Genomic DNA, 72,089 nt, shown 5'->3' with positions numbered 1-72,089 from the left:
AGCGTTCTTGCTTTTTCTCTGCCGGTTGCATTATGCAGTTTTTTTACCAATCTGGGATCCATCGGCCCGCACCGCACATAGTGCAAAAGAAAGAGAGATGTTGCCAGTGAACCATCCCACGATGCCTGTCCTGTAGCAGCACGATGAGAAGCCTTTTGTGCGTCCGGTGGTCGTTACAGCCACGCCAGCTCGTTACTTTGAAAGGCCAACAAGATCGGCGCGATCCAACTCCGTTAGCCGCGGCCTCGCGTCGTCTCGTAGTCTTTATAAAGCGATCTCTGGCTCGCACTCCATCTTCAAAGCGCATCACTCCACTGCTCCATCCACCCGTCTCTGTTCGCTCTCCTAGCTTGTTCGGCGTTGCTGAGAATAATTGAATCGTTGCACTTGCAGGAGGGACTACAACAACTTGTCCATGAACTGCACACCGTGGGAGGATCCACTAAGCTTGTCCGCGCACTGTTGTTGCTGCTGTGCTTTGCTGTTGGTGGGCAATGTAAGTGACTCAACTTGACACAACATATTTTCTTCTCGATATTTTCCTTAATTTTAGGCATGCTATATATACAATGTTTTCGTCGGTACATATTACACAAAAAATACTATTAACCATGGAAGGAAATTAAGAAAAATAAGTTGTGTGTATCTTATTTGTAATTAACCATCATATTACAATAGAAGGGTATTATTACCCGCCAAATGCAACAAATATATTGTTCTTCTCGTGCCCTTCCTTCCTTTGGTTCTTCACGTGTGTTTTTTCTCACCTTGCCACTTAGTCTTGAATATTAATGGTATACTCCCTTCGTCCGTGAATAAGTGTACATCTAACTTTTGTCCTAAGTCAAAAATTTAAAATTTTGACCAACTTTATAGAAAAGAGTAGTAGCATATATGACATCAAATTGATATATTATGAAAGTACATTTCAAGACGAATCTAGAGATACTAATTTAGTGTTATAAATGTTGTTACATTTCCCTATAAAGTTGGTCAAAGTTTTAAAACTTTGACTTAGGACAAAACCTAGATGTGCACTTATTCGTGAACGGAGGGAGTATATCAATATTATTACAGGTGATCATCCTGGGTGCTACAGGAGTAGCACTTTCCCACCGTGCAACCCCGACGAAAACAGGTGTTACTGCTGTTTGTATAACTGGACTTGTTACAAGTCGTTTGCGGAATGCGGACCTGCTTGCCATCCTCCCCCCTCTTCCTCCTCTGTAGATCCATAGAACTAGATTCTTGTAGCCAATTGGAAAGATGGATGAATAAGACAATAAATTGTTAAGCAAATTGTGTTCATGTGCTATGTATTGTGTTGTGTCTGTCCTCCCTCTACTAGATTATAGAATCTGAGCATGCGGCTTGTGTGTGCCTCCCAATACCGTGCACCAGCATGCGTGTTTGCTCGTTGTCCAGTGCCCTATGTGCTCAATAGGAGGTCCCGTTCTTCTTGGCCCAAATTTCCATGGTGTTGTGTGTGTCGCTGTTGGGTTTGTGAGCGCGTCGACTCGCCTGCCTCGTTTCTCAATCGTCTCCTGCCATCGTCGCACGTGTGCTCACGTCTCGTCTACCCCGCCAGCCCCGCTCTATCTGCCACCGGCAGGCATAGGGGCCTGCCAAGAGGAGGCATGCGACACGAGGAAAGGACACCTTCGGCTTGGTGGAACCGGACCTGCCCAACATTTGTTTCGACGGGTGCACCTCTCCTCTGCCAGCCTCTAAGGCCGCGACGACGAGCATGTCACTTTTGCAATGAGCAGTACACAACATGAAGAAACAGTGACATCAAAAATATAAAAGTACTGCAAATATGGATTGTGATCATGCAAAGTGTAACAAAACATCTGTATGCGGAATTAGAGTAGAAAACGATAGTCGACTAGTCCGGAGCCACCCAAGAGTGCTATCTTCCTCCTTTAATAGACGTACCATTTCATAACTCTATATGTTGGAAGTGTAGAGCAGCTGAATGATGTTGAGAGGATTCCGAGCAAAAGGATCACACATACTGCGGTATACGACACGTGCACCCGCCTGTCGGGCACCATCTTCATGTCCGCACGAGGGCAATGGCAGCTGGGGCAGGCTAAGCAGTGGCCAATGGAAGCGCCGATGGCAGGAACGAAGACATGAACGCATGAGCACGTGCAAAAACGATTCCATGCATGCATTTGCATGCCACTTGTCGATCGCTCAACGGTGAGACGTCTCTCTCGTCGTCATTACACTCAGTGAGTGGAGTGAGTTACATGCACAGTAGCTAGTGATGGCCTTTAGTCTTCGGTCACAGTAGAGTGTACGTATCGACTGAAACGGCGGGCAAAAGCTAGCTAGCCTCTGGCGTGGTTGCTTTGCTTTCACTAGCTAGCTAGACGTACGATGCGAATCTGAGCAGTGCATGCCAGGGCATCAACGCACAAACATGAAATCACTTTGTATCACTAGCTAGTTTCTCGTTTATTTTCTCCGTAAATTTGTTCACATAAACAACCAAGCGGACACACTGTTTGCAAAAGAGATGTTGCCGGTATGCCCACCCCGGATGCCCGCTGCATGCATGATGAATCTCACATGATCGACACAGCACACTCTCTTCCACGTGCCATCGCTCCTGTCATGCTATGCAAGTAGAGTAGCACTTACCCTTTCCTTTTTCAAGCAGTCACAACTTACATGCTACTTGCATTATCTCTAAATTTTTTTCATGTTCTTATCCTTTGTTCTCTTTCCGAGATCTGCAACTTTTCACATGCAATTTGTGCATTCCTTAGGACTTTGTTGATATACTTTACATGCAAATTGCACTCCACATATTGGCATGTTGGTCCTGCTACTCCAATTAACCCAGTTGGTTAGCATGCATCGCATGTGTGCCACCAAAATTTAATTGAATTGGATGCTACCACTAGTTGACATGATTCCTAAAGATGCGTGTACATGATTTCGAGGGAGTTAGTAGTCTGTAAATTGAGCGTAATGGATTAGATGGTCATGCCAAGAACCGAGTCAAATAATGTTGTAGGGCATCATCACCTTGACCATTGCTAACTTCATCATCTGTAGCAGGACAATTAATTGAGATCCAAAGCACCAGGAGGACACTTCAGGTCCATGCCTGAAAAGCCAACATAAACATCATTTTTCTCCTTTTTTGTTCCCTCCTTTTCTTTCAACTGCGGTTTCCAGTAGATGGCGAAAACAGCAATACTTACAACTGTGCGATAACTTTTTGGTAAACACAAAAACACCCCCAAGGACATCGATCAACTTTGTGTTACTGAGCATCTACATCCTCTCTTTTTCCCCTGTTGTTCATGCTCTTGTACATGTGAAAGAAACATGGCAGCTTTCTTTCAAAGATGAGCCTAATCAGTTTTTGTTACTGGCTTCTCTATCTTCTTTTCTTTCTTTTGTTCATGTACATGTGAAACCGAACGCCTCTGTTTTCCCAGACTAATCATGGAAGAATCTGGACTGAAGTTTCATCCTATTTTCTCATGCATGGAGTACAGTTGTATTTGCCTTTTGGGTAGTCTCCTAAACTGAGGGGGAAACAACTAGAGCTCTTTTTACAGTGGAGTGGAGTCTCAAAAAAGATAGAAAAAGGCCCTTCATTTGTGTTCTATCTACATCGGTAGACAACCAAAACCGTGTGGATTCCTGATACTCCGTAGTGGTTGTGCCGATCTACGCGATATTGTAGCTGTACAAGCAGCATATGCATCAAGTTTTGTGAAGGCGCTAAGCAACACTAGCTAGGTGCCAATATGTCTTATTTTTTTCTTATGTCAGACTGTCTGAGATTGGCTGTGTTCATCTTAGCTATGCAGAGGCCACATGTTACTCTTATGGTTTGTATTAGCTTGATGCTACATTTTGAGTTAATAAAATCATCCTTTATCGAAAAAAGGTTCCATCATTACTTGAAGACTCACTGCACTAATTTTTTCAAGCACAATTGAGCTAGGTAGATAGATTTCTAATTCTTCTTAATCTCCTCCCTCCCCAGATAGATTACTTCTAAGGAGTACAATTGCATTGTTCTATCCATTCGATGGATTCGGCATCTCAATCTTTAGTAATCCATTGATATGCTTAATACTGGCTAGAATGCTCTCACAGCTTCAACAACACAGATTGCTTCGTATGTAGTCACTTGTTGAAATGCCTAGAAAGACAAGTATTTAGGAACGGAGGGAGTAGAATGGAACACATGCTTTCTCGTGGTTTCTAGAATGAAAAAATTTAGTAGGCCTTGTCCGCACCTGCATTGCGTTAAAGCCTCAACACCCGAAAAGGAGGAGCAGCCCCAAGTGGAGGGAAAAGCCGGGGTTCCTCTGACCGTCCACAGTGAAAGATAATAGAGTCCAACGATTTAGCCGTGCCTCGATCCTTTATAAAGTGCTCTTGCTCGGGCTGCACAGGGCATCACACCACCACATCACTCTGTTCCCTAGCTTCTCTCGTGCTTGTGATGGTGTGAACCATAGGTGGCCTTCCCAAGCTGCTCCTCTCTCATCTCTACAGCCAGCAAGCCCGAAGCAGCAGCCAGCAGGAGTCCCTCGTCGGTCGACCGTGAGTTGCTCTCTCCCTCGCTCTATCTCATCTCATATACTTGTTTCAATTTCCAATCCCCTTACTCACGAGTCACGACTTAACATCTATCTTCTCCTCTCCTTTTGTGTTCCCCGTCTCGAATTGGATCGGCAGCAGTGATCTCCGCCATCATCGCAAGCTCTCGTTACCTGCCTCATAGCATACAGTCGCTGAATCAAGGTGACCTCTCATAGTCTCGTGTTTCTTTTTGAGGATGAATTGATGGTTCTTTGCATTGGCCCGTTCTTCTTTACTCTTTCTCTTTTATTGTTTAGCTATGTGCAAAGATGCTTTTCCGGATTATGTAGCAGCCTGGAAGCCTTCCATTTCCAGACATTAGTGTTTGCTACACTAGCTTACAGAACCCAGCCCTTAACTACCGAACCCAGTGTGGACCATGAAGCACGATCATGGCGTACTCTGTAGTTGGGCTGACCACTTAATCCATATGTTTAGATCAAGTCTGCCCGTGCAAGTTCTTAATTAGGTCCACGGATGTTAGTTTGGTACATTAGCACAGAACTCTAGAATAGTAACGGGCTTTCTTTTAGCTTAAATGGAAGAGGCTTTCTGATGATGCGTGGAAAATAATAGATCGACTTACTTCTTAGTAAGCCTCGTATGGTCGTCTTAAGGCTCGACAAAATGACTCATGTAACTTTTAAATAAGTTTTTACCAAAATGGTTACCAATAAGATGACAGGTAGAAATATTCTTGAAGGGGTGGTCGTCTTGCATGAAACGCTCCATGAGATCCACTCAAAAAAACTAGATGGTGTGGTTTTTAAAGTGGATTTTGAAAAAGCATACGATAAAGTTAAATGGCCTTTCCTTCAACAGGCATTGCGTATGAAAGGATTTGACAAGGCCTGGCGAGACCAGATTGAGTCCTTTACGCAAAAAGGGAGTGTAGGGATTAAAGTGAATGATGATATAGGTCACTATTTCCAGACACACAAAGGACTAAGGCAAGGAGATCCCATGTCACCGATTCTATTCAACATAGTGGTTGATATGTTATCTATTTTAATAGGTCGAGCTAAGGATGCGGGGCAGGTTTCTGGCTTGGTTCCGCACCTAGTTGATGGTGGTATATCCATTTTGCAGTATGCTGATGACACTATCATCTTTATGGAGCATGACTTGGCGAAAGTAAGAAACATGAAGCTTGTGTTGTGCTTATTTGAACAATTGTCTGGACTCAAGATTAACTTCCATAAGAGCGAACTGTTTTGCTTTGGAAGAGCTACTGAGGACCAGGAGGGCGTATAAGCAATTGTTCGGATGTGAGTTGGGTTCGCTACCGTTTACATACTTAGGTATACCCATTCATCATCGTAAGCTGACGAACAAGGAGTGGAAGTGCATCGAGGATCGTTTTGAAAAGAAACTGGGCTGTTGGAAAGGGAAGCTCATGTCATATGGAGGTCGATTAATCCTGATTAATTCGGTCCTCACCAGTATGCCCATGTTTCTTTTATCCTTTTTCGAGGTCCCGGTGGGGGTCAGGAAGAGGTTAGACTTTTATCGATCTCGATTCTTTTGGCAGAATGATGAGTTGATACGAAAGTATAGGCTTGCAAAATGGGATATCATCTGTAGGCCGAAGGACCAAGGTGGTCTAGGCATTGAAAATCTAGAGATCAAGAATAGATGTCTCCTTAGCAAGTGGCTTTTTAAACTTTCGTCCGAGACAGAGGCTACTTGGGCTCAGATTCTGCGAAATAAGTATCTTCAGTCTAAAACTTTGGCTCAGGTGACTGTGCGCCCGACTGATTCGCCGTTTTGGAAAGGGTTGATGAGAGTCAAGCCACTCTTCTTTAACAGGGCAAAAATCTTAGTCGGTGATGGGGCTAACACGAGGTTCTGGGAGGATACGTGGCTTGGGGAAACGCCTCTGGCACTTCAATATCCTACTCTGTATAACATTGTTCAACGTCGAGAAGCCTACGTTGCAACTATCTTACAGTCCACGCCTCTCAATATTAGCTTTCGGAGGACGCTGGTAGGCGATCGTTGGGAGGCCTGGCTTCACCTTGTACGAAGGCTGATGGATGTCCAGCTGTCTCAGCAGCTAGATAGATTGTTTTGGAAACTGACTAAGGACGGCAGGTTCTCGGTCAAATCTATGTATCTGGATGTCATAAATACTAGTGTCATTCCTCGCTCGAAGCACGTCTGGAAAGTTAAGGTACCTTTGCGAATCAAAGTGTTTATGTGGTTTGTGCATAAACAAGTCATTTTGACAAAGGATAACCTGGCAAAACGCAATTGGATGGGTTCTGCTAGGTGTAGTTTTTGTGATGGTAACGAAACTATCAGGCACCTATTTCTAGATTGTCCGCTGGCTAAGATTCTTTGGCGTTCGATTCATATTGCTTTTAATATTACTCCACCTACCTCTATCAATATGTTATTTGGAACATGGCTTGATGGGGTTAACTTGGATTTAGCAAGACACATTCGTGTTGGAGTGTGTGCCTTGTTATGGGCAGTATGGAACTGCAGAAATGATTTGGTTTTTAACAGAGCAACGAACTTTCACTTTTTGCAGGTTATCTTTAGGGCCACAGCATTGATCCGTATGTGGTCGCTACTCACACCGACGGAGGCCAGGGGGCGTTTGGCTACTGCGTCTACCCGATGGGAGATGGTAGCTCGGGTTATTTTCAACCGGTTTGGATGGCGGTCATGTAATAGGATAGGCATATAGTGCTCCTATTTTATTTGCCAGCCGGTTGTGGCTCTATGTTTAGGCTCGCTTGAGCAACCTTTTTTCTTTTCTAACTTTCAGATTTTGGAGACCTTGTGACTGGTTTTGATTCGTTAATAATATGAGCCGTATGCATCTTTCTGATGCAGAGGCTGGGGTCATACCCCTTTTCTAAAAAAAAAACTTGCTAAGATTTTAGTACACCAACATAATAATAGGCATGCAGTCACATGCTAATATGCTAGAATGTCTATGTCCCCTTTGCAACATGGACAATTATTTACTAGTATATAATTAATTTGAGATTATGAAGAGGGCGATCCAATTTGTAATTAGTACATATTTTTTTTTGATACTCAACTTAATTTGGGGTTATTAATTTGTCGAAAATAGTATATCTTGTATGTATATCTTTTTTCATCAATAAGTTTGTACAATACTAGAAGGATGTCATGCATACCATAGAGAAAAATATAAGGGTGTCACACATTAATTACCGAAGATATATGGTAATAAAAAGAGAAAGATTTGTTTCTATATATATATGAACCATGGATCAGAAGGCTGCAGGTCAACCGAAGACACATCCTATCATTCTTGGATCAGATTAAAATTGCGATCGTGATCGATTGGCTGCATCATGGGAGACTGCACTAAGCGCGTTAACGCACTGTTGCTACTTCTTCTAGTATGCTTCGCTATTCATGGGCAGTGTAAGTGGCACTCATATTTCCCTATCGATCGATTATTTAACTCTACTTTCGTTTAGTTTCTTTTATTAGTTTTGAATATTGATGGTTTATTTGTCGTAAACTTTTATAGTTGAAGTCATCGGTGTCAATGGCGAGCGTATTCCTCCGTGGTGCACAAAGAGTGCAACTATACCAATCTGCAACCCGGATAAATATAGATGCTATTGTTGTGTAGGCAATTGGCAATGCTACAAAACAATGGACGAGTGTAGAGCCAAGTGTGCATATTTACCTCCCTCCTCTTCCTCTGTACTTCCATGAAACCGGATTCTTATCATGAGCTGGAAGAAAAATGAATAAGATCCAGACAATAAACAATTTGCTATGAACTTATTTGGCAATTATTCTTTGCAGTTTTTGGTTTGGGAATTCCATGTTGTACTCCATGCAACATAAATATTGTTCTGTTAGAAAATATGCTAGATCGAAATTAATTAACTGAGTATATTAGAACATAATTGCTATTTCACATCTAGATGTAATATACTTATCTCACATCTAAGTGCAGTACCGTTCGATGTGTTTCTGCTTGATTTTTCGTGCGAGCTTCTGATCCCCGTCCAGCTCTCGCACCCCGCGCTGGTGTGGCTCGCATCGGCCCGTTTGTCGTCGTTGTTTCACGTTTTTTTGTTGTGGCCCATTGTTATACTTCGGCCTTGGGCCCGTTTCTGTTTGTTTGTCCGGAGTTGTTTCCCCAAAGGAGATGCAGGGCGTTCTTCAGCCCGTTCCTCTTCTCACTCCATTCCTCTCTCTCATCCATCTGCGAGCGACGGGAGCATGAAGGAGAAGGTGGCCAGGTCGCTCTGGGAGAAGAGATGGAAGGGCAGTGGGATGAGGTGAGTACAGCAGAGGAGACGAGGCGAGTAAGGAGAGCAAGAAGGAGAAGTTGGATTTATAGCTGAAAAGTTGAATATTTACATACAGTACTTGTGCTGCTATGTCTCTTATACTTTCAGAAACAGATGAATTTATCTGTCCTGTTCTGTTAAACCTGAAGATAAAACTCATATGTATATGTTGGTTAACTCTCCCATATCTTTAGAAACATACTGCATCATCAAACTGCATGTGTCTGTGTTCTTTTTGTGGTCCTGAGGATAAAGATCATCTTTACTTCGCAGATCGGTAAGCTGCAGACTACTTTCCATTGGTGGGGGCAAGTTTCTTCAAACACTGGAGAATATGTTCAACTAACAAAAGAGCTTCTCACCAGCTGTGAAAGCATTGAGTGGCAGGTATAACAACTCAGCAAAACAGCACCAATAATCACTTTGATCTTCATTCGATACTAATCTATATGGCAGGATATGCATCTGATTTATCGAGTCTAAACTTTTTATTGCCATATATTTATTCTGGCCTGACTAGTTTTTGTTTATGTTTGAGGTGGATGAGTTGGAAAAGACAATTTCAGTTGCATCAAGGGATCCAGCGTATTATGTACTCGATGAAGTTGAACTCTCCAGACGACAGAACTGGACCGGCTCTGCTCGTAATCAGGTATTTCTTTATGTGTTCCATCATTTATTTACATACTTCGTCTGCCTTTATTATAATAACTGGACTGGCTTGAGGATTGTTCCTGAACAAGTTATACTACAGATTTCTTTCATTGTTTTTCTTCTAGCTATGTCATAGGATTACCAATGAGGCACATCCGCACATGTGTTATCTCCCTTTTTAGAACAAAAATGTGGTACACTTGAGCATGCATGGACGGCACTATTACAGCTGAATATGACGATATCCTTTAGCCTGTAAAAGAGGAGACAGATGGGAATGACATTTATGTTAGTGTGCTTTTATCTTTACGATTGGCAAAGTGAAGACTATTTATTTTCGATTCATATCTTTGGACAACCACCAGATTGGTACTGTAAAAAGAGCTGTTGAAAAGGGGAAGAGTAATCCTGCAATGGCAAGACATCAGGACAATGGCACAAGCAGAACTAACTACTATTCTTCCCAAGACAATGATGACTATATTGCTTCAGAATCAGATAGAGAGCTTCTACTAATGAGGTGAGATTGCTCACTCTTACTTTTACTACTCATATACTGTACAAATATGTTGGTTAGAAACATGTGCTCCAAAAAAAGAAACTTATTATCTGTTCAATATGAGTAGGATTACTCAAGATTCCCCTTGTATGTAAGTAGGTGGTGTTTAATTTAAAGTTATGGTGTTCTATGCATGCTAACCATTTTTACTAAGGTTTTTTCAATGAAACACCCTAATTAGTAGAAATATCATGTTTACATTCTATTTAGTGTCTTTGTTGCTCCTCCTCGATAATACAACCTTTTCATGAACTGAATCATCTTATCTGTACGTGCCCATTCTCGTGCCGCCCTTGAGAGACCTGTATGAGTATGCTCTTGGTTATCGTTAACTAACTCTTTTTACTGAATTTCTTTTAGGCAGCAGGATGATGAACTCGATGAGCTCAGTGCGAACGTTCAGAGGATTGGAGGTGTAGGGCTTACCATACACGAAGAACTATGTGGACAGGTAGTTGCCACTGACTGGCAAGCAGACTTCTAGGTTGCTGCATGGGCGTGCAGTTGTTTTTCCGTTATGCATGTAGCGACATAAAAATGTGCATGTTAGCATGTTACTGGCAGAGGAAGTAACTGGAGTACATGCTACTGTTTTCACAGGAAAGGATCCTCAACAACCTAAGCCTGGAGATGGAAACTACTTCCAACAGGCTCGACATTGTGCAGAAACGAGTGGCGATGGTGATGAAGAAGGCCGGCATCAAAGGGCAAATCATGCTCATCCTCTTCCTGGTGGTCCTCTTCATCATACTCTTCGTTCTAGTGTTTTTGACATAGCAATATACCACTACTTGTATGGACGCGGATTTTTAGAGCTTAGGCTCATGGACACATTCTATCCATACCTTCAATATAGCTTTGAGATCCGTGCTAGACAACTAACTTACAACGTGAAATTTTCTCTTTTTCGTTGCTTCCAAATAAAACAACATATGAACTTCAACCTTTGCAATATAGCAAAACATTCTTATTACAACGAGAGAAAAAACTTATAGATTTTGTTACTTGTATAGCGTATAGTGTACGTATGTCCATGTACCTGCTTACTGTAAGTTGTGTTCCACATTAAGCATTCAGCCTGTCGGCTGTGTTCCACGTTTAAAAGAAAAATCTCTTGCGGTTGTGCTTGTTCTATCAAGCTTGAGATTATCAATTTAGCATTGCTTAGAGACGATAGAAGTATTGACAGTTGGGAAACATAGATAGTCTCCCCACAAAATAGATAATGTTGTAGTAAGCACCTATCTGAACACTCAATCAGCATCAAAAGATGGCTTGAAAAAGGTACCTCAAATATATCTACGAATCCGATGAACCAAAAGTGCTATTCCGGCGTGTAAGCTTCTCGTAAAACTAGTATGTAAGAATAAGATTGCTCTTTTCTTTTTCCTGTGGTTGTGTTGCAATACAATTTGGGTACCATTTACTAGGTACCTTCTCATATCTACATACAACATGGATTGTACATGGACCCTCATCGCCCATATAAGCCAAAATTATGTCATTTCCATTACTCTCTCACGAGAACGTACAAGTACTGAAATTACTTCTGAATTTGGATTTGTGTGGATTGTCTTTAGAATACAATTGGATTTCAGGATTTGTGGGAAACATCTGTGTATGACTGAATATCTGTAAAACTGATGCGAAAATTCACCAACACTATGTTGCAATGAATAAAATTGTGAAATTCGGTGAAGTGCCGGTGGAATGATTCCAAAATCGGTGAAATTGTTTATATTCCATAAAACGTTTTAAATCTAAATAAAAAATTACATGAGTTATCTAACACTTTTTGAAACTTTTGTGAAAAAATTGTTGAAATGGAACTGAAGCCAAAGAATATGCAAGAATGAAAGCTCCGATTGCTATACTCTAGTAATCATAATTTCATAACCGCATTAGCGAGAACGAGGCAAAAATTAAAAATTGTCAGTAAGGCTGGTCATAGTGAGAGTAATATAACTAGTAACATACAGTATCCCAAGACACGTCCGCTTTGACGGTTGGAGTTGCCGCCTACCTTGGGCGTCCCCATTTGGATTCAAACCATTAGGTTTGATGCGGCGGTCTTTGCTCCTCTTGGTGGCAGCGTCCCGTAGTTGGCCAGCGGTGCTACCTAACCCTTGGCCATCTCCCACAATTTCGAGCCGGGGTCTGTGGCTTGTTGGGGGGTGGCGACAGGGTTACTGGTCCGTGGTGGTGGACGATGTTTGGCGCTGCACAGGAATTGGGGGCTGACTTGGTCCGCACTGGGGCAAGCCTTCGCATTATGGTCCACTTGCTTGCTACTATCATGGCGTCGGTTCGAGTTGCGCTCTTTGGGCGCTATTGTGTCATTGGACGGATCGGCGCCGAGGACCATGGATTTGGCGGCGCTTAAGCGTTCTTGGCGGTGGCCCTCGGGTAGTCATTGGGTTGCATCCCCCGGTCCACCGGGACCGGCTGGGGACGCGGCTGTGGGCACCTCCTACAGTGGGGGCGTCGACCTAGGCCCGGTGGCTGATGCCAGGTTAGGTGTCAAAGGAAGACTCCTTTCGCTTCTACTACCATGGTTGGGTGGTTGTGATATCGATGGTTCATGGTGCCTAGGGGCATGCGTGTCGGGGCAGCGGTCCTGGATGGCGGACTCCACGGTTGCCTTTCTAGCATGTTGCATGGTGGCAGTGGTGGCTTCACCTCTTGGTCGTGTGGGCGGCAATGGTTGTAGTATTTTTAGGGATAGCAATGGTTGTAGTGGCTGGAGGCTCTTGTCTGCTCTGTCTGGGCCCATTTGGTGTGGATGGGCTGACCCTCATTGCGGTTCCGAAGACAAGACCATCCAGATGGTCAAAGTTGCCGGCTACCTTGGGCGTCCCCATTTGGATTTGAACCATCATTTTTGATGGGTAGGTATTTGCTCCTCTTGGTGGCGTCATCCTGCAGTTGTCCGGCGACGCTACCTGACCCTTGGCCATCTCTGACAATTTCGAGCTGTGGTCTGTGGGTTGTTGGGGGTGGCGGCAGGGTTATTGGTCCTTGGTGGTGGACGATGTTTGGCGCTGCACATGTATTGGGGGCTGACTTGGTCCATGCCAAGGCAAGCCTTCACGTTATGGTCCACTTGGTTTCTACCTAATCACGACGTCGATCCGAGTTGCACTCTCTGGGCGCTACTGTGTCACTGGACGGATCGGCTCCGAGGACCATGGATTTGGTGGCGCTCAAGCATTCTTGGCGGTGGTCGTCGGTAGTCATTGGGTTGTATCCCTTGGTCCACCAGGACCGGCTGGGGACGAGGGCGTGGGCACCTCCTATGATGGGGGCGTCGACCCATGCCTGGTGGCTGATGTCGGGTTAGGAGTGAAAGGGGACACCTTTCACTTCTACTACCTTGGTTGGGTGGTCATGATGTGGATGGTTGGCGGTGCCTAGGGGCATGGGTGCCGGGGCGACGGTCCTGGAGGGCGGACTCCACTGTTAGCTTTCTGGCATGTTGCATGGTGGCGGTGGTGGCTTCACATCTTGGTCATGTGGGCGGCAATGATTGTAGTGGTGGGAGGCTCTGGTCTACTCTGACTGTGCCCAGATTTGGTGTGGATGGGCTGACCCTCCGGTGGTGTACGCGAGTTAACGAGCTAAAGCTTTGGGTTTCTGGCACTGCCGTCACCGTGGGTGCCACTTGCTTCCTGAAGACGTCGTCGTGGGACTCTTCCTTGTGCCAGAGCTCCAGGTGAAAACTCTAGTCTGTTATTTGGATTCGGCAACGGCGACGCTTTGCGCCGTCACTCTCTTGGGGGCGTTGTCGTATTTCTCAGGAGTCTTCGGTCGGGCCTCGGCTAGGTGATAGGCTTGTTCTAGGTTCATGCTTATCTTTTGATCTTCCTTGTAAGGGGGTCTCCCCACTATATTGTATCGCTTGTCTGTGTACTTTGTTTTGTTATTGCTTTATATATAAAGTGGGGCGGAAGCTTGTTTCGAGAGAGAGGACTGAAGGCCTAGCATGCATCTCTTCTTCCCTTCCGACGCATGTCAAGATAATAGGAGCTGAAAATATCAAAAAGTGGGTGAAAACCACATTAAAACCCTTTTGTAAAAGTGACAAAATATCGAGCCATCACTTGCTTGAACTTGGGGGCAAGATGGAAGGTTGCTGGGAGATCGAGGCTCGGGAAAGGCATTGGAGATATTGACTGAGAGATGGAGTGTGCGTGGTGGTCGCGGGAGAGAGGAGCCGCTGGGGTTGGGTGGTCGCGGGAGAGAAGGGTTGTCGGGGTCGTGGTGATCGTTGGACAGGAGCGGTGGCTTGGATGAGGAGGATGGCGGTTGCTTGGTGGGTAAATTTGGCGAGGGCGGAAAAAAACAGACGAATCAATTTTCTCTTGTCGGTGGCAATGGGAGTCATATACGTAAACGTCAGGGGTCAATCAAATGACAAATGAAATGACCATACAAATGCTTCCAGATTTAATATTAATTATTTATTACTCCCTCCGTCCCAAAATAAGTTTCGTAGATTTAGTACAAAATGGGACAGAGGGAGTATTATATACATAGGCACATGTATAGATTGTTGCATAATTAGAAGTAAAATGATGCGTTCATTGCTATGATCAAACCCACATGCTAGAATCCATGCGAATAGCTTCCGAAATATTGGAATGCACGCATTCAAATGTCGAACATGGGAGAATGATACTGCCAAGAAAGATAAACATACATAATGGGTAGTGGGTCACATCTTTGCATCTGTCGATTAGTCTAATGTGTGTGACAAGTATATAATTCATGCAGAAAGAACATGATTATAGAATTGCTCCCTCCTTTGAAAAATATAATTGACGCTCTGTTTATGCAGCTTCACTCTGATGATGAATATGATTCACAATGTTTTCCTTGTAGTTACATGACTGTAAGTAGTGCTTTTGAGTACATATCTGATGATCATTTCCATATAACACAACTTGTGAATTGTCGAACTAATGCATGGAAAACAACATTAAATATCTGAAGTAAAAGTCAGAGTAATTTATGGTGATATAATACACTAGCCGAACCCTAACCCTCTACATATCACATGTCACATAACCCGTGAATTGTCAAACTAATACATGGAAAACAACATTAAATATCTGAAGAAAAAAGATAGAGTAATTTATGGTGGTATAATACACTAGCCGAACCCTAACCCTCTACATATCTCTGAGGGAAAAGCCACATGGGGGGATGGACACCGCCCATTACGTAGTACCCTATTGAAATGATGCCTTTCACACCATTGGCGATAATTTCATCTTGCTTCTAATAAATGTTGTAACCATCATCATTTAAGCTTGTCCAGAATACCTTGACGTCATTAGGGATCTTATCATTTCACCTTAAGCAACGATGATGGGAGAAGTAGATGTGGTTTTCCTTCATGTCACTCCACCCACCCGCCGGCATGCACATTGCTTTGGAGCCTGTTGGGCCCAGGAATAGCGTGTAGTCTCTTAAGAGCATGGCTAATAGAAGAGCCTGCTGCTGGCTGTATTTGGGTGCCACATCATCCAAAGGCTTGATAAAAGACTACTAGTATAATAGGCTGGCTGTAGGCTGGCTATTAGATGGACTATACTATTCAATGTTTGCATGTAAAGAAGGTCAAACAGGCTCACATGATTGGCAGGAAAGACGGAGCTCTTGCGTTTAGCACTCACGCCGGCTGCATGCTGGCTGTATTGCATCGAAGATTGAGCTGCAGCCGGGCGATACACGGAGCGCCGGCTCTTCTCTCTCTCTTTGTTTCTCACTCCTCCAGCAAGGATTTTTGCTGACATGTAAAACCTTATAGCCAGCTGACTAGGCTTATTATACTTGCTCTAAGCTACTCACCTTTGCCCAGCTGTATCGGCCGTCGTGGACTAGCTCGAAAACCGTGAATCTGTTTTTTCCGGTAGGCGTGAAGCTGTTGCGCAACCTATAATTACTCACCACCATTACAAGGTTGCCACGTAGCTCAACAAGACACCTGATGTGCTCGTCAGGGCCCATCTCGTAGTAGTAGTCGTAGTTTTTAGCTTGCACAATGAGAAGATGTTAATATGAAGCTCTAAATGTTCGTTTACACCAGCCAACCTCCGGGCAGCCAACCTTGCAGAATGCGAGCTCGTGCGCATTGGTGATGGTGGCGACGATGCAACTCCTCAAAGTGGGCCGCTGAGAGAAGACGACCTTCCGCAAGACTAGCGGGTCACCCCTGCTCTGGCGTGTGTGGAACTTGGTCTTTGAAGGGAGCGCCACCTCTGCGCCCGAGAAGAAGTTAACAACCTTAAAGGGCGCCTCCGACGAGGCGACCCAGCCTTCATCGTGGCTGCCCACGAAGCACCTGCGGGCGGCCTCGCCGGGGAGAGAGAGCGGCGGCAGGGCCACACTTTCCTCGGGACAGTACACGTGCCGATCCGTCTCGTTGCCGCCGCTCGGGTCAAGGATCAGCCCCGGGAGGACGCTGCGTGGCAGGTGCGCTGACGCAACAGCGCGCCACGCCATGCACACGGCAGCGAAGCGAACGCAGTCTATTGGGGTGGTGTGGCCGAGGTAACTTGTTGCGAGGAGATCGTCGGGGAGGCTGGACCACTGCACCTGCAATGTCGCCGACGAGTCCCCTTGGGCGCCGCCGTCGCGGTTGGTGGACGCCATGTTTGCGTTGATCTGGCACCCGCTGATTGATCCGAGTCGGTCGATGGCAATTCAGAGATCTGGTTTTATGATGGCCAGATATATAATGCACGTATCCGATCACATTTCTACCACGCGCAGAAGCAGAATCAAACAAGTACTCCCTCCGTCCGTGAATAAGTGTACATTTAACTTTTGTCCTAAGTCAAAAATTTAAAATTTTGACCAACTTTATAGAAAAGAGTAGTAGCATATATAACATCAAATTGATATATTATGAAAGTACATTTCAAGACGAATCTAGAGGTACTAATTTAGTGTTATAAATGTTGTTACATTTCCCTATAAAGTTGGTCAAAGTTTTAAAACTTTGACTTAGGACAAAACCTAGATGTGCACTTATTCGTGCACGGAGGGAGTAGGCGCCAAGGAACCTGACGATGAACTTGGTTAAACAGCCACGACCGCTTCATCCGGCCACCGTAGCAGGGCGTGCAGTACTCGCAAGGCGGGCCGACCTTCTCTGGTAGATCCTGGTATCTCGCCCAGGTACCATCCATGGACTTTGCCATCAGTCTGATATACTACATGCACTTTTGTTTTTGAGACGTTGATACACGCACGCACTTGATTGATGGACGCACACACGCAAACACTTGTTGGACGGACGCGCGCGCGGATGGTGGACTCTTTCTAGTATATATAGAGAAGAAGCCATGGCGAAGAGAAGGAGGAGGTCGTGGATCAGTGAGGTGGCGCAAGCTAGACCGCTGATGGGCATCCCTAGAGAGCTTAATAACATATGATGATTATGATCCATTTCATTTCGCTTCGTTTCCAGGAAAGGCACTTAACTATTACGTGCCACGTATTCTCACGCACAGCTTTTACAATCTCTTCTCTCTATTTTTTGGCAAACGTTCAAAGTCAGTAGAGCTATCTATTCTGTTTTGTTTGAGGATGTCAAAGCAAGACGAGCTCAATTGTTCTAGAGTTTGTTGTTTTTTATGTTTCTAATGTTCAAGCAAATCTCGTTTCTTTTATATTTCACACGAACTACAAGAAGAAAGTATATGCTAGCTAGAGTTTACAAGCAAATGCATCTGGTAACATGTCAATCCATCCATCCATCCATCTATCCATCCATAGGCATGGATCCTCAAACAAGAACATGCTAGATACACGTGTGATCAACAAGTCCTCCTTTACATCATCATCTAGATCCAAACATTTGGTTTTATTTGGCAACATAGCATGGCACACAATAATTCTCATCAACCACGTACATCCATTCACTGGCTGAAGTTTACATTTATCCACATGTCGATAACAATGCTGCTACCAGTAAGTTTGTGGCTCTGAGAATTTCAACAATGTTGTACAACAAGATAAAACATCCTTGAGACAATGCTTCCGAAACTCATCCAGAGCTCTGACAATCCTCAATCTCTATTGGCTTGTCTCAAAACAAAAACGAAGTCCCTAAAGCAAACACTAGAGGTTTATACAGCATCATCATTACCAAAAGACTCCCTCACTAACTGACACTACAGGTTTGTAAAACTAATGCAAAAGAAACTGCAAAACGCCCAACTCCAGTGCTCAGTGATGCCGACCAAGGGCGGCTTTGTTTCGCTGCCGTGTACAGTGGGTCGGTATGATGGTTGTTCAAATACCACACTTTTCGAATAGCTCATCGCTCCTTCCAGGATACACACTTTGTCAATTGACCAGTTGCATCACTACCTTCAAAAGATCTCATTGCTCTGTGGAAAGCAACCAACGCATCAGGGGGAGGTCAAGGAACTCAAATGAAGAATTGGACCTTCCGCGAGAAGGAGAAGTCGCCTAGTGACATCAGATGAACCAACCGGCCAGCCACGTGTGTTCACCAAGAGCTTCGGCTCGCTGATCTCATTGTCAATGTCCTGCAGCATGAAGCCGGAGATTTTCACCAGATTAGTGAGAATATAAACATGAGATTATGAATCTTCTGCATTTCGCTCTTATTCATTGGTAGAGAAGACTAACACCACTTTATGGGAAATCACCAAGCTGGTGATGATGGATGTACTCTTAAACTCTATGCATAAGGATTTTCTTTCTCATTTTAGAACAAACTACTGCTGAGTGCTTATTTGCATGTTTCAGAAACTACAAACTTGTCAAAACTTACTGTTGCTCTCAGTTGTCCATGTACTAGATGATGATAACCTTAGGACATGGAGTCCTCACCGATCTAAGGGCATCTCCAGCCGCGCCACCAGGAAGACCTCCCCAGGCGGTATTTTTGCGCCGGCGCCGAAAAATCGGCCCAGTCGAGCTTCCAGGAGCCCGATTTTCGCCGGCTTGGGCCAAAAACAGCGCCGGCGGACCTAGGCCGAACCCGGCGCGCTGGGGGGCGCCCGGGGGCGCCGGGCAAACTTTTTTGGCGCGAAAAAGCCGCGGGCCCGCCGCGTCAGCGACACGGCTCTCTTCTCGGCCCTTCGTCGTCCTCATCGCCTCGTTTCCCGCGGCGAATCAATGCCAAAGCTGCCGCGCTGCCGCGCCGGTCAGCCTGCGCCATTGATGCCTCACAGGCGGCGCAGTGAAGGCCGGATGACGCGCGTACCTCGGCCTCCCTCGCCCGCCACGCGTGCACACGGCGGACACGCGTACGGGCGGCGCCTCGGCCTATATAAGACGCGCCCCAGCGTGCTCGGCGATCACACTCTCTCGCCGTCGTCGTTCCTCCTCTCCTCTCTCTCGCCGTCTCCAGTTCATCACCCATGGCCGAGCGCTACCCAGGCGACGGCGCGGCGGCGAACGGCTTCGGCCGCCGCCATCTTCACGAGGACGAGGCTCGCCTCCTCTACGAGGCCGAGTACCCGGTCCCGCCGGACATGCGGGTGCCCGGCGCATGGAGGATCAGCGCCGGCGGCGTGCCGGTGCCCCCGGTACCCACCGGCGCGGCGCGGCGTGCGGAGATCGCACGCATCCGCTCGAACCTGCCGCGGGCGACGAGGGAGGGGCCACGGTACGTCCCCGACAGCCCGCTCTGGGAGCCTTACTTCCGCCGCCGTCACGCCCAGCAGCTCGAGGCTACCAACGGTGTAGAGCCCTCCGGCAGGCTCAACTCCGCCGGCCGGCGTCGGTGGTGGGGCGTGCCCGGGCGCACGTTGGAGGCCGTCCTCGAGTACATCGAGGGCGGCAACACGCCGCGCCTCGAGTACCCCGCTCCCCCTTCCTTCTCACGCCGCCGGGAAAGCTCCTGGACCCCGAGGCGCATGGAGACCGGGGGGTCTTCCTCCTCGTCCGGCGGCTCGCCCTGCCTCCGCCCCGTCAAGCCGGAGCCCCAGGGCACGCCGGTCAGCGCGCGCACCCGCAGCTCCGGCGTCCGCATCGGCGCCAACGCCTCCCCACCCACCGGCCGCTTCATCCTCGTCGAGCCCAAGCCGGAGCCCCGCCTCCCTGCAGAGTACGAGGAGATAGCCCGGCGCGGCTTCTCCGACGAGGACGCCCTGCGGTGGGCGCGGGACGACTACCTCCGCGACGAGATGGTCCGGCAGCGCCGGGCCCTGGAGGAGATCGCCGCCCACAAGCGTGGGCGTGAGGAGGAGCACGGCGTCGTGGTCCTCGACAGCGACGACGACGAGGACGACGCCCCCGGACCGTCCAACCCGTCGCGCCAACCGGGGGAGGGATGCAGCAGGGACGGCGGAGGCGCAGGCGGGGGCGGCGACAACGACGACGACGATGACGGCGGTGACTACACGCAGTTCTACAGCCTTCTCGGCATGTAAACCGCGTGGGCGGGCGGCGAGGGAGACGGCGGGGTAGCCCGCGGAAGTTTTTTTCTTTTTTTGTAAAATATGTTTAAGTTTGAACGAACTCGCAGATGTTTGCGTTAAATTTGAGTCGTTTTTTCGCCGTTTTTGATTTTTTTGACTAGCCGTGGGTGCCACGACTGGGGACATCACGCCCCCAATGCGCAGTTTAGCGCCGGCGCGCCCCTAGGGGGCGATTTTTTGCCCCTCCTGGGGGGCCAACGGCGGGAGATGCCCTAAAGATTGTGCCATGGATGTGCTGCCACGTCCATCCTCGACAGCGATGACATGATCCGCTCATTGAGCTCACCACTGACACATGACAAGTGCAGTCTTTGTAAAAACTGTTCCGTGCATGACCAAATAACAACAAATGAATTATCTTGGAACCGAAAATTGCCCATGATGTACTGCTGCACAGTAATGAAGTTTACCACCATCGAAGACCAAGTTGGCACACAAAGAATGAGAGCGAGCAGAGGAGAGGAACCAGCAAGTTACCTATGTCGTAGTCGAAGATGAACTGGCCACCAAAGTTGCATTGGAGTAAACGCCAACACAGGAAAACAGAGTCGCAGGTGATGTTTTCCCCCGCGCACACCACACGGCAGTTACTTATGTTAAACCTATAGAGCTAAATGCAACATCATGTACAATGCTCAAGTCGAAACCAACACAGCAGCAAGTAAATGCTAGAATTGAAGCTAAGCTTCATACAGGAACTTACCTAGCTGTATGGTACAAAAAAAAAAGTCAAGCAGAACAAAAAAATATGTTAATTCACTAGTTCTTTACCTTTGAAAACATCGGAGAAAATTCTTTTGTGATGTCCTGAGACATTTCCTCAAACTTCAATACTATTCCCATCTGCATCACCATCACAATAGCCCATATCAAATACAAAAGACAAAAACAACTTAAAAAGTCAAAAAATCACACAAGAATTCCCTGGAAAAGGAGAAATCGGGTCAGGGACTCGAGAGTGAGTGAATGTTCCTTCCATAAAAATCCATGGAAAACCTATGTTTTCAAACTACACCTAAAACTTGACCACCATAGCAGGGGCACTTCCAAGAGTATGCCATGCACCAACACGAAAATTTGGAAGTATTTGCAACTTGCCTTGCGATTGCAACTATGCAATATGCATCTAAAATTATATATCTGTAACATCCTGAATTTTTAATTTCGAATGTTATACATTAAGTCATCATTGCATATCATTATTTTATTGCATTTTGGCTTGATCCTAGAAATTCTACGCAACTCAAGGACCCACGGAGAGAGTTGGGAATTTCGTTATTTTCATATTTGAGTTTTCTCAAATTTTGTAAAGAGGATCGTTTGATTTTAATTATTTTCTCTTTGAATATTTCTTTTATGAAAATAAAAGAGAGAGGATAAAATGACTTCCTCAAAATAAAGAAATATTAGAGATTTAATACTAAAATCAAATAAGATTTTATTCAGAGTTTTACTGCTATTTTAATTGAATTAGGAAAAATATGCGTTTTTCAAAATTACATTAGAGTCCAAAATAAATGTTCACCTTGTCCGATAAATTTTTAGAGGACGGGAAAACTTTATTTCAGGATTTTTGGAGTCCGTTTAGTATTTCTTTTCTTTATTTTTCTGCATCGGAATATTTAAAAAATCGCCAACCGACTTAGTCGGGCCGTGCCCGACTAGGATTTGCCCGGCCGGCCTTTAAAGCCCGAGGCCGCGACCCCGAGCCCACCAGCCGCCCCGCCCCGCCGAACTCTAGCCCCGCGCCGCCCGAGCCGCCGCCCGCCGCCCGCCGCCGTCGCCTGCGCCGCCGCCCGCTAGCCCGCGCTGCCGCCGTTCCCCGCCGCCGTCGTCGGAGCCGCTGCCTCGCCTCGCCTTGCCGCCCCGCCGCAAGACGCGTCGCCGCCGGAGTCACCGGACCCCGCCGGACCCGAGGTAGCCGCCGCCGGTTTTTCGTTAGAAACCGATCGGTCTTTTTTATAAACCCTAGTTTCGGGTTTTTTATTTCATCGGTTTAGATCGGTTTTATATTTTTTCGGTTTAGCTTTTTAGCAAACGCCCGTTCGTTCGTTCGTTCGTTCGTTCGTTTTAATGAACGATTTTCACCGTTTAGCCGCAGACAGCGAACTTTCGTTCATTAGCCTGTTCGTCAGTTTTCTTTTTCCAAGGTTTTTCCACGATTATTTTCGATCGTGATTACTGACCCGATTTTCGTTGTAGTTTAATTTTTTGCTCGTTTATCGGAATCAGGCGATTCAAGGGCCTAGAGTTTCGTATCGAAGCCTTCTTTCTGTTTAATCAACTTAAACAAGTTTGTGCTACTGTAAAATTTGACTTTAGTCCAGATTAGTAAACGAAACTTGTTTCTTTCGCAGTTTGAGTTTCGTTGCTTCGTTTGATTTGATTCTTTTTGCAAACCGGAGTTCTTAAGTTGAAATTTCTGGTTAGATCTCTTATTTGAGTTTACCCGTGCTTCTTGTTGAGTGCTTATTGTATGCTTGTTTGTTTGCGATAGAGTACCCGAAGTGCGAAGCGTGCTACTACGAGTCTCTAGGTTTCACGAATCATCAGCAAGGCAAGTAACACTTTGATCGTACCTCTTTACTACCCATTTTTATTGCATTAGATCAGTCCTCAAACAATTGCATGATTAGGATCTAATTAATATGTGGGTTTTAGGAAGTAGATGAGGTAGTACCTATTGTCCTGTTTATTACCAAACCTTTGGGAGTTACTTCTATGTTGCTTATATTGCTATGCTATGCTTGTAGACGTGGATTGGGTGAGTGTATCCATGACAGATGTGAGTATTGTTAACTAATGGTTAACTTAAGGTGGCTACTTTAATACACATCTGGATGGAGTGAGGCACCTGGGGAACCCAGTGTTGCCTGTATTTTTGGAAATCCCGGGGTACCGTGTGATTCTCCTATGGACTGGCACCTAGGCTCAAATGGATCATAAGATTGTTCATGCTAGAAACTTCCGTGTGCAGCCACATGCCATTATGGGCTCTGGCATAGTTGAGTAAGTTGTGGGAAACCTTTTCATGATGGGCTAGCGGATCTAGGGGATTGTAGGTGTACCAACCTATCTATCGGTTAAGGGGACCTCTTCGGAAAGACTGTGTCTTGGTCATCCGTTTCTCAAATATCATGGAGTGCGAGAAATCCAACGGAGGAGATCGAGTCTTGTGGGGAAAAGTGCGCAAACCTCTGCAGAGTGTACAAATTAATCATGGTTAGCCGTGTCCCCGGTTATGAACATCTTGAGTATCTAGTTCTTGAATTATCATGTGGATCTCATCACTCTTAATATAGTTTGATTGGGTTTAATGATGATGCTTAATTGGGATTGAGTTGGGTGAACCTTCTCAATGTTTAACAACCACCATGATAGTTAAATAAAATGTATTCCTTTGTTGTAGGGAAAATTGGCTTTCCGCAAAACATATTAGCCATACAGCCTCCACCAGCCAAATATGCATGTAGTGATAGCATTATTCTGTTCATTACTCTCTTGTGTTACCTTGCCAGCATATTCCATGTGCTGACCCGTTTTCGCGCTGCAACGTTCATGTTGCAGACTTTTCAGACGACGAGTAAGGTGCCTTAGGTCGTGATCTTTCACTCAGTGATGCCGTTGGAGTTGATGGACTCACTTTATCTTCCAAGCCTTTCGATGTTACCGTATTAGATGGCATTAAGCCATATTTATTGTAATAAGGTCTCTTTTGAGACATTCGATGTAATAAGTGTGTGATTGCTACTCTATTATAAATCCTTCAAGTACTGTGTGTGTCAGCATTATCGATTCAAGGATGACACTGATGCATAGAGATCAGACTGTTTGAGGTCTGGTCCCTACAAGATGGTATCAGAGCACATGCTGACTGTAGGACACGACCACTAAGCTAATGCCCTAGATCACTACTCTCTTCTCATTTCTGACTCGTCTCCCTTTTCTACTCTATAGGATGGCGGATGCAAGGATCAACTTCACTCAACCGGATGAAGAAACACCATTTGGATGACACTTGGAGGATGTCACTAAATACCTGAACATTGGAATACCAAGCTTCATCGGGACCTACAACGCCACTTTACTAGAAGTGGAGCGTTGGATGATTCAAGTTCAAGTTCCCGGAAGGACATTCATGCCAGTCACTGGGCCCATAGAGTTTTCCTTTGATGCCCCAACCTGGAGTTTAGGAAAGAGCATGGCAGCCACATCACCATGGGACGCATTGGAGAAGTTTACCACAGGGATCTCAAGGATACTATTTACCAGATTTGTGGGCGCCGAGATGAGCAATGGGAGATGATCAGCACCATGAAGGATAGATCGATTGCCGCTTTCATGCAGGAGTTAAACCAGCACATTCGTCACCAGGAGAACCGGATGTGCGCAGGCATGATAGACCTGAAGAAGGCAATGACCAAGATCACGGAGCTGGAGGAAGAACTCAAGTCTACACGAGATGGATACGAGGAGGAAATGACGATACTCGTGGAGAAGAATGATGATCTGAAGAAGAAGCTAGGAGTGTTCATGGGAGACCCCGCGCCAGGAGGAGAAGATGACGATTCCACTTGCCCGGAGAACTACACCATCATCGACGACACCTACTCGAACCCTGACGATAGCGATGATGACTATGTTGATGAAGCTGGAGCAGATATCATGGAGTCTTCGACCGATCAATTTTTCTAGTCGACCACCATATCCGTAGTAGTATTCCCCCATGTACATAGTAGTAGTCCGAGCACTTTTAACGATAGTTCTAAGACCGATTGTATGCCCTTGCTTGATTGATTGAGTGATATGATTGTGTTTGTCTCATGTGCATATGGGTAGTGCTTTCTCACTAGACCTCTTTTCTATTCTAATCTCTCCCCTCTAAACCCATCAGATGCCTCCGAGACGTGACACCGGATTTGTTTTCCCACCGGAGATCACACAGTTGATCCAGCAGCAGAATGCATTGATGCAGATACTAGTCCAGAATCAGAATCAGGGGAACAACAACAACAACAACAACCCACCACCACCACCACATGTTGATCACTTAGCCCGTTTTCTAAGGCTGAATCCGCCGGTGTTCTCCAGTAGCACCGAGCCGATAGTTGCAGATGATTGGCTCCGCAAGATTGGAAGGGAGTTGACCACTTCAGGATGCACAGATGCGGAGAGAGTGCGTTTTGACGCACATCAACTTGATGGACCCGCAGCATCATGGTGGGAGAATTTCACAGCCACTTACCCCATCGACACTGTTACATGGGACCAGTTCCAGGAGGCTTTTCGCATTGCCCATGTATCAACAGGAGCTATGGCCATGAAGAAGCGCGAGTTTCGCAACTTATGCCAAGGAGGATGCACAGTTGGACAGTATGTGGAAGATTTTAGTAAGCTAGCACGTTATGCCCTAGATGACGTTGCTACAGATGCAACTAAGAAGGAGAAGTTTCTAGAAGGACTGAATGATGAGCTGAGCATGCAGTTGATGGTTGCAAATTTCAACAACTATCAGGAGTTGGTAGATAGAGCTCTCATGATTAAAGGGAAGCAACAGTAGATTGATAGCCGCAAGAGGAAGTATGGATAAGGGAAGGATAATTCTGGAGATCAGCAGAGACCCCGTTTTACCCTGAACTCGGGAGGACCTTTTTAGCATAACCATGGAGGTCACAATCACAATGGAGGAAGTTCGCACAACCATAGTGGCCCCAAGAATGGGAATGGTAATGGAGGAAGCAACGGCCAGAACGGTTCCAACCCAGCAACGCCAGCCAAGAGAGATCTAAGCCACGTTACTTGCTACAAGTGCCAGAAGACTGGACATTACGCCAATGAATGTCCTGAAGCTAAGAATGGAAATGGCAATGGGAGCTCTACGAAGAAGCCCAACCCTTTCAACAGGGGACAAGTGAACCACGTTAACGTGGAGGAGGTTGAAGCCCAGCCAGATGCAGTAATAGGTAAGTTTTGGTTAAGTCATTTACTACAATCGTTCTTTTTGATACTGGTTCATCGCATTCATACATATCAAGGGGATTTATGGATAAGTATAAACTGCCCACCAAAGTTCTTAGTACACCTATGTTAGTGAGCTCGCCAGGAGCGGAGTATATGGCAAGCCAAGGATGTTTTCAGATGCCATTGACCATAGGTAGGCATGTTTTCCCCTCAGACCTGATAATTTTGGAGATGCAAGGTTTGGATGTGATTCCGGGTATGGATTGGCTATCGATGTATGGAGGAAACATCGACTGCGCCAGTAAGTCGATTTTGCTCACCACCCCAGAAGGGAGAAGGATTAAGTATGTATCCCGGCATGTGCCGAAGAGGGCTCAAGTAAATTCCTTATCAGGAGTTGTATAGGAGGAAGTACCAGTGGTGAAGGATTTCCCGGATGTATTTCCATAAGAGTTGCCAGGCATGACACCGGATAGAGACATTGACTTTTTGATCGAGCTTTTGCCAGGTACAGGGCCAATATCTAAGAGACCGTACAGGATGCCCGTGATTTGGAGGAAATTAAGAAGCAGATTAAGGAGTTACTAGATAAAGGCTATATTCGCCCAAGTTCGTCACCTTGGCGATCACCAGTGCTTCTAGTGGAGAAGAAGGATGGATCGTTGAGGATGGTTGTTGATTATCGTGGATTGAATGAAGTAACGATCAAGAACAAGTACCCACTGCCGATGATCAATGATTTGTTTGATCATCTGCAAGGAGATAAAGTGTTTTCCAAGATCGATCTGCGATCAGGGTACCACCAACTGAAGATTCGAGAGCAGGATATACCTCAGACAGCTTTTACCACAAGGTATGGGCTATATGAGTATACCGTTATGTCATTTGGCCTGACTAACACACCTGCCTATTTCATGAACATGATGAACAAGGTGTTTATGGAGTTTTTGGATAAGTTCGTTGTGGTGTTCATTGATGACATTCTGGTCTACTCGAAGAATGAAGAGAAGTATAAAGAGCATTTGCGTTTGGTACTTGGTAAGCTCAGAGAAAACCAGTTATATGCCAATTTCAGTAAGTGTGAGTTTTGGTCGAAGGAAGTTGGATTCCTTGGACATGTTATATCCGGAGAAGGAATAGCAGTAGATCCCACCAAAGTTGTCACTGTGACAAATTGGGAGGCACCCACGTCAGTTGGAGAGATCTGGAGTTTTCTTGGACTAGCAGGATACTACCGGAGGTTCATTGAGAATTTCTCAAAGATTGCAAAACCCATGACGGAGTTGTTGAAGAAGGACACCAAATTCAAATGGACTGGGGAATGTGAGGCCAGTTTCCAGGAGTTGAAGAAACGTTTGGTTACATCACTAGTGTTGATTCTGCCAGATCAACGCAAGGATTATGAAGTGTATTGCGATGCTTCTCGTCGAGGACTTGGAGCCGTACTTATGCAGGAGGGAAGAGTTGTTTCATATGCCTCATGACAGCTTAAACCCCATGAGTTGAACTATGCTAGCCATGATTTGGAGTTAGTAGCCGTAGTGCATGCGTTGAAGACTTGGAGACATTTTCTCATCAGAAACCATTGCGAGGTATACACGGATCACAAGAGTTTGAAGTATATCTTCACGCAGAAGGAGTTGAATCTCTGGCAGAGGAGATGGTTGGAGCTCATTAAGGATTATGATATGAAGTTGCATTATCATCCCGGAAAGGCTAACGTAGTAGCCGATGCGTTGAGCCGCAAGAGTCATGACAATACACTCATGAACGGAGAGTTACCCAAGGAGTTAGCAGAGGATCTTCGTGAGCTATGTTTGGAGATAGTTCCGAGAGGCTATGTAGCAGCGTTGGAGATTTAGTCTACTTTGATGGATAAGATCAGAGAAGCTCAGAAGATGGACAAGGAGATTGCCGATATAAAGGAAAGGATGAGCAAAGGAAAGGCTAAAGGATTTCGTGAGGATGAGCATGATACCTTATGGTTTGAGGACTGCGTATATGTGTCAAATGATCGGGAGATCAGGAAGCTGATTTTGCAGGAGGCCCATGATTCGCCCAGGAAATACCAAAATGTATATGGATTTGAAGGACATTTCTGGTGGACCGGAATGAAGAAGGATATTGCAGAGTATGTAGCAGTTTGCGATGTATGTCATAGAGTGAAGGCAGAACATCAGAAGCTAGCTGGATTGTTACAGCCATTGCCGATACCCGAATGGAAGTGGGATAAACTAGGCATGGACTTTATCACAGGATTGCCCAGGACTCGTTCAGGCTATGACTCGATATGGGTTGTAGTTGATCGTTTGACGAAGGTAGCACATTTCATCCTAATTAAGACCACTTACACCCGTGCTAAGTTGGCAAAGATATACATGACCAACATTGTATGTTTGCATGGAGTTCCGAGGACCATTGTATCAGATAGAGGAACCCAGTTTACCTCAATGTTCTGGAATTAGTTGCACGAAACTTTGGAAACCAGGCTAGAGTTCAGTACAGCCTTTCACCCGCAGACAGATGGACAGACTGAGAGAGTCAATCAAATTCTGGAGAACATGTTGAGAGCTTGTGCGCTAGACTATGGATCTAGTTGGGACGACAATTTGCCTTACACAGAGTTCTCTTACAACAACAACTATCAAGCCAGTTTGAAGATGGCGCCTTTTGAAGCTTTGTACGGAAGGAGGTGCAGGACACCGTTGTTGTGGGATGAAGTTGGAGACCGTCAGTTGTTTGGACCAGATTTGATTGAAGAGTCTAAAGAGAAGGTTAAGCTGATTCGCGATAGACTCAAGGTAGCCCAGTCCAGGCAGAAGAGTTATGCAGATTCTAAACGCAAGGAGACAGTTTACGAAGTCGGAGACAGAGTGTATCTTCGTGTATCACCACTTCGAGGAGTGAAGCGTTTTGGAGTTAAGGGGAAGTTAGCACCACGCTTTGTGGGACCATACAAGGTTTTGGAACGTATGGGAGAAGTTGCTTACAAGTTGGAATTGCCCGAAGTATTGTCAGGAGTTCACGATGTGTTCCACGTTTCTCAGTTGAAGAAGTGCCACGCAGAGATGGCCGATATCCCTCTGAGAGATACAGTGCCACTGGAAGCGATTTAGCTGGATAGCGATTTGACCTACGAGGAGAAACCAGTCAAGATTCTTGAGTTTGCCAGCTGAGTCACACGCAGTAAGGTTATCAAGTTTTGCAAGGTTCAGTAGAGCCACCATACCGAAGATGAAGCCACCTGGGAACGAGAGGAAGACCTACGGAAGGATCACCCTCACCAATTTTCTAGCCAACCCGAAACTCGAGAGCGAGATTCATCTTAAGGGGGTAGGTTTGTAACATCCCAAATTTTCAATTTGGAATATTATACATTAGGTCATCATTTCATATCATTATTTTATTGCATTTTGGCTTGATCCTAGAAATTCTACGCAACTCAAGAACCCATGGAGAGAGATGGGAATTTCGTTATTTCCATATTTGAGTTTTCTCAAATTTTGTAAAGAGGATCGTTTGATTTTAATTATTTTCTCTTTGAATATTTCTTTTATGAAAATAAAAGAGAGAGGATAAAATGACTTCCTCAAAATAAAGAAATATTGGAGATTTAATATTAAAATCAAATAAGATTTTATTCGGAGTTTTATTGCTATTTTATTTGAATTAGGAAAAATATGTGTTTTCCAAATTGTATTAGAATCCCAAATAAATGTTTACCTTGTCCGGTAGAGTTTTAGAGGACGGGGAAAATTTCTTTCAGAATTTTTGGAGTCCGTGTAGTATTTATTTTCTTTGTTTTTATGCACCGGAATATTTAAAAAAACGCCAACCGACTTAGTCGGGCTGTGCCTGACTAGGACTCGCCCTGCCGGCCTATAAAGCCAGAGGCCGCGACCCCGAGCCCACCAGCGGCCCCGCCCCGCCGAACCCTAGCCCCGCGCCGCCCGAGCCGCCGCCGCCGCCCGCCGCCCGCCGGCCGCTAGCCCGCGCTGCCGCCGTGCCCCGCCGCCGTCGTCGTCGGAGCCGCCGCCTCGCCTCGCCTTGCCGCTCCGCCGCAAGCCCCGCCGCCACCGGAGTCGCCGGACCCCGCCGGACCCGAGGTAGCCGCCGCCGGTTTTTCGTTAGAAACCGATCGGTTCTTTTATAAACCCTAGTTTCATTTTTTTTATTTTATCGGTTTAGATCGGTTTTATATTTTTTTTGTTTAGCTTTTTAGCGAATGCCCGTTCGTTCGTTCGTTTTAACGAATGATTTTCACCATTTAGCCGCAGACAGCGAACGTTCGTTCGTTAGCCTGTTCGTCAGTTTTCTTTTCCATGGTTTTTCCGCGATTATTTTTTATCGCGATTTCTGACCCGATTTTTGTTTTAGTTTAACTTTTGGCTCGTTTATCGAAATCAGGCGATTCAAGCACCTAGAGTTTCTTTTCGAAGCCCTCTTTCTGTTTAATCAACTTAAACAAGTTTTTGCTACTGTAAAATTTGACTTTAGTCAAGATTAGTAAACGAAGCTTGTTTCTTTCACAGTTTGAGTTTCGTTGCTTCGTCTGATTTGATTATTTTTGCAAACTGGAGTTCTTAAGTTGAACTTTCTGGTTAGATCTCTTATTTGAGTTTTATCCGTGCTTCTTGTTGAGTGCTTATTGTATGCTTGTTTGTTTGCGATAGAGTACTTGGAGTGCGAAGCGTGCTACTACGAGTCTCTAGGTTTCACGGATCATCAGCAAGGCAAGTAACACTTTGATCATACATCTTTACTACCCAGTTTTATTGCATTAGATCAATCCTCAAACAATTGCATGATTAGGATCTGATTAATATGTGGGTTTTGGGAAGTAGATGAGGTAGTACCTATTGTCCTGTTTATTACCAAACCTTTGGGAGTTACTTCTACGTTGCTTATATTGCTATGATATGCTTGTAGACGTGGATTGGGTGAGTGTATCCATGACAGACGTGAGTATTGTTAATTAATGGTTAACTTAAGGTGGCTACTTTAATACACATCTGGGTGGATTGAGGCACCTGGGGAACCCAGTGTTTCCTGTATTTTTGGAAATCCCGGGGTACCGTGTGATTCTCCTATGGACTGACACCCAGACTCAAAGGGATCATAAGATTGTTCATGCTAGAAACTTCCATGTGAAGCCACATGCCATTATGGGCTCTGGCATAGTTGAGTAAGTTGTGGGAAACCTTTCCATGATGGGCTAGCAGATGTAGGGGATTGTAGGTGTACCGGCCTATCTATCGGTTAAGGGGATCTCTTCGGAAAGACTGTGTCTCGGTCATCCGTTTCTCAAACATCATGTGGTGCGAGAAATCCAACGGAGGAGATCGAGTCTTGTGGGGAAAAGTGCGCAAACCTCTGCAGAGTGTAAAAACTAATCATGGTTAGCCGTGTCCCCAGTTATGGACATCTTGAGTATCTAGTTCTTGGATTATCATGTGGATCTCATCACTCTTAATATAATTTGATTGGGTTTAATGATGATGCTTAATTGGGATTGAGTTGGCTGAACCTTATCAATGTTTAATAACCACCATGATAGTTAAATAAAATTTATTCCTTTGTTGTAGGAAAAAAATTGGTTTTCCGCAAAACATATTAACCATACAGCCTCCACCAGCGAATATGCATGTAGTGATAGCATTATTCTGTTCATTACTCTCTTGTGTTACCTTGCCAACACATTCCATGTGCTGACCCATTTTTGGGCTGCAACGTTCATGTTGCAGACTTTTCAGACGACGAGTAAGGTGCCTTAGGTCATGATCTTTCACTCAGTGATCCCGTTGGAGTTGATGGACTCACTTTATCTTCCAAGCCTTCCGTTGTTATCGTATTAGATGGCCTTAAATCATATTTATTGTAATAAGTTCTCTTTTGAGACATTCGATGTAATAAGCGTGTAATTGCTACTCTGTTATAAATCCTTCAAGTACTGTGCGTGTCAGCATTACCGATCCAGGGATGATACTGATGCACAGAGATCAGCCTGTTTGAGGTCTGGTCGCTACAATATCAGTTACTAGGATTTCCAATGAAACCATATATCATCTGATTCAATCAAACAAAGCACTTTAACAATCTCCAGCCATCCATTTATTTTAGAAAACACAAGACTGGATAATTCCTCATTTTTTCTATATAAAAGTTGGGTTAAGGGTTTAGGATCGAGCACCGAAGTCCTCCATGCGCGCACGCACGTAACCATGAATATGTGCATGCATGCCCAGGTGCTCGAAATGTTAGTTACCATAAGCAAGTAAGAATAAAATGCAGACAAATCTAACTATCGATCATGCATGGGTCCGTCTTAGTCGGGGGATTGGAGAAACACGAATTTGGCTGTGATCTTCGGAAAGGTTGCATCCTTGTTTTATTTTTCTGGGCACGAGATAACACAAGCGGTCACCACATATATGTTGAACGACAGATAGCAAGCACTTGCTCTAAAAATCACCAAACACATGCTAACCTGAAGTGATTTCGAAACAAAGTTTTTGGGAAAACAAACCACTCAAAAATGAAGGAGGAAGGAGATGTGGGAAAACTAATCGAGTGAAGCTAAAGGCGTATTATTTTTACAAGAATACACAAGTAGGAGGACGGTCGCCACTCTGGCTAGGACGTGGTGGGCGAATGGAGGAAGGACGCCGGCGAGTGGCAATGACTCCTCGCGCACAGAAAGCACATAGGGAGAGGGGGCGAGCCCGAGCCCATGGACAAGGGGAGCACCAATATAATAATTAGATCATTGATGGCGCGCGTTGCAGTGCCCCTGCATTTTTCCAATGAAATTATATGATTTTAATAAATATAGTCATAAAACATGCTGTTGGAAAACATACTGCCAGAAAAACATCGACAATTACATTTGTAAATTGCCTATATATTGGACAGCAATATAAAATAGCCAAGTACAGAAATCAGTTTTTTTAAAACTTGGTTCTTAACTTGAATTTGCATCAAGTTTAGGTCTCACCTGTGAGGGGTTTGAATCGGGAGTTTGGGATGTTGCTGGATATTCCTTTTTTGTAATCGATCATTATTAAAGGAGCATCATAGATGATTTACCCTTGTATTGTAAAAAGTTGCATCATCGAAAGAACAAAACATACACATGATAACGTTGGGTGATGTAAACATGCATTGCAACAACTTTGTTAGATAATAACGAGAATAAACAAGACACGAGAGCACACGGATTTTTATGTGGAAACCCTTGCGGGAGAAAACCACGAATGCATGAAGGCGCAATCACTATGAGGAGGGGTATTACAAGCACGAGACGACAGACCGTCTTAGGTGCGACTACATGGGATATATATGAGGGCAATACATAAGAGTCCTTGGAGGACAAGTAAACGAGTTATACTCGTACGCGTCGGTACCAACGTAAAGGCCCACACCGTATGTACTACATCTAGTCCAATACGGTATAATTTGGATCACAATTTAACAATCTCCACCTTGAACCGAATTCCCTCCAGTAGTCGAAGAAAGTGAATAACTCCATCCAAATCAGTATAAACACCTTGTGCGTCAAAGTCCATAGGACTAGTGAGAAATACCAACTAAGCCTGAGCAAAGCTCAAACTTATTGGTAGGAACTGGCTTTGTCATCATGTCAGCAGGATTATCATGAGTACTTATCTTGCATACCTTCAAATTGCCTTCAGCATCAACATCTTGAATATAATGAAATCTGACATCAATGTGCTTTTGTCCTCATGATACACTGGATTCTTTGTAAGATATATGGCGCTTTGACTGTCAGAAAATATGGTAGGGCAAGATGAATCTCCACAAAGCTCAGTGTACAAACCTCTCAACCAGATAGCTTATTTGCACGCCTCAGAAATAGCCATATACTCGGCATCGGTAGTGGAACATGCCACAATAGACTGCAAAGTTGCTCTCCAACTCACAACACAACCACCAATGGTGAAAACATAACCTGTGAGTGATCTTCTCTTATCCAAATCACCAGCAAAATCAGAATCAACAAAACCAATAAGTCCATCTCTAGTTTTCCCAAATTGTAAATAAGCATTAGAAGTACCTCGTAGGTATCTGAAAATCCACTGAACTACTTTCTAATTCACTTTTCCAGGATTAGCCATGTATCTACCGACAACACTCAATTCATATGATAAATCCGGACGAGAACAAACCATGGCATACATAAGTGAACCAACAACACTCGAATAGGGAACTCTAGACATGTACTCAATATCTGCATCTGACTTAGGACATAAAGCTGATGATAATTTGAAGTGTGCAGCTAATGGAGTACTTACTGGCTTGGCATTATGCATATTAAAATGACGAAGAACTTTATCAATATATCCCTTGTGACTTAGATATACTTTTCCAGATGGTCTATCTCTGGATATTTCCATGCCAAGTATTTTCTTTGCTGCACCCAAATCCTTCATCTCAAATTCATTACTCAATTGCTTCTTTAGTTCATTAATCTCTGACATACTCTTTGCAGCAATTAGCATATCATCAACATAAAGGAGCAAATAAACAGTTGAACCATTGACAGTTTTCAAATAAACACAAATATCATAATTAGACATTTTGAAACCTTGAGAGAGCATAAAGGTGTCAAATCTCTTGTACCACTGTCTAGGGGATTACTTCAATCCATACAGAGACTTCTTTAACTTACAGACAAGCTTTTCTTTTCCAGGAATAACAAACCCTTCAGGTTGTTCCATATAAATATCCTCTTCTAATTCTCCATGTAAAAATGCAGTTTTAACATCCAATTGTTCAAGCTCAAGATCATGCATGGCAACAATACTGAGTAAAGTGTGAATAGAGCTATGCTTCACAACAGGAGAAAAGACTTCGTTATAGTCAATACCTGAAATCTGACTGTAACCTTTAGCAACTAACCTTGCTTTATATCTTGTCTCATCATTAGGAGAAACACCTTTTTTCCTCTTGAAAACCCACTTGCAACGAATAGGTTTCTTCTCTATAGGTAATTTTACTAAATGCCAAGTGCCATTCTTTTCAAGTGATTCCATCTCATCATGCATAGCGGTCAAACACTTATTACTATCAACAGAAATAATAGCCTCGAAATATGAACAAGGTTCAGCATTACCTTTAATTTCTTCTGCAACAGATAAAGCAAAAGAAACAATATTGCACTCTTCAATTAACCTGTTAGGTTTATTAATACCCCGCCTAACTCTGTCATGTGCAAGATTCCAACTAGGCGGAACAATAGGCTGATTTGGAGTGGGAGTGACTTGATCATCATTAACGACGGGTTCATCATGTGCATCAACAATTTCATTACCAGATGTATCACCTGAATCAATAACATGCTCCACCTGAATAGTAGGTTGCTGAATAGTAGGCTCTTGTTCACTCTCAACAGGAACATTAGTAGATGAAACATCATGTAACATAGCAGTTTCATTAAAGACAACATTTCTGCTAATAACAACCTTCTTGGTTTTAGGATTCCACAATTTATAACCTTTAACACCAGACTTATAACCAAGAAAGATGCACTTAACAGCCCTAGGCTCCAATTGTCCATTATCAACATGAGCATAAGCAGTCCAACCAAAAACTCTCAACTGTGAATAATCAGCAGGTGAACCAGACTGTACCTCAATTGGAGTTTTCTTATTAAGAGCAATAGATGGTGAACGATTAATAAGATAACAAGCAGTGGAAGCGGCCTCAGCCCAAAAACGCCTATGCAAACCTGCATTGGACAACATGCAACGGGCTCTGAAAATAATGGTCCTGTCCATACGCTCGGCAACACCGTTTTGTTGAGGAGTATAAGGAACGGTGTAATGTCTGACAATGCCTTCAGACTTACAATAATTTTTAAATTGCTTAGAACAGAATCCCATACCATTATCAGTGCGAAGTATCTTTACCTTCTTTTCAGTTTGTCTTTCAATCATAATCTTCCACTCCTTAAATGCTGAGAATGTTTCATATTTATGCTTCAAGAAATAAGGCCAAACTTTTTTCGAATAATCATCAATAATAGTCAGCATGTAACTAGCACCACCTAGTGACTTCTTGCGAGATGGTCTCCATAAATCAGAATGGACATAGTCAAGAATACCTTCCGTTGTATGAGTCGAAGTGTTGTACTTCACCCTCTTGTGCTTGTCGAAGATACAATGCTCAAAAAATTTCAATTTACCAGGTTCATATCCATCAAGAAAACCTCTCTTATTTAACTCTTCTAAACCAAGTTCACTCATATGTCCAAGACGCATATGCCAAAGGTTAGCAACATCACAATCAGAATTCTTTGAAATAACTAGAGTAGCGTTACCTGAAATGGTAGAACCTCGAAGGTAATAAAGACCATTGGTCGAACTTAAGTCACCTTTCATCACAACAAGGGAGCTTTTGGTGACCTTCAAAACACTATCTCCACCTGAATACTTGTACCCCTTTGCATCAAGTGCACTAACAGAGATAAGATTTCTATTCATCTTCGGAATATACCGAACATCTGTCAAAGTTCTGATCGTACCATCAAACATCTTAATTCGAACAGAACATATGCCTTCAATCTTGCATGGTGAATTATCAAAACCCAAAATGGAACCAGCAGAAGTAGTGGAATCAAAAGTAGTAAACCAATCTCTATGCGGACACATATGAAAAGTGCATGCACTGTCAAGTACCCACTCATCATTCGTCTCAGCACATCCAGCAATAACGATAAGAGCATCATCGGAACTATCATCACGAGCAACGTTAGCAGAATTGTCACCTTGTTTGTTACCTTTTCTCTTTTTCTTGTTCTGCAAGTTGAAACACTCTAAGATGTCATGCCCGTCTCTCTTACAATATCTGCAATATTTCTTGTCTTTGGATTGCGACCGGCCCCTGTGGTCGTTCTTACTTTTGCCTTTGTTTCCATTATTGGAGTTCTTCTCCTTTGTCCTGCCACGAACAGATAATCCCTCGGCTTGGGATGAACTCGAACCATCATGAGGCACCATTAATTTCATCTTCTCCTTAGAGTTCAAAGCTTCATAAACTTCATTGAGTGTGAGAGTATCACGACTGTATAATATGGTCTTTCTAAAATTGGTATAAGAACTTGGCAGTGAATAAAGTAACATGAAAGCAGTATCTTCCTCTTCATACTTAACCTCCATTGCAGCTAGATCAGATACGATCTCTTTAAATTCTGAAATATGATTCAAAACATTACCTCCCTCGGGTAACCTGTGCAGGAATTATTTTTGCTTCAGATGCATCTTACTGGTGAGATCTTTTGTCATGCAAATCCCTTCCAGCTTTAATCATAGAGTGGCGGTAGTTTTTTCGCTCAAAACTTCTTGCAAAATATTATTATACAAATGGAGTTGAATTTTTGACAAAGCCTTACGATCAATTCTTTTCTCCTCATCAGTCTAGTCCTGAATTCGGTTCTTCCCAAAACTATCCAGTGCTTCATCATAGTCTGTCTGTGCCAATAATGTCCGCATCTTGACTTGTCATAGGGTAAACCTTGTGTCACGGTCCAGCGGCGCAAGATCGTACTTCATGAAAGCCATGAGTAGATAAATCTGTATACACAAAGTAGTACAAGCCGTAGAAAAATTCTTGATAGAATTTAATATGCGGAGCAGACAAAAAACAGGGTAAATAGCACCTGGATATTGTATAAGCAGTGGACGTAGCAAGTACTAATAAACTAGTACTAGTCTCACGACAGGTACTGTAGCCTCGTAATCTCAAGTGAGTAGCAGCAGTAGCTGCGGTAGGCCTGATGTGAAGCAGCAGAAAAAACAAATTGATCTGGTACCTCGGGACTTAACTGGAGCAGCAGCGGGATTTGGTGGATCAGACGACAACGGCTGCGGCCTAGGGTCTTGTGTCCGTATATCTCGGCCGATCGGTGTTGCCGCTTCGGATCCAAACACGAGCCACAGAGATACAGGCAGAATCTGTGGCGGAAACTCCCGTCGTCTCGGCGACAGAGGCGATCGGACGAAGCGCGTCCGGCGGCGCCCGGGACAGACGCTAACCCTAATTCTCTCGTCTCAAAAAATCTCGTATCTGCAACCTCAGCTCTATATACCACTTGTTAGATAATAACAAGAACAAACAAAACATGAGAGCACATGAATTTTTACATGGAAACCCATGCGGGAGAAAACCACGGACGCACGAAGGCGCAATCACTATGAGGAGGAGTATTACAAGCACGAGACGACATGCCGTCTTAGGTGCGACTACATGGGGTATATATGAGGGCAATACATAAGAATCCTTGGAGGACAAGTAAACGAGTTATACTCGTACGCGTCGGTACCAACACAAAGGCACACACCATATGTACTACGTCTAGTCTAATACGGTATAATTTGGATCACAGTTTAACAAACTTTGGATAAACCAGCCATGGAGATGGGCAGTATATACAGAATAGTGTTCGGGATGACTTGGTAGTTATATAAGAACACGAAGTAGGCATACATAGGATACTATTATAATGTAAAGATTTGTAGTACACTCCTGTAGAAGAAAAAGCAAAGATTGTTCGAAAATTGTTTGTACTCCATCCTTTAAAATGGAAAGCTTATTTGATATGCAACAAAAATAAAACCCGAGCATGGTGTAATTTCTCTCTGAAACTAAATAAGTACATGTAGGTGCCCGTCCAATCACAAAGAACATTAACTTGTGCAATCTACATATAAACTAAGACCAAATACCTCATGGAAATAAGAAAAGAAAAAAATGTACAGATGATTTTGCAGGTCCGTGCTGAAGAATCTGGGTAAACAGAGGAGGGCTCACTTCCTTCCTAAACCGTGATTTCGACTTTTCTCAGGAGCTCCCAAGAAATAAATTAATGTGACATTGGATGACTTAAAGAAGCAGATAACCATCCTCGTTGTGTATGCCAGATTCGAACACAGCCAGATCTTCTCGCAGCACACAGCCGCCGCCTTCCTCAGGTCTTCTTGCTCCCCTCCAGATCTCATCCTTCCTCTCCGTCACCGCCCCCCCTCCCCCCCCCTTCCCCCCGCGTGCGGGCGGCCGAGGGGCCCCAACCTTAGCCGCCGGTCACTCCATATCCTATCCCTCCCCTCCGCCGCCGCTGGAGGAAGAAGTCGGGCTAAGCCCGGGCGGCTGACGGTGGTGGCGGAGGAGCCTCTCCTTCTCACACGCGAGGATGGCGCGGGGCTCCCGGGCGAGCGGAAGTGCGCCCGCAGATCCGAGTTTCCACGGCGGTGGCTCGATCCCGGCGGCGAGCGGCGGCGGATGACTAGTAGTGGAGCAGCTGCATCTAGCCGCGGCGCTATGACACCTTGGATCGGTGGCGGCGTGGAGAGCTTTGGTGGGCTGGTCAGCTGCGGGCATCGTTGGCCCTCTAGTCAGATCTAATCTGGCCAGAGTGGCTTGCTCGCTCGCTCCGCGGTGGCAAAGATCGGTGGTGGTCCGTGCTCACGATGCGAGACGGAGGTTCGTCGAGCGGATCCGGGTGAAAACCTTGTTCTCGGCTCGTTGCCAAGACCGGCGATGGCGGCTCTCTTTTGTGTCTTTACCTTCTTGAAGGCATCGCCGTGGAGAAGGTCCAGACCTCTATCTGCTACCTCCGGAGAAACCCTAGATCAGTTGATCGGATGACGACGGCGCTCTGGTGTCGTTTTCTCCTTGGGGGTGTCATTCTTGAAGGTGTACACGGGCTCGAGGGACCAGTGGATGGCTTCTTTGGTGGAGCGGTGCTTCATCTTACTCATTGATGGCGGCGTGGCGCAGTTGAGACTCGGTGTTCGATGCACGGAGATGGACTCGTGCAGGAGAAGGACGATGTCTGGCGTCATGGTGGCATCGATGGCAGAGAGGCCTGGCAAGGTCCGGGTGTAAGTGTCTACTCTAAAGATTGATTGGTGGAAGACGGCGGCGACAACACATGAGAGTGCCTCGAACCGGGTTGTACCCCAAATCAGTATGTGGCTCGGTTGGGGCCTCCGGCTTTAGATGTTAGGCTTTGGTGCTATGTTCGTTTGGTATTAGGCTCGGACTATCGGCACCCCTTCGTTAAGTGGTTAGAAGTAGCGATAGTTGTTGCTAAGACGGTGCCTTCATACAAACTGATGTACTACTTTGTAAGGTCTTTATGAATAATTAATAAAATCGCTGCATGCATCGTTCAGATGCAGAGACCGGGGTAATCCTCCTTTTCTAAAAAAATGCCAGCTTGTAATATAATTGTTGCACAACTGTTTGGAAAGATGTTTGACGTATGTACTGATTTCAAGAGGTGAAGATAGAAATTAAACATGAGCAATCCTACTGCATGTTGTTTAATTAATTAAGAAAGATCACCCTTTGCATCTCAAGAAGATGGGTTTCCAGCCGTCACAGCCGGGCTCACCACACCAGCCACCGCCGCCCGAACGACCAGTGCGACTCCCGACTCACGTGGCCGCCTCCAACACGTACGATCATCTGCTCCTCTGCTTCCTTCCATGGAAACCACGCATGGCTGTTTCCGCATCGGCCGAGCTGCCTCCATCTCTCCACTACACCATGCACCAGAATTCCCTACCGATGTTTGTTGGGAAAAATCAGTATTGCTGACCGACAGTCTACCAAAAAAATTTCTAACGGATTGTTGGTCAGGAAATCTCTATGGAGCGACCCACTGTCGGTTGGGAATACTATAGCATACGTCGTCCGACGGTCGGTCGGGAATTCTTTTATGGCCCACAAATCATCGGTCGGGAAATAACGCCGACCAACAATCGAACGCTAAATGGGTCACGCGCGCAAACAGCCAAAAGTTTAGCGCCAATAACCGGCTCAACCCGCGAAGATTTCGCCTCCAAAATCAATAGCTCCTCGTTTTGTTCCCCTCGCACGCGAAAAGTCAGCCAAATCCCTAGCTCTTAGTACCACACGCGCGCCGCCTGGGCCTCCCGGTGGTCCGTGGTCGATCTCGCGCCGTCGCACCGCCCGGGGCTATCGCCGGTCGATCCCACCCCGCCCTGCCTCTGCAGCGCTGCCCCACGCCGTCGTCCCTCTGTCGCGCCGTTCCAGCGCCACCCAACGCCGTCCAGCCTCTCCACCGCCGGCACCACGCCCTCGTGCTACATCCAGCAAAGCTGCAGCCCCCTCCCTGGCCCGACCTCCCCTATCTCCACCACGAAGGGACAAACAGCGGCGGCGGCGACTTGGATCGGGGCAGCGTGCTGCTGGGCAACGGCATCGATATGGCTGAGGTACAACTCCTCCTTCTCGTCCTTGCCTCCCTCCTTCTATCTCTCCCTCCCCTGGTGGCGTATTGCGACAGTGCGCTGGCGGGGAAAGAGTGCTCCGGCGCTGGGAATGTGGAGCTCCGGCGGTGGGGAACGAGTAGATGTTCCAGTGGACAATGCATCTCATGCATTTCTTCTCTGGTTCTCCGGTTTGCTGTGTACTGCTGCTCGCTAGCCTAATTGTGAGAAGTTGAGCTTTGTGAGAAGCTTTGTGGTAGCAATCTGAACTAATTTTAGAAGTTGAGTTGCTGTGTGCAGATTTTGTTTGTTTCCATTGCAAATTTTGTGGTAGCAATATGTATTAACCCTTTGTTTCCATTGGCCATATAGTTCACCTTACACTAAGAGTCATGTTTTTGGTGTTACTCTTGTTATGCTTCTGTCCAAGATAGGTTATTTTTTTCTCTTCCAAAAAAAGTCCCCTAGATCTGTTTGTGTTTTGTGCTTAGTCTGCCATGATGTGCTTAGTTTGCCACCATGTTTAATGTCTCTGTGTGCTTCATAAGAGGATTGTTCATATGTAAAAACTTTCCTTTTACATAAGAGGATTGTTCGAGTGTGAAGCTAATTAAGCTACCATGGATAAAATTTCCTTTTACATAGCTTCAGTTTGTCTTAGATAACTTCCTCTAGTACTGTTTGTTCCAGAATCTAGTCCTTCAGTTTGTTCATGAATAACCTCCTGTTGTACTGTTTGTCATTAATCTGGTCCTTCAGTCTGGTCATGAATCTGGTCCTTAAATTTGCTGAATAGAAAATACTCATCGTCTTATTTTTGGCTAATTCCATAATTGATAACTTTTTGTAACTACACGTCTCACTCGGCACACACACACACACACACACACATTTATCAGCATTAGGGCGCATCCATAGTACAGAACAGAGCATAATACACTGGTAGTTGCTTTTAAAGTTGCTATTTCTGAATCTTGTTTCTAGGCTAACCTAGTATTTATAATCTTTATTTCTCTTATGCGTAACATGTGGAGGTATTTATGTATGAACATTGTATTTCCTTGTGTTTTAAAGGTGATTTTTTGATGATCTTTCTATTCACCGGTATAGTTTACTTGGTTCAGCTAAAATTAGATTATTTCAAGGCAGGAAAATGAGCCGTCCGATCGTGCGCCCGATGGAGCTGGAGATTCAGGCGGGCCGGCAGCCGCAGGCTAGAATGGATGACGTGCCAGGCAAGCTGGCATGCTTTGCGGCTTTGGATGATGGTGTGCTCAGTTTATCTGCGCTTACATCACGCTCTCTGTGATGGCGAACACTCACTTCAGGCCCTTTTCCCGATGGCCCCTCACCACCATCAAAAGCTCTCATTATTAATGTCCCGAAGAAGAAGAGGCCCTATTCATCGGGAGGAGCAGGGAGTGGCCCATGATGCGCTGCTTGATGGGTCTAGGGGTTGGGTGGGTGGGGGGGGGGCATGGCCCCCACATACAATTGCATAATTTTTTACTAGTGCATCCATATGTATATTCAGTACTTAATTAACTATTTGTAATGTATTTTGACAAAAAATACTACCCTTTGCAATCTTGCCCCCATGTTAGTCAAATTCTAGATCTTCCACTGGAAGCATATCATACTGTAAACAATGCTTGTTGTTATAACACTCAGATCTATTTCAAGGGAGTGTACTGATTGTATACAGATCAAATATTCCTATGGAGATCAGGTCTAGGTTTGGTCACCTGAACTAGATACTTGGTTCGCATGCAGGTTCAGGGGTTATGTGGGAGCTATATCTCCGCACCTCAAATTAATTAAAGCCATGAAACAAGTAGCTGGCAAATCCAAATTGCTTACTACGATATCGAGTTTTGTTCCGTCTCGCAGTAGGTGAGCGGTAGAACAGGCCGGACCAATATGGCTGGTTTTAGGAGGCTTCTATTACCGGTTCGGACCAGTTTTAGAAGCTTCTATGCCTTTTCTTTTCTTTTTACAGGTTTCTATGTTTCTTTACCTGTTTTTTTGGGATTATTTTTCCGTTTTCCTTTTCGTTTTGGAACACATGTCTACTTTTTCAAATATACATTAAAGTGCAACATGATCATATATAAATATGTAAATCACACATTTTAAAAAGTACATTTTTCTAAGAACAATTTATGATTTTTTGTTATAGGGCAGCATGCAAATGTCTGCGATATTTAGTAGGGCAATTATGTTTTGGCAGCAGTTAGCAATGTTAAGTTGGGGATTGTGTATAAATGTCAGAGATGTGTTATATTTGTAAATGCATAGCATTGTTTGCCAGCGAGCATATGTTGCGTAAACTTTTTTTGCCATTTATTTTATTCAAGCATGAACCACTTATTTGTTTTTATTTGTTTAGAGAGATGAATTGGCAAGAAAACAACGACAACTAATTGTGAGAGGCGCCGGTCTAGTAGCTGTATTGTGTGCATATATGATGTCTGTCTTTAAAAGAGCTAGGGCACAAACCCCCGGGATAACTGTGGGTATATATGATGCTTTTTGGACGGAAGACGCTTACCAAGCTTACAGTTTCACAATTGTCTCGACTGAGTAACTTGGTGCTTTTCCATAGTTCCCTGTTCATAGTAGCTTTGTCATAGCTCAATAGTAGCTTTCTATAGCTCACAGGATTGTTCTGATGCACAGCCAACCAAACACAGATACATTCCTGTCATGAAGCCAAATAAAATGGGACAAACCTTTTCTTGGATTTTCTCCCACCGGAGTTGTACTGATTTCTCTATAGAGCATTGCACTACTATTACTTGGTAATGAGAACTATTATTAGCTATTCTCCCATTGTGAGAATCTATGTACTTTGTGAACGAAACATGTGGAGGTATTTATGTATGAACATTGTATTTCCTTGTGTTTTAAAGGTGATTTTTTTATGATCGTTCTATTCACCGATATAGTTTACATGGTTCAGCTAAAATTAGATTATTTCAAGGCAGGTAAATGAGCCTTCCGGTCGTGCGCCCGATGGAACTGGAGGTTCAGGCGGGCCAGCAGCCGCATGTTAGAATGGATGACGTGCCAGGCATGGCTGGCACGCTTTGCGGACTTGGATTACGGTGTGCTCAGTTTATCTGCGCTTACAACACGCTCTCTGTGATGGCGAACACTCCAGCCCTTTTCCCGATGGCCCCTCACCACCATCAAAAGCTCTCATTATTAATGTCCCGAAGAAGAAGAGGGCCTATTCATCAAGAGGAGCATGGGAGTGGTCGAACGCCCATGGTATGCTGCTTGATGGATCTAGGGTGTGGGGTGGTGGGGGCCATGGCCCCCACATACAATTGCATATTTTTTTAGTTGTGCATTCATATGTATATTCAATACTTAATTAACTATTTGTAATGTATTTTGACAAAAAATACTACCCTTTGCAATCTTGCCCCCACGTTGGTCAAATTCTAGATCTGCTACTGGAAGCAGATCATACGATAAACAATGCTTGTTGTTATAATACTCAGATCTATTTCAGGGGAGTGTACTGATTGTATACGGATCAAATATTCCTATAGAGATCAGATCTAGGTTTGGTCACCTGAACTAGATACTTGGTTCGCATGCAGGTTCAGGGGTTATGCGGGAGGTATATCACGCTTACTACGATACCGAGTTTTGTTCCGTCTCGCAGTAGGTGAGCAGTAGAACAGGCCGGACCAATATGGTTGGTTTTAGGAGGCTTCTATTACCGGTTCGGTCCAGTTTTACAAGCTTCTATGCCTTTTCTTTTCTTTTTACAGGTTTCTATGTTTCTTTACCGGTTTTTTGGGATTCTTTTTCCGTTTTCCTTTTCTTTTTGGAACACATGTCTACTTTTTCAAATACAAATTAAAATGCTACGTGATAATTTATTAATATGTTCATCACACATTTTAAAAAGTACATTTTCTAAAATCAGTTTTTTTTATAGGGCAACATGCAAATGTCTGCGATATTTAGTAGGGCAATTATGTTTTGGCAGCAGTTAGCATTGTTAAGTAGGGGATTGTGTATAAATTTCAGGGATGTGTTGTATTTGTAAATGCATAGCATTGTTTGCCAGCGAGCATATGTTGCGTTAACTTTGTTTTGCCATTTATTTTCTTCAAGCATGAACCACTTATTTGTTTTTATTTGTTTAGATAGATGAATTGGCAAGAAAAAAACGACGACAACTAATTGTGAGAGGCGCCGGTCTAGTAGCTGCATTGTGTGCATATATGATGTTTGTGTTTAAAAGAGCTAGGGCACAAACCCCCAGGATAACTGTGGGTATATCTGATGCTTTTTGGACGGAAGACGCTTACCAAGATTACAGTTTCACATTTGTCTCGACTGATTAAAAAAAGATGAAACTCATGGGCACTAGCACCCATGGTTTATTGATATAGGAGAAGCATCACTTGTGAGAAATCAGAAATTCATCCCCGACGTGGCTCGAACCCTGGTTGCTGGAGACGCCACTGCGCTCCCTTGCCACTAGGCTACAGCCTAGTTCTCGTCTCGACTGATTAACTTGGTGCTTTTCCATAGTTCCCAGTTCATAGTAGCTTTCTCATAGCTCAATAGTAGCTTTCTATAGCTCACAGGATTGTTCAGATGCACAGCCAACCAAACACACCATACATTCCTGTCATGAAGCCAAATAAAATGGGCAAACGTTTTCTTGGATTTTCTCCCACCGGAGTTGTATTGATTTCTCTATAAAGATTGTACTACTATGACTTGGTAATGAGCACTATTATTAGCTATTCTCCCATTGTGGGAATCTATGTACTTTGTAAATGAAACATGTGGAGGTATTTATGTATGAACATTGTATTTCCTTGTGTTTTAAAGGTGATTTTTTGATGATCTTTCTATTCACCGATATAGTTTACATGGTTCAGCTAAAATTAGATTATTTCATTTTGAAGGTAGGAAAATGAGCCATCCGGTCGTGCGCCCGATGGAGCTGGAGGTTCAGGCGGGCCAGTAGCCACAGGTTAGAATGGATGACGTGCCAGGCAAGCCTGGCACGCTTTGCAGCCCTTGCTCAGTTTATCTGCGCTTCCATCACGCTCTATGTGATGGCGAACACTCACTTCAGGCCCTTTTCCCGATGGCCCCTCACCACCATCAAAAGCTCTCATTATTAATGTCCGGAAGAAGAAGAGGCCCTATTCATCGGGAGGAGCAGGGGAGTGGCCGAACGACCATGGTGCGCTTCTTGTCCCTAGAGTGTCCACTCCAAGTCCTGGCCCGGTGCTGCCACTTGCTCTGGTAGAGGTGACCATGCCCGCGGTAGCCATGGTGCATCATGGAGTCGGGATGAAGACGAGATTGTCGGCCCCGGCGCTGATGACGTGCGTCGGAGCTGGGCTGTAGCCGCGTGTAGGTACGTCGACGGCGATTTCCCGTTCCTCCTCCTCTACCGCATGGGTGACGACAGGAGTGTGCCACTGGATCGAGCGGGGCACGGGGCATATCGGTGCACACGACACCTCCGTGGTGCGGATGGAGAGGGAAGTGTAGGCTCTGGCGCACCCATCTCAGTGTTCAGCGGCGGCAGTGCACTCATTCCAGCGACTAGCCCTAGGTCCAGACCTGGCAGTTGTCCACCAGCGTGGCCAGGCGTCCGTTCACCTGCGTGTGTGACGGTATCATCCAACGGCCGCGTGATGGTGATGTCTACCAGCGAAGTTGGGCGGTGGTTAATGTGAGGCCAGGAAATCATGGTTGTACCCCCATCGATAGCTGACGAACTGGTGGCGCTGCTGGGCAACAAAGTGAGGGCGACCTTCTTCCCAGAGAAGACTAACGAGAAGGGAGGCAAGGTACGGCATCCTCACCGGTTGGATTCCTTCTCCGGTGAGTTTCGTGGCGGCCTAGTTGCTCTCGCGGAGAGTCTAGCAGTGCTGATAACGTGTAAAGAAGCAGTGCGAATGAATAGTAACAATCGCTATTGATTGACTGCGAAGATGTACAGATTTATATCCCTAGAAGGGACGCGTTGCACAGACGCAACGTTTACAAGAGACGCGATTAGAAGGACGCGCCCCTTATATTAGGACGTGATCCATCGGGAGATAAACCGCAAGTCGGTGGTATTTCTTTTAGTTAACTAATTAAGTAATCCTAACAATAACAACGTAGAATCTCCAATCCCATTTAATAGTAGAGATAAGATGTACTTTGTTCATACACGTGAACACTATCACTAGTAGAAAGCAGGGCTTTGGTTCTAGCCATATCAGAGCAATAGTTCCGACCACGTTATGAATCGGGACTAATGTGAGCATCAATCTCGATTCGAGCGGCTAGGGGAACCCGCGAGCTTGTTCATCTTCAGAAGCCTTGTGGTGTCTTCAACATTGGGAGCTCTCAAATATTCCGGGCCAAACACTTGCATAATTCCGACTGCGAAGTGCTTGACACACATGATGACTTGACTCTCACCCACGGCCAAGTGGTCATCAACGAGATCCGCCGTAATACCATATGCCAACATACACAAAGCGGCGGTCACCTTTTGAAAGGTGCTATGCCTGAGTTCTCCGGCAGCATTCCTCCGTTGCTGGAAAAACCAATCATGGCTCGCTAGTTTCTCTGTAATGCGTTTGAACAACATGATGCTCATTCTAAAATGGCGCCGAAAGTAGTACTCGGGGTATATGGGATTCTCCGCAAAATAGTACCTCATCAGTCTCTTGTGGGCATCGATCTTATCCCTCCACAATTTCTAACGACCCATAACCGAACCACCATGCTTCGGCTTTTTATTGATGTGCATAGCCAGGATCATTGCAAGGACCTCCTCCTCTTGAATATCAAATTCTTCGTTGGAAGAATCGTAGGACGAACTTATCTATAATATTGAATTTAAACTAGTTTAAAACTACAAACAACATGCACTAAATTCATCTACAAACAAAGTTGAAGCAATACATAATTTGCAAGCGTTTTATCAAACTCCTTGTGGGCGCCGAGCTGTAAATGGTCGTCGGGCACTATTTGTCGAAGGAATGGTGCGCTCGAGGGGCGGCGGCGAGGAGAGTAGGTGGAGGAAGCAGCAGTGACGCACGGGGATAGGCAGGGGAAGCGCCGACAGGTCACCGGAGCCAATGGGGAAGGTGTGGGCGGCGGCGCCAGCGCATCGAGGTCTCTCAGATCTGACGGTTTGTGAAGTTGTGCATGAATCGTCGCTGTCCAGCACGCGGGAGTGGGCGCGGCAAATACACCGCGTGTGATGTCATTTTCCTCCGCGCGCTGAACCAATTTTACTGCTCGCACGATTATTATGCGTCTGCTGGAGCGCTCGTTTCAGCCCCCCACGCGCAATAATGTTGTTTTTCCAGCGTGCGGCTTATTTCCAACGCATGTTGGAGAATTGGAGGTTTTGCGTGGGGCGCGTGGTCGGGTTGGTCCATCGGTTAGAAAGATTAAAATTAAATATGAGCTTCTGGAATCTACCATTCTTAAGAATTTGCTCCTCACTACTCCCTATTCTCTCATCATGCACACTGTCCACGTCAGCGATGTGCCACGTTATTATTCAGTTTCCAAAAGCACCCGATCAATCTTATTCCCCTATGGTCGCTACGGTGGAAAAAAAGAGGGGTGGGGGGGGGGGGACCCTGCTTTTTCCCTTCTGCACCCGCAACCGCTCATTCCGCATCCCGCCACGGCCGCCGGCCCTCCCGCAGGATCAGATCCCACCCAGCCTCTCACCAATGGAGTGCCGCCCATCTCCCGCCCTTCCTCCTTTCCGTCCTCAACTCTGCTCTTCCCCACGCGGGCGTCTTCCATCCTGTGCAGGTTCTAGCTTGTGAAGGGCCACCCGTCAAATACTGCATGTTGACCATCTTCTCCGAGGCACACAACCTCAAGCTCGAGTTGCAGATTAGCTATTGACTATTTCAACTTTCTCTAGTATATTGTGTCAATAGTGTTACTTAAGGTAACTCCAATTCCTGAATTTTGTTAGCAGGATTGCATTGACTTTCCTGATGACATGTTAAGAAATTATCTGCCACCAATCTCCTTTGATGGTACGGCTTCAATAATCTTCTTTGTTTTTAACACGTCTCATATTTGTGATTACTGATGTATTCTGGATGTATCTCTAGATGATCAAAATAGTGTTTGCATGTTACTTTTGTTGTTAAATTCTTCTTAATGATGGACAATTCAAACCTGCTAGCCACGATATGGTGACACAAATCTCCTTTGATGGTATGACTTCCACACGTCTCCTTTTGTCGTTCAATGTATAATCTTCTAACATGTGAAGAAATTAGCTTGCACAAATCTCCTTTGATGGTATGGCTTTCATAATCTTATTTTCCATTCAACACATCATCTATTTGTGACTACTGATATATGTTGGATGTATCTCTAGATAATCAAAATATCATTTTTTTCCATTTACTTTTTTTGTTAAAGTTCTTCTTAATGATGGGCAATTCTAACCTGCTAGACATGTTATGGTGTAAAACATATTTTCCATGTATATGCATCTCTTTTTATATTCCTCAATTATAATCGGACATTATCTCAATTATTCAGGCCATGGCTGATACTGTTCGATGGTCAACTTTACCACATATTGCGGATGGGTTAGCCAGAGATGGTTTTCACTGTTTCCATGCTCAAGGCGATCAACTTGGAGACTATTTAATTAAGTATTCTTCCTTTGGCTATTTATTAATCAATTGGGGCATGTTTTTCTCGGTTCATACATCATGATCATATTGACTTGAAGTTTCTACAGGTAGTTGTACTGGTTCTAATGGGACATCTTCAAGCTCAAGTTACTGAACCTAATTATTTTGGTGTGTAATTTATCTTGATATCTTATCATGAAACTAAATTTAGGAAAATTTGGTTGCCCCGAAATGATTTTTTATTATTGGCACACTATTCCAATATAAACGTGAAATTACCTACTTCCAAGGGCATAAGTTATGCCGCTATTATGGGACTGTACCATATGATTTATGGGTCTACATTGATATGTTAGAAGTCGCTCATTGCTTCTCTGAACTCTGCTTGTTGGTACATCTGTATTTTTAGTGATCTATTTTCTTCTCCATCCTTCTTTAGCAAACAGAGTGATTTACATTTGCAGAAGCTGGATGGGACCATACATTACAACCTTTCTCCCATTGAAACTTGGAAAAGTACGAGGTGGTTCCAGAACACGGAGATACATTTTAGTCATCTTGGTATGTTAGAAGAGGTACCATGTTTAGATAAATGTTTTGGTTTATCACTTACGGAAGATCTTGAGATGCATACACACAAATGATGCCATTTCTAAGCCATGTGCTCATACTGATATGATAATAAGATTCTTTTTTTAGTTATATTTTTGCTATTATGTCATTCCTTTTGCTGATTTGAGTAATTTGGTTGAGATGTGATTCTCTAGTGGTGTTGCCTGGGATTATGATGTTAGTTCCTCAACTCAGCATCAAGAGAATTGATTGTAACATGCTGGTTTCAAAGTATGTTCTGACAAAAAATTTGTGTTGCTCTTCAAGAATGGGTGAAGTATACTGCATGAGTGTGCAATTTAGTTGGTTAGCAAAGTGAAGGATTCAAGCAGCCATTTATGTGTTTGTTAGCAAAGTGATTAATTAAGAGCAACCATTTATGTGTGGTCGATCTTTTTGCTGAGAGACAACCTGCTTAACAAGTGTTTCAAATTATTTATATTTGCTTTATCTAATATATCCAGTTTTTTCGGCTACAATTTCCACAGCAACGCGCAGGGTATCATCTAGTTATATAAACGTGGGGAACTGATGTGGAAGCAGAGGTCGCGGCTCGAGTGGTTACGAGCTGACGATTCTACTTGGACATGTTGAACACTCAAGCTAACTTGCACCGCAAGACTGTTATCAACTCTGCATGTCGCCCACGTTGCAATACTGCTCAGGAGGACTGCGCATACCTGTTCTTCTCTGGCCCCGCCTCGACTATATGGGCAGCGATCGGTCTTCAGCCTTGCTCCTTGCCTCTCACTGAGTTGTGGAACAGGCCATGCCACCCTAGCCTCCCGCGGGCTGTCTGGCCCTTTATCCTGCTGCTAGTACTATGGAAAACTAGATCATGGATGGCGCGCGTTGCTGCGCCCGTCTATTTGTAATACTGAATGTTAGTGTTTGATACAAATATGTGAAGGCATTATACCTAAACATTAAGCAATAGTAATAGCTACAAGACACCAATATCAGAATGAAGACAATAAACACATTATGAAAAATAGGAAAGAAATAGTTGTAATGGGATATGCAAGGCTCCTTCCTGATTTAATGGCATACTATTTTTCGACTGCCGAAATAACAGTTTACGAGAAACTATCGCTGGATATCCTTACAATATAGTAGAAAATTAGTTCTAAGAGCAGTCACAACACTTCACATGCCAACTTGAAGGCAAGGATTGACCTACGATGAAAGATTGTACCCTTCTTTGTTATTCAATGGCAGTTCGGAGGAAGAAAAGGCGAGTTCAAATCTTAACAATAGCAAGATCATAGAGGAATGTATTTTACCTGCTTCCATTTGTAGCAATGGAACCACAAAGATTTACAACACTTCTGTTTCTTTAATTCGTCTTGAGGTTTGACAAATGCACACTTTTTTTATCAGCGCTGCTATACACACGGTGAACATGTGGACGATGCCTGCACGATTTATACGTGGAAGCACCAACACTGAGCATGCATGCAGGAGAACTGTTGGGAGGAAGTGTCGTTTGCAGGTCGTGCGCACACTGTCGGCTGTGAGGCAATTTCGCTTTTTTATCTACCCAGTCGCTTGATGCTACATAAAAGTTAGATTAAATCCTTCAAAGATCAGATAGTAGCCCCAGCCTCGTGGGAAAGAACACAGGGGAAGAATCAGCAAGCCATGCACGCCCCCTCTCTCCTGCGCTCCTATTCCCATCTCGCCATGCAATCGCCGCCGCCGCCTATACATTCCGGCTAGCAATTGCCTCCGTGGTTAACCCTAGCCCGGGGCGACCTCCCCGGCGAGCCCTAGGCTTAGCGCCGGCGTCGCTCCGCTTCCACCAGCCGGCCCTTTTCTCTGCTGCCTCTAGCCCATGTCGCGTTCTCTGTACTACGTGTGCCTGAGTTGGGGTGGGGCATGGTTGAAAGGGGGGCGTGCGTGGAGAACGCGAGCGAGAGAGAGGATCACCGGGGGCAAAGAAATTGAGGGAATGTGGCGGCCAGCGCAGGCTTGACCGCCACTGGAGGAGGTGCGGCCGGGGGATATGCGTGGTGGACGGCGGCGGGGCGGGCCGGCGGGAGTGCGGCCGGAGGCGGGGCGATGGTGTGATGGCCGGTGCGGTGGTGGTGCAGGAGCCGCAGCAGCGTGCTGAGGCTGGGGCTGTGCGGGCATGTGCACTTCAATAATACAAGAATAAAGTTTGGTGTGCATGTGCACACTTCTGTTATTGATTTGAATATACATCGAGCTATAATATTCTTCAACTTTGTTCATGTGCTTATTCTTTTCATTTATTTCTACAAGAGCTTTCTTAGAAGCAATCTAAAATTTGGGATTTGATTACATAGCTTCAGGACATTATGAACATGTAGTCCGTCCACACTTTGAGAATGCTGAAAGCTCATCGATGCACGAACTTTTTAGAGACAAGGTACTTTATAATAGCTTGCTTAATTAGCTCCAATGTTGTTGGATTCGATATCAGTTGAGTTCTGTTTTTCATCCTACAAGGAAATCTTGGACATATACAAACAAATCAGCTGGCTCTTTTATTTACATAATGTTTAGCTGAAATCACCTTTCAGACTCTGATTGGTGTATAAGGTCAAGGATCAAACTTATTTCTTTACCAATTAAACAGTAAGTGACCATTCGAACATGTAGTATGTTTCGAGAGTGGTTTTTCCTAGCACGGGCTACATGGTACCCATTATCACAGCCATCCATTGATTCATGTGTTTCATTTGGATGTGTGCACATTAGCAGAACTCAGCTGTTGCGCTATTCGGTCAGTCCTTAATTCTCTGCCGCGATGACTACTAAATTCAAAAATTGGATGGGGCCTAGTAGGCCGCTGTACACGACATGACTTGACGTGTGTGCACCTACCACAGACTACCACTGTACTCGACCTGACTTGTTAATTCATTCAGCGCGTCACTACTACATTGCATTGCGGAAGATAACTGACAATTTGAACGCTGACTCATTCGTATTGCAACCCGTTTCAGCTGATTTGCTTGGATCTGATGCAAGAAAAAACATTAGTAAATACTTGCTCCAAATATTCTTGATAGGGTCCACACAACTTATCATGCGTGCTGATTACAAAAAAAATTAGTAAATACTACTTGCTCCTAATATTTGCATGCATGCATGCAACGCACACAAAAAAAATGTTATATCTGCATGATGATAGGTTGATTTCGCTCTCTTCGCTTCCCTACGAGGAGCGTGTTCACCCTCCTTCCATTTCTCCTCCTTTGGCATGGGCTTACAAAAATAATTTAAACGCATCTGCTCACCTTTTCTCCTCCCTCTCTCTCCTAACGAGGTACAGCCCCACTCTTTCTCACTCACATGCAGGCTGAGATAGACCTCCGACATCACAAGAGCTAGCACTGCAGCCGACATGCAGATGCATCTGTCCACTCTTTAATCACTGGCGCCCTGCTTGAGTGACACAGCCGTGCGAGATGGAACGGAGGGGGGCGGGTGGACCTAGGAGGGAATCTTGGTACTGTTCACGTAGCCATGTCTTTTCAGACTAATTACTCTCTGTGGCTATAGAAAACTACTGCTGATGCTGTTACTAGCACGCATCTCTATAGCATGACCAACGACACAGATAAGGGGTACCGTGTAGGACGAGCTATGAAGAAACTTTGCGGTATGTTTCCTACTTTCCTTCCATTTGTCTCTCGGCTGTATTTTAGTTTGCCAAGTTATGTATTGTTACTTGTGATTATAAACACACTTATCTTCGTCTCATTAATCAATGAAATAAATAAATAAAGGAGGCATAGAGCATACACAGGACCTGCATCTGGACTTTTTGAGTTGCCCTTTTTTTTTGAGACAAACCGCAAAGCTTTATTACTCCGTCACAATGCTTACAGGGACGAAATCAAGTTCATTGGGTTGGCCTAACCAAGCATGGCGGCCAAACCCCAGAGATAGAGCGTGCTTTGCTAGTTTGTGAGCCTCGATATTCGAGCTCCTAAATTCATGAATAATATTACGTATTTCAAAAGATAGTCTATATTGCATGATTTCATGCACAATTGCCGTAGCTTCCTTTGTATGAATGTTGAATATCATCCACAGCAACCTTGCAGTCCGATGCAATGTGAATCCTTCTGGCATAAAGATCATCCGCAAGTGCCAGGGCTTCCCTGATGGCGAGTGTCTCTAGGATACCAGGGTCTGACAGATGTGGGAAAACTACGGCCGATGCTCCCAAGAACACACCCTCTTGGTCCCTGCAGACCGCTGCCACTGCTCCATTCACTCTTCCCACTGCTGCATCAACATTAACTTTGGTTAATCCCTCCGGAGGTGCAAGCTAATGATTCGGCCTCCGTTGAGCCACCCTTCTGCCGACCTCTCCTGGCTGCTGTAGTGCCCGTAGCTCTGCTATATAAGATGTTACAAAACTGTGAATAGCGAATGGGGTTTGGAAGATATCTTCATACATAGCCTTTCTCCGTGAATTCCACAGCGCCCAGAGAGTAACCACAAAAGCAAGAAAGTCATCTTGGTTGAGAGCTTCGTGCATGATAAACAGCCACTTCTTTGGATTCTCCTCAGTACATGTGCTCAACTTGTCTAAAACAGCATCCGATGACAGTGCCCAAGTACTCCTGGATACCGAGCAGTCTAGAAAAGCATGACGCCATGTATCCTCCGCCCCGCATAAGCAGCACGCCCTGGAGGTTGACATGTTCCTATGGTGGAGAAGTGCAGCTGTAGGGATCGAGTTTCTGGCTAGTCTCCACAAGAAGAACCTCAACTTGGAAGGGACCCTGATGCGCCATAACTCCGTCCAGCCTTGCTCGGCCACATGGGAGTCGGAGGAGCCTCCCCCTCATACAGCCATGCTTCCCGGCCTAGCTTCGTCCTTTGAATCATCCGGTATGCCGAACGGACAGAAAAAAACCCCCTTCGCTCCTCGGCCCAAGCCCAAAAATCATCAACTTGTCTCGTGCACAGTGGAATCTGTAGGATGGCCTCCGCATCCAACGGTATGAACACCGAGCGCACCAAGTTTTCGTTCCAGGTAGACGATGTGTGGTCAATCAGTTCAGCCACCAGCCTCGGCGGTTCATCAACTAAGCAAGCCATTGGCCTCCTAGCATGTGATCTCGGCAACCAGTTGTCCTCCCAGATTTTGGTTGATGTTCCATCTCCAGTTCTACGAACCAAGCCTTGCACCATTATGTCCCGGCCGTCGAGGACCGCTCGCCAAATCTGCAAGGGATGAGAACCCAGGGTTGCCCCAAAGATGTCCGAATCAGGGTAGTAGATTGCTTTGAGGATCCGAGCACTCAAAGACTGTGGATTTTGCAGCATGCGCCAAGACTGCCGAGCTAAAAGCGCCAAGTTAAACATCTCCATGTCTCGAAAACCCAGACCACCGAGATTCTTCGGTAGAGTCATCACGCCCCAAGCCACCCAACTAGGCTTCCGTTTTCCTTGTTTACTCCCCCACCAAAACTGTCTGATCAATGTGTTGTCATGCAAGTGCTGCATGTGTTACTATCAGGGGCGAAATTGGGCCTAGGGCAACTAGGGCTATAGCCCCAGGCGTGGCCCAACTAGTGCCATTATATCCAGTAGAAAATTTTCAGATTTTCACATTTATAGAGGCCCAGCCCCAGGCGTGAATACCCAGCCCAAGGCCTCAGCGGCAGCCCAACTAACTAGCTCAGCAGGAAGCCACGCCCACGGCCTCATTGGTCGGTTGTGATTCCAAAGGCATCGATCGATCGGCCAGAAAAATTACATTAATTGTCGATCAAAAGATCCCTCGTTGACTCGGTGCCTCGTTTCATCCTCCTGGACGGCTCGACAGACTGAACGATCTGGACCTGTGCTTGGCCTCGTGGCCGCATCGCAGTCGCAGCAAGCCCCCTCTGTGCTCTGGCCATCTCCAATTCACTTGTTCTGCTCCGCCTCCACAACTGGCTATAGAGGTATTTAAAGTTGTTGTATCATCTACTCCCTCCGTTCTAAAATAGACGACCCAACTTTGTATTAAATTGGATCATCTATTTTAAAACGGAGGGAGTATTTTTCCTATGGATGATTTGATCTAGCTTTTTAAATCTATATGTTAAATTGTACTATTACTTTAGTCAATTGTATTTTAGTTATTTGTTAAAAGAAAAAATGATAGAAATCCAAGATAAAGAGGAGACACACACACGGACGCACGCACACACGATTAAATTTCTTTTGAAGCAAGTTCCCACCAGCCTACATCCAACAATACCAGAATCAGCAGGAGCCGGAGCTAGTAATGCAAATAAGTAAAACATGTGTGGAGCTTAATCCAGATGACATTAATCTTGACCCCGGTCTCCATAAACCGAATGAGGAAATGCAAGGGGCTATTACCTATTGCACTTCATGATAATGGTATATTAAGTTTTCCCTTTTTTTGGCACTATTCGTATGAACAATTGACTTGGTCTATGTACATTGTCTTGATTTTAAATACACGATTTTCTGTTTGTAACTCCGATCCTTCTAATATTGCTAGTGAAGAAACGATGGCCTCAAATTAAGCAACTCTTCATTAAATTTTCCCTCGTGGTAAAATGAATTTATATTTCATCTTTAATGTTAATTTTTGACATACTTCTAACACACGCCAGTATGCTTGGTATTTGACGTTATTTTTAGTCACTTAGTTTTAGCCCTAGGCTTTGAGAAATCCTGGTTCCGCCTCTGGTTACTATCATAATCTGTATACTCAAATACAACATGTGTAATTTTCTTCCTTTTCCTGGTTAATAAACAGACTACAACGAAATCACGCATTGAACACGGACGCACAACTAGCTGCCGCCTCCAAGAACCCTAGCTTTCTGCCTCCCACCGGCGCCGGCGCCAGTCCATTCCGTCTCCGGTGGCCCTATGGCCATGGAGGCGGAGTGGATTTCGGCCCTTGCCGGTGGGAGGGCTCTGTTTTTAGATCTTTTTTCGAGCTCTGTTAGGGTTTGTGTCCTGCTCAAGAAGGCGAGACGGCGGCGGCTCCCTGAAGATGGAATAAAGGTCTCCCCGCCTAGCTCCCGTTCCGGTGATGCGTCTTGCATCGTCGGTGGGCGTGTGGAGTTGTGTCTCCGGCGGATCTGTCTTTGGTGGATTTGCTCGGATCTGTTCGTCGTACGTCTCCGTTCGTGTGTTTTCAGGTTGGATCCTTTTGATCTACACTCTTCATCCGCGGTGGTTGCTATTCTGGTGCGTTGGTTCTATGGGGCCTTAGCACGACGACTTCCCGACTGTCTACTACAACAAGGTTTGCCTGGCTCCGGCGAGGGAGGGGCGATGACAGCGGCGCGCCTTCGGCTTGCTTCAGTGCTTGTAGTCGTCGCTACGTGGTCTACAGATCTGGATGTAATTTTTATTATTTCTAGTGTTCGTTGCACTACCATGATTGAAGATGAATAGATTGGAAGTCTTTCCCGCAAAAATAAAATAAACAGACTACGGGGGAAATAATCACAACATATGTATTTTTATTGGATTCTAATCACAACATATGTATTATGAGGAAAGAAGCAGCGAAAATCTTAATAAAGTTTTTTAGCAGGACTAAAAACAAACTCTCCCTAGCTCCACAAGAAAAGCTGGGCATACATATCGACTCTTTTTAAAGGAGAGCATATATATTAACTTTGGGAGGGGAGGGCATAGAGTTGTGATGGTAATTTATATGTTATAGCTGATACATTCATATTCTCACTTCTCCATGGGCTTCCAAAATAGGTTGCCGTGAAATTGTTGTGTTTCACTACTTTGAAAAGAAAAGATATCTAACTACAATTCAAAACTAAAATCTTTCTACAGTCGTCACTTGCAGATAATATGACGGAAGTTCCAATTTGGACCTTAACAAGGTTGTATGATTTTAGCATACATGTCATTTTCTTCTACATCAGTTATATATTTTTCTGCTGACAACAGCGAACCGCTCACGATGAAATGAATGATGCACCGTCTTTGTCATCTGCTGATGTTGGAATAGCTATGGAAACTGACTCAAGAGAAAATGATGCGTATGTTCATTTAATCTATTAGGGAACATATCTTAGCTTTTTTTCGCCCAGTTTCTCAGGTATATTTTGCTTAGTCTGAATTTTATCTAATTCATGTGGGTATTTGATAAGTGAGAGCAACCCCTGCACATGTTTTAGATGCCTTACCCCTGTGTGAAGCAACTATGGCAAAAGGGCACTAGAATTTGGCCTGGCGGTATACAACATAGTATCAGCTAACCATGGTGTCCAGGTTGCAGTAATTCAGAGTGGGAGCTTCAGAAGTTCCATCCCCTGCGATATATGTGTGATGTCTGGAGATAAGCTTGATTTCAGTTCCGTTTAGTTGAGTCAAGTTCACCCATGCATAATTTCAGAAATTTTTGTAAATGTGTGCTACAATTTAATTTTAGTTCTTTGAACAAGGTTGTTCGAGTAGTAATTCAGCCTGGTGTTATCCGAGATTTAGCCTCGGGATGCACAATCTAGATCAGATATGGTGCGTGTGGAGCCTGCTTACTGCATGAATGCAGTAGTTATCTTTCTGTATTTGAGAAAGATATTGGAGGACCCTCCTAGCAACTTCAGTTATCTTTGCTCATGGTAACCAATGGTGCAGACAAAGGCAGAGCTAGACTGATCTAGAGATGTCCTGCCTCCTTCTCTTCTTTCCGAGTTTTCAGTTGTAGCTTTTTTTGAAATGGTAGATGTTTTTTTGCTTTCAGATCCCAAATCTGTTGCAGGTTGCATTAAGGCTAACAGGAGGGGGAAATGTGAAGCCCAGGACTGAAGAATGGCGCAGCAAAGCGCGCGTTAGTTTCTAGTAAAGTTTATTGTCGAGAGTTTTGCTGCATGGCTTCCTCGCGTCGATGTGATGCTTGCTTTCTTCTTTGTATTTGTTCAAGGTGAAGGTTTGGTGACTGATATGATTGGTACGTGAATGCTATCCTGGGACACGTCAAGGATTAACTGTTGTTCATAAAACATGTTTGGTATGTGTATATGGTCCTCGTGTCCGTATATTTTCCAGGGGAATAACTGTTGTACTCTCTACTAACTTTGTACCAACCCAGCATCAATTAATATGGATCGGAGGGAGTAATATAATTCTGACTAGCTTGTCTTTTCAGGTGGTTTTCAAAATGCACTCTCGAACTTAAATACTTGTGAGATGATGTAATTGGTTGCTTCTTTTTTCAGGTCACTAGTATACTACTCTTGCAGTCACAAGTTCGTAGATGTGTGTTCGGTGAGCTAAAAGGATCTATTTCTAGCATCTAAAGAAGTTATGGACATTTTAGTATCTATCTGATGAAGTAGCACTCTAGGATGGATTAGTTTCTAAGAGCATCTCCAACAGCCGCGCGGTCCGAAACGCCATCGTGCGCCGTTTACTTGCTGCGTCCGCTCCCGCGCGTCGCACACTCGAGCGGCCGCTCGTGACTTCCACCTACCCGACCTAGACGCTGGCGCCGCCGCCGGCACCACCCCATTTGTTCCGGCGACCATTCCGGTGCTTCCCCGGCCTATCCCTGCGCCGCCATTGCTTCCTCCATCTCCTTCCAGTCGCCGCCGCGCCTCGCGCGCGCCATTCCTCCGACGAACAGCGCCCGGCCGCCCACTGCCGCTCGGCGCCCACAAGCTAGGTGTTTGACAAAACGCTAGCAAGGTATGTATTGCTTCAACTTCACATTTTTATATGAATTTGGTGCATAGTTTTTATAGCCTAGTTTAAATTGAACATTGTAGATGAGTCCGTAATATGATTCTTCCGAAGAAGAATTTGATATTGAAGAGGAGGAGGATCTTGCAATGATCATACCTATGCACATCAATAAAAAACCAAAGCACAGTGGTTCGATTATGGGCCGGCAGAAAATTTGGAGGGCTAGGATCGATGCCCACAACAGATTGATGAGTATTTTGTGGAGAGTCCCACATACCCCGAGTCGTACTTTTGTCGCTGATTTAGGATGGGCACGAAGTTGTTCAGGCGCATTGCAGAGAAACTAGCGAGCCATGATCGGTTTTTTCAGCAAAGGAGGAATGCCGCTGGAGAGCTCGGGCATAGCACCTATCAGAAGGTGACAGTCACTTTGCATATGTTGGCGTACGGTATTCCGGCTGATCTAGTTGATGACCACTTGGCCATGGGTGAGAGTCAATCCATCATGTGTGTCAAGTGCTTCGTAGTCGGAATTGTGCAAGTGTTTGGCCTGGAGTATTTGAGATCTCTCAATGCTGAAGACGTCGCAAGGCTTTTGGAGATGAACAAAGCTCACAGGTTCCCATGTATGCTTGGCTCAATAGATTGCATGCACTGGAATTGGAAAAACTGTCCTAAGGCATGGCATGGGCAATTCCATGGCCAAAAAAAGGGTTCCACTATAATCATTGAAGCGGTGGGCGATCAAGAGACTTGGATTTGGCATGCTTTTTTGGAATGTCTAGATCTTTGAATGACATCAACGTTGTTAATCGGTCACCACTGATGAATAAGATTGCAAAAGGTGAACTGCCACCGGTGCAGTTTGTAGCAAATGGCCATACATGCAACTATGGCTACTATCTTGCGGATGGCATCTACCCAAAGTGGCAAACATTTGTGAAGCCATTGAAAAAACCAGAAGGTGAGAGAAATCTTGATTTCCACAATGCTCAAGCTGCGGCTAGAAAAGATGCGGAGAGAGCTTTTGAGATTTTGCAAGCCCAATTTGCCATTGTGAGAGGACCGACTAGATTTTGGGATCAAAAGATGCTTTGGTACATCATGCACGCTTGTGTGATCATGCATAACATGATCATCGAGAATGAGCGTGTCCAAGATTTAGACTACTCTCAGTATGAGCTCTTGGGACATCCCGTGTGAGTGCGGCGGAAGGCTGCCAAGGTGGCCCATTTTGTTGCCTCCTATCATGCCATTCAACGTGCGGAAACGCATGATGATCTTCAGAAGGATCTCATCGAGGAGTGGTGGGCATGGAATGACCGATAAAGACCATCATGATTTGTATGTTGATGTTGTATTGTTGAACTATTTGTTCTATTGCAAGATAAGCTATTTGCTTGAGTTGTAATAATAAAATTGAACTATTTATTGTTGATTTATTTTGTTTCTGTTTGATCTTCTTGGTTGTATTTGGAGTGCATATGTTGTTTGTGCGAGAGCGCGCACGTAGTTTTTTTGCAGAGGCTGCTGGAGCGGTTTGCGCGCGCTAAACTTTTCAGCAACCACTGGAGCAAGCGCTCCTCGCCGCGCAAAAACTGGCGATCAGCGCGCTGCAAATGCTTTTTTAGCGCGCCGCGCGTTGTGCGGCTGTTGGAGATGCTCCAACTGAAAACAGATGGTATATATCTAGTGATGTAATACTGGACATATGAACCTACAAATGTATGCCTATGTATGTATGTAGACACGATGGATTGTTGTCCTTTTGGATGTGATGTAGTACTGAACTTGTGAACCTACAAAGTGTATACCAATGTATGTATGTAGACATGATGTATTGTTGAGATATATATATTATGTCTCAGTTGATGCAACTTTAATTACTCTACATTGTATTCTAGATTATTGTACAAAATTGAGTGGAGAGATGGCTGAACTCGAAGGGGATTTGTGTGTTGGCAGTGTACTTGATTAAGGGCACATCGATTGCCGGGAATTGTTCTAACTGCCCTGCATTGCTAGCCTGCCAGCAAAAATCTGTTTGTCGGGAATGGTGCTAGCCGGCAAAGCTTCAGTCATGCAGGTCAAAGTAACTGCCGAGGTTTCTTCTAAGTGCCAGTAATTATCTTTCCTGACGGGACTTTCGCAGTTTGCAATTGCTGGCAAAGGCATATTCCTTGTAGTTAGTCTGCCTCTACTAGCTAGTTTTCCCGGCAGATAAAGTGACCGTTAAGTTTTTTCATGGTGTGGTGGTCGCTTATTTCGTGTGCCCGCTCCCGTGCGCTGCACAGCGACGACTCGCGCGCGACTTCCACCAACAGCAAGATCCAGGCGCTAGCGCTGCCGCCCGCACTTCCCCATTTGCTTCGGCGACCTGACGACGCTCCCCGACCTATCCCCACGCGTCGCCGCTGCTTCCTCCACCTCCTCTCGTCGTCACCACCCCTCGAGTGCGCCATTCCTCCGATGAACAGTGCCCGGCCTCCCACTGCCGCTCGGCGCCCACAGGGTATTTGGCAAAACGCTTGCAATGTTTGGTTCAACTTCATATTTTGTAGATGAATTCGGTGCATGTTGTTTGTAGATTTATAGAGTAGTTTAAATTCAATATTGTAGATGAGTTAATCCTTGATTCTTCTGACAAAGAATTTGATATTCAAGAGAAGGAGGACCTTGTAATGATCCTAGCTATGCACGTCAATAAAAAGCCGAAGCACGGTGGTTCGGTAATGGGTCGTCAGAAAATTTAACTACACCATGTCAAAAGTTTAGGGGCAACTATCTGCCAAGAATGTTCAAGAATTTGGGGGCAATTGACTGCCTCCATTGATTTATGTGCCGGACAAGACTATATAGGTCAATGTATGTGCCGGGAATGGTGTAGTTACAGGGGCAGGCAATCTGTCGGCATCTTTAGGGTTGGCCCAATTGCCCCGAATCCCATTTACGGGCGAACACACTGCCGGAAAACCCTATTCGCCGCTCGCTGCGACGAATTGTCGGGCATTCGCACAGGGGCCAGGTTGCTAGTGACGAGATATGGGCCGGCCCAGTTCCAACTTTACACTGCGCCCGACCGGTTTTGGGAACCTTCTAGTAGGTTCTCTCAACCAGGTTTTTTTCCTTTGTATTCTGTTTTTTCGTTTTTATTTTTCATTATTTTTCGTTTTTCCTTCTTCTTTTTCTGTTTCTCTTTACTTTTATATTATTTCCTTTTTTCTTCAGTTTCTTTCTTTTTCAAAAAATGTTCAATATTTCCAAAATATTCTAATATAACAAAATTTGTTCACCATTTTCAAAAAAAATCATTCTTTATAATTTTGATATGAAATTTAGAAAATTTTCATGTTTTTTGAAATTATTTAGAATCTCAAAAATTGTTCGCTTGTTTTAAAAAAAATCGGTAATTTCAACCAAGTTTATCATTTATAAAATTTGTACAACTTTTGAGAAAATGTTTGTATTTCCAAAATTTGTTCAAAATTTGGAAAAATATTTGGTAGTTTCAAAATTTGTTTGAAAAATCAATTTTTTTTCATATTTTCAAATTTTGTTCCTTTTGTAACAAAAATCAAAAAATGGTCTCATTTTTCAATAATTTCACAAATTAAACGAATGCTTTCAAAATTTGTTCTCTAATTCAAATAATGTTCGAGGAATTTCAAAAAATGTTCACTTTCAAATGAACTGTTCGCTCTTTTAGAAAATTTGCTCAAATAATTTGAAAGTTTGTGTTTTCCATTTTCACCTTTTCTTAGAAGAAATATACTGAAATTTCAAATTTTGTTCACATTGTTTCAAAAACTTCTCCGTGTTTTTGAAAATTTGTTGAAATAATTCCAAAAGCCATACGGTTTGGTAAACAATTAGGTTGCATTAAATATCCTGCTCCTGTAAAGTCTTGAAGGGATTGCGCTGTAATTGCTCACTAATACTCATTCGATTTAGTGGCTAGCGTGAGCTTCGCTTTTATGGTTTTTTTTCCCGCGGAATAAACACAGTTAGCCTGGTCCCTTCAAGTGGGCCAGCCCAATCTCGGTGTGCCTGTGCGCCGGCGCGCTGTTGGTGACCGCACGGATACGAAAGAATTGAGGCCCAAATAGGCGCGCGAGAACGAAAACTTTAGAAGTCACTTGAAGCCCACCGCGGCGACGCGGCCTTCATTTCCCCCTTCTCTACACTGCTTCTGGCCGCTCTCCCTCCCGCATCAACCGCTGCACTGCATCTTGCCGTCGCCGACTCACCCACATCCTTCCGCCCCGCCGAGCGCCACCGCCCCCATCCCCTCCATCGCCCAACCGCCCCTGCACCCCCCATCCACGCCTCGACCCAGCACCGCCGCCTCTGAATCCCATGGTCACCCGCCACGCAATCCCCCATCGACAACTCCCCACACTCGTACCTCCGACGCACGCCGCCGCCCCTCCTCATCCACGTCGCACCCGCATCCCCACCAGAGCCGCCGCCGCATCCGGTCCAAATCAAGCAGCAGGGCAGCCGTGGCCAGATCCACCATGGCGCTTCCAAATCCATGGTGCCCACAAGGTCCCCTATCTCTCCCCTCTTCTCCTCCCCACGCCTCCCTCCCTCTCTCTCTCTCTCTCTGATTCGATTCAATTCGAGTTTGCAGACATGCTTCCTGTGTTCGTCAAGTTCGTGAGGAGAAGGACCACCGGAAGGTCTTCATGGCACGCTTCATGGCTCAGCTCCTTGCCCACAACCTGCGCTGCTCCGACGCTAGTATATGGGATAGGGATAAGGTCCGCCCCTCTCTCTCGATTTGCTCTCCTTTCCTACCTTCTTTTTCCTTCGATTGGATTCTCTGACGGATGTGTTCATCGCAGGAGGACCCCTACATGGACCTGACGCGAAGCTCAAGGAGGAGAAAAAGGATCCCCGCCCACTTCATGGCACGCTCCATCAACACCATCACCAAGCCAGTCGTCAAGCAAAGGTAGGGTTTTCATACTCATCAAATCTCAACATGTACTGTATGTTTTGTTTTTTCATCAGATCCAATCCTGGTACTTGCAATTGTACTGATATATGAAACGTTTTGGTTAAACAATTTGTATGTATGTGTATGGTTAGACCGTGAGACTAGAACTGGAGTTTCTGTCATGAATGAATATGCAGTAGCAATTTCATCTAAGAAAAAACACATTTCCATGCAAATGACCAGTGTCAGGATCCAAGCCTGACGAAACTGAATATTTACAACACTTTTACTGTTCATGACCAGTTTCAGTCCCTCGGTCTCTGTCGTCCAGTCGATCTGCATCGCAAGGCCCTAGTTGACAATAAAAAAGATTATTTTTGTTGAATATAATTAAAAGAAATTATGGACACATGGCAATAAAGAGGATATGTTGGTTTGGCTCTGACTAAAAATATGTGGGCAAGTGATCGCTGAAATAATTACAGAGAATAAACTCTGGTAAAGTAGGTACTACCTGGTTATTTGTTGATTATACCAATGAAACGGGATTCACTGCAATTTGTACTATATCTGTTACGCCATCATAGGAGAGAGTGGTCGAAGCAACTATGCCCTGAAGGTCGCCGTGCTGCCACAAAATGAGGAGGCAACCACAACCTAGACACGGTGGCGGACACAAAGAAAAAAAAGGCACAAGTTGGGTGGTGGCCACCAATCTGACTAACCCCATCACTATTAAGATCTCGTGGGCCAAACATGACCCATGAGAACATCGCAGCTCCTCGCTCTGTAGCCCCACCACTATGGAGACCGTTTTGATGGACACATCAATTATCTCTCCGATGCTTCTCGGAAAAAAAATATCTCTCCCGTTGAAACGCACGAGCATATGTGCTAGTAAAAGATGTAAAACAGGAAGCGTTTCACGACCTAATTGGATAGCATAGTGGTTAGTTGCTTGCCTTTGAACGCGGAGGTTTCAGAATATAGTGTTATATGAGCTGGCCCAGCTAAGAGCGCCTTCAGCGCCAGTTGAGGAAATGCACGTCAACGAGTTTTGAAAAAACCACTTAAGGAAAACGAGTTCTCAAAAAAATCCCCTTAAAAATAAGTTCTAAAGAAAAACAAAATGCATGCCAAAGGGAAATGCCGCAAGTTTTTCTAGAAGAAAGGAAATGCCGCAAGCTAGTGCTTGGCAGATGGTTCAGGAATTGCTTCACCGGGCTTTGTATAAAATCTTCTGAGCTTTTTGTGGAATGGGGAATATTTCCATAAAATGCCATGTACATTTTTTAATGATACGGAACATTTACTTACATTGTACACATTTTTTTAATTTTTTTTGCATTGACCATCCTATACCAGGGAACATTTTTATGTTGGCACGAACATTTTCTGTAAGTTATCAACATTGTATTAAACCATGCAAACAAATTTTTTTAAGTAGGTTAACATTTTTTAAATACATGATTAGCATTTTTTTTTGAAAATGCATGTGTTGATGACTACTTTTTTCATACACATTGTATATTTTTCGTGTACACCAAGAATATTTCTTATACATGTTTAATATTTTCTCAAATACATGATTAATTTTTTTGAAATGTGCCATGAACACTTCAAAAAATAAAAGAAAAATAGAAACACTAAAACAAAAAAATTGGAAACTTAAAAAATTATAACAGAAAAGAAAAGAAAAAAGCGGGCGTGAAGTCAGTGCTACTGGGCGGAGGCAAGCCAAGCTACTGGTTTGTGACGTGGATGGGCCAGCGAAGGGTCAAAATCCCTAACAAGGGCGTTGCTAGGCGCCGGCGCACCGGCGCAATTTCGGTCGGTCCACCTAGAGCCGTTTGATCTGGACGGGCATAACCGTCAGATCTGTCCTGTCTCCTCTTTTGTCATCCTCCCCCACGAAAAAAAGAGGAGAAAAAGCTAGCGCCACCGCCGCCGCTCGCTGGATCCCGCACACAGTCCCAGACCCATGCTGCCCTCGTTTTGGACCACCGCTGCCCTTGCTTGCCGCCGGCGCTCGCCGCCTCGCTGCCGCCGGCCGCATCACCATCTTCGTCGCCTCTTGCGTTCCTCGCCGGATCCACAGATGCAGCTGCATATACGACGGAGTTGCAGCTCCGGTGGCAACAATCGCCGGCCGCAACACTCGTCGGCAAGCTCGCAGTGTACCTCGCCTCGGTTGCCGTCCATGGTTGTAGCACTCTGGTGCGTCGCCCCGCCCTCGCTATCGACACTTGCTGCATGAGTTTCCAAGAACAAAATGGCCACCAGTCGCACCATAAAACGAATGTAGCAAATAAACGTCGGTCGTACCAAAAAGCATCCACGGTTGTAGCAAAAACATTGTTGTCGTCGCCGCGGGTCACAACTCGCCATGAATGGACGTAGCTAAAGCATTCGCCGCTTGTAGCAAAAATCAACGACGATTCCAGCAAGATCATCATCGTTGCCGTCACAGGCACAGCTCCGCCGTGAATTGAACGTAGCAAAAACATTTGCCAGTTGTAGGAAAAATCGACAACGGTTGTAGCAAAAAATTCTAGTTCTGGCACAGAACCCACATGGTTGTAGCAAAAAAAATGTGTGCTGGCTCCAGCAAAACACAAAGCCGATGGTAGCAAAAAATTTGGCCGTTTCCACCAAAAATCCAAAGATGATGGTAGCAAAAAAAGATCCGTGGTTCCAGCAAAAAAATGAGATGGTGGCAGCAAAAATTGATGCTGATTCCAGCAGAAAAATAAAACTGATGTAGCAAAAAGAAATTGGGGGTTGTTCCCTGCACATGACAACGCCGCTCGGTGGCCACCGGCGATGCTGTGGCTGGTGGCAGCAATTCTGTGGCCGGTTGTAGCACATGCGGATGCGGGCTCCAGCAAAAATTCTTGCACATGCAGCCATCACCGGGGAAAGGTGGAGCTACGGCCATGGCGGGTTGCAGGCTCGCAGCACCATAGGACACAAAAAGAAAGGGAAGAAGAGGGGGGAGCGCAGGGCCACAAGGGCAGAAAAGGGGGGCCGGGGTGGGCATCGGCCACGGCCACCGCATAGCAGAAGGGGAGGAGGCGAGCCTCATCGATGTCTTGATGGTGGCAGCCATGGCGGAGAAAGGGGTGTGGGGAAAAGAATCAGAGGAGGGAGATGATGGATGAGTGCGTGGATGGATAAGGGAAATGTGGGCGGTACGCGGGTCCCACAGGACACAACGTAGTACAACGTGTGAGAAGCAGGAAGCGTTCGATCAATGTGTTGCATCGTACGTGCCATGTGCGACCGGCCCAATCTTCATCCGACGCACCGGCCACAAACTTTTACCTAACAACAACACTCGGTCGTCGTTCTTCCCCTTCTCTTGCATCATGCGCCTCCGGTCCGTCGCCGCACCCGTTGTCGCCCTCCCCGCTGAGGGTCGCCCAGTCGCCGTCCAGCCACTTGACCGGCGCGAACATCCCCAATTGACCGGCGCCTCCCGTTCCAGCGCTGCCCAAGGGACTTCCTGCCGCCCCCTCCCCGTCCAGACACTCCGCCGCTGCCATTACCATCGACCGTCGCCTCCTCGTCGTTCGCACCGTCCAGCCACTCCAGCGCCGCCTCGCCCCCCATCAACCGGCGCAGGGCCTCCCTCGTCTTCCAGATCTCCCTCCTGTTTCCCTCCTAGTCCGGCGCCTCCAAACCACCCAAAAAAGGTTGCAGCTTGCGGAGGGGAATTTTTGGTCTATGGGGACATTTGCACCCTATATGGGAAAAGAATTAGTAATTCAACAAAAACTCAAAAATTCCTGAAAATATTTTTGAAATAAACTTGACCTTCTATTGTACTCGTGAGAAATAAAATCCACAAAAAAAATCCTGTTGACTTCTTTTCAAAAAAGACAATTTTTTGGCTAAAATAGTGTGAATAGTGACCTATAATAGCAAATAAATTTTGTCTTTTTTGCTGTGAGGTCAACTTTTGTTTTTTTCGTCGAGATTTATATATCAGTGCAAAATTAAGTCAAGTGTTTTTTCAGAATAGTTCTTACCTATTTTGACTTTTTATTAAAATATTTAAAAAAATCCCCATATAGGGTGCATATACAACCAGGAACCAAAGTGTATTTGCCTGCAGCTTGCGCACTTCTTCCAATATGGGTGTCGAATCCCTAGCAGAGAGTTCACTAGAAACAGCAATGTGGTCATTGTTTAGTACTTGAGACTTCTCTTGAGGTTAAAAAAATGCCATTTTTTATTCTTTTGAAAAGATTGCAGTGCAGCAGTCCTCGAGACTGTGATTACTTTATGATTCAGTTATAAATATTTTTGTTTTATGATCCCACTGCAAAGGAGTTGTTATTTTAGTTGCCATCTGTCTATGTAGTGTGTTGTGGAACTTTAGGTTTGTAGGATGCACCAAGTCTGGTTGCCTTCCATTGTTGTCACTAACAGAGCTGTGATGTATATAATTTATTTGCAAGTTTCTTGAAAATACACGCAAGTTGTACCTACTGTAACCTGGTTAAAAGCGGAAGCTCATGTATCACTAGTGCAGAATCGGGCTTTAGTCCCGATTCGTAAAGGCCTTTAGTGCCGGTTCCATAACCGGCACTAAAGGGTGGGGACTAAAGCCCCCCCCCCCCCTTTAGTACCGGTTCGGCACGAACCAGTGCTAAAGCATGGAGGTATTTATTAATGAACATTTTATTTTTTTATGTTTTAAAGGTGTTTTGTTATGATTTATTCTATCCACCGATATGGTTAACACGATTCAGTTAAATTTTTTGTTATTTTCAGGAAGGAAAATGAGTCGTGCAACCGTGCGCCCGATGTCGGTGGAGGTTCCGGTGGGCCAGCAGCCACACGTCAATGTTAGGATGAACGACGTGCCAGGGAAACCTGGTACACCTTTTGGCCATGTCTTGCAGTGTGCTCAGTCCCTCTGCGCCGGCATCTCACTTGCTGTCATAGCCACCACCATCACCGACTCCGCACCCGTTCCCTACTTTATGTTAGCATTCTCTCTTATTTTCTAAAATCACGTTTTTAATTCTTTTACATATCAAACTAATGATCTGTTTTTTGGCCAGCTTTGTTGCTGCAGTTGCTGGTCTGTTGTGCACGTGGAGCTCGGCACTGGCCATTTTGGACCTGTAAGCTCTGCTTGTGAAGCGTCGTTTACGGCATCGTTTGCTGGATCGGTTCTTTGCCACTGGAGATGGGGTATAAGCATGCATGTTCGCACTTCTCTGTTTTTCTATTTCGTATCAATCTATTTGAGTTAATTTCGTTTCTTTACAGGTGATAGCAGTAACTCTTTTCGTCGCAGCTTGCATGTCAGCTGGCGAATCTAGGTTCATCGTCAACCCTGAGCTATGCGAGACAAACCACTGTGATCGCTATACGATTTCGATAGTATTTGCATACCTAGCCAGTTTTGTGCTTTCAGCGTCATTTTTCCTGAACTTTAGTTCGTTGGGAGCTTTGCCCATTTAGACTAGGGTGAGTCGGTTGTCTTTTATTTTGTTGCCTTTTATGCAACCTTGGATATTTTGTGACAAAGGTGTCCAGTGAATGCCATGTTCCGATTCACGAACCCAGCGTCTAGTGAATTGGTTCGATTCGTACAAATCAGGTAACTATGCTTCCAATCACTGTGTAGTCCATCTAGCTAAGTTGTCCCTAGAACCAATTGAAAATTTCTGTAATGTAAACCCTCTGAGACTATGCTATCTAGCTAAGTTGCCGCAGTCTCAGCATTCCTCTGTCTTTTTTTTTAGAAAAGGAGGATGACCCCCGGCCTCTGCATCTGGGCGATGCATACGGCCACATTCCTCTATCTTATGTGTTGTTAAAGCTTTCCACCAGTTAGTTTGATGTTAGCCTTCTTGTATTGTGCCTGCAAATAACTTACAATATGTGCTCCTAAAAAGCAGCCCTACTGTTTTTGCATGAGAGGATGAAATAGCTTCTAGTGTAATTTGCCTGGAGGGGATTTGATTAAGGTGGTGAAGGTAGCAAGTAGGCATTGGTTTAAGCTGATCTTCAAATCAGGATGTTTTATCTCTTATGAAAGAATAGGTGATAGGCAAGAGCAGTTTCGGCGACGGTGAATTTTCTGTGGCCGAGCCGTGTTGGTCCCATTTACATTTTCAGCTCTGTATCATAGGTGTGTTCTGAAGCAAGCAGCTTTGCCACGAAGGCAGACGCAGAATCGTTCAGATGTGTATGTTTGCTGATTCTTCCAGCAGGTTGTAACTTGCAGACCGAACCGTAATCCTAGTTTAGGAATTTCAGTGTTCTGCGATCCATTTGGTTGTGATTATTTTTCTCGCCAATTTGAATTTTTCTTCTTGTTCTTATGGTTACTTGTTCATAAGAAAATTCTGGGTATATTTGCCAT

General features: G+C 44.9%; 1 protein-coding gene and 1 long non-coding RNA gene across 15 annotated transcripts; both read left to right on the top strand.

The window, feature by feature from the left end:
* The first annotated feature begins 166 nt into the window (after nt 1-166).
* LOC123063561 (syntaxin-61) lies at nt 167-11,004 on the top strand. Of its 14 annotated transcripts, none has more exons than XM_044487372.1 (10): nt 167-4,584; nt 4,723-4,785; nt 5,713-5,757; nt 7,160-8,031; nt 8,141-8,906; nt 9,192-9,305; nt 9,457-9,570; nt 9,938-10,092; nt 10,492-10,582; nt 10,732-11,004. In XM_044487372.1, the coding sequence occupies exons 5-10, from the start codon at nt 8,886-8,888 to the stop codon at nt 10,906-10,908; spliced, it is 672 nt and encodes a 223-aa protein (XP_044343307.1). In that variant the 5' UTR covers nt 167-4,584; nt 4,723-4,785; nt 5,713-5,757; nt 7,160-8,031; nt 8,141-8,885; the 3' UTR covers nt 10,909-11,004. The 14 variants fall into 14 exon arrangements, with proteins under 14 accessions (XP_044343307.1, XP_044343305.1, XP_044343312.1 ...); XM_044487370.1 differs by having other exon boundaries at nt 5,639-5,757; XM_044487377.1 differs by lacking the exon at nt 5,713-5,757 and having other exon boundaries at nt 7,889-8,031.
* A 38,668-nt stretch (nt 11,005-49,672) lies between these two features.
* Nucleotides 49,673-51,954, top strand: LOC123059521 (uncharacterized). Its single transcript, XR_006427465.1, has 5 exons — nt 49,673-49,866; nt 50,384-50,499; nt 50,589-50,649; nt 50,946-51,042; nt 51,582-51,954. It is a non-coding gene; the product is annotated as an uncharacterized lncRNA (long non-coding RNA).
* Nucleotides 51,955-72,089: the final 20,135 nt, after the last annotated feature.

This window comes from Triticum aestivum, chromosome 3A (assembly GCF_018294505.1).
Source record: "Triticum aestivum cultivar Chinese Spring chromosome 3A, IWGSC CS RefSeq v2.1, whole genome shotgun sequence".
Lineage (NCBI taxonomy): Eukaryota > Viridiplantae > Streptophyta > Magnoliopsida > Poales > Poaceae > Triticum > Triticum aestivum.
Note: the sequence above shows the minus strand (reverse complement) of the source record. Positions and strands in the feature narration are given on the sequence as shown.

Coding starts and splice junctions, on each gene's coding strand:
- LOC123063561 (XM_044487380.1), top strand. CDS start 8,886: ATGGAAGGGCAGTGGGATGAG. Junction 8,907..9,191: donor TGGAAGGGCAGTGGGATGAG/GTGAGTACAGCA, acceptor TTTACTTCGCAG/ATCGGTAAGCTGCAGACTAC. Junction 10,583..10,731: donor ACGAAGAACTATGTGGACAG/GTAGTTGCCACT, acceptor CTGTTTTCACAG/GAAAGGATCCTCAACAACCT.